Source organism: Prinia subflava, chromosome 1, assembly GCF_021018805.1.
Source record: "Prinia subflava isolate CZ2003 ecotype Zambia chromosome 1, Cam_Psub_1.2, whole genome shotgun sequence".
Lineage (NCBI taxonomy): Eukaryota > Metazoa > Chordata > Aves > Passeriformes > Cisticolidae > Prinia > Prinia subflava.
The window spans coordinates 105,840,634-105,912,633 of NC_086247.1; the positions used below are offsets into that span (position 1 = coordinate 105,840,634).

The 72,000-nt window shown below is 41.4% G+C and overlaps 1 protein-coding gene across 1 annotated transcript; it reads right to left on the reverse strand.

The window, feature by feature from the left end:
- Positions 1 to 799: 799 nt before the first annotated feature.
- On the reverse strand, positions 800 to 52,285 carry TRANK1 (tetratricopeptide repeat and ankyrin repeat containing 1). Its single transcript, XM_063406415.1, has 24 exons — positions 52,217 to 52,285; positions 42,468 to 42,602; positions 41,228 to 41,351; positions 39,833 to 39,986; positions 38,703 to 38,821; positions 35,267 to 35,350; positions 32,029 to 32,167; positions 31,070 to 31,201; positions 29,211 to 29,378; positions 27,264 to 27,419; positions 26,638 to 26,889; positions 25,601 to 25,777; positions 21,323 to 24,199; positions 20,517 to 20,716; positions 19,905 to 20,042; positions 16,950 to 17,090; positions 16,118 to 16,274; positions 15,172 to 15,260; positions 11,100 to 11,203; positions 9,382 to 9,514; positions 8,357 to 8,502; positions 4,302 to 7,378; positions 2,599 to 2,700; positions 800 to 1,658 (listed from the first exon to the last, which is right to left on the reverse strand). Exons 2-24 carry the CDS (start codon positions 42,599 to 42,601, stop codon positions 1,546 to 1,548), a joined length of 8,916 nt encoding a protein of 2,971 aa, XP_063262485.1. The 5' UTR covers position 42,602; positions 52,217 to 52,285; the 3' UTR covers positions 800 to 1,545.
- Positions 52,286 to 72,000: the final 19,715 nt, after the last annotated feature.

Consider the following 72,000-nt stretch of genomic DNA (forward strand, 5'->3'; position numbering starts at 1 on the left):
TCAACAACTAAATAATACTCTAATTATGTTTAGCACACAAATGCTTTAATTTAAAAGGTTACTAAAGGAGGCTAAATGTTGTGTTTTAACCTCAGCCAGCAACTAATTACCACACAGATGCTCACTCACCCTCCAACCCTCCCTGTGGGATGGGGAGGAGAATCGGAAGGAAAGGTAAAACCTGTGGGCTGAGATAAGAACAGTTTAATAACTGAAATTAAGTCAAATGCACTAATAATGACAATAATAATAATAATAATTTTAACGAAAAAGTAGATTAAAAAAGAGAGGGTGGAATAAAACCCAAGAAGAACAGTGATGCACAACACAACTGCTCTCTCCTGACCGATGATCAGCCTCTCCCCAGCAGTGATCTGCCCCTCCTCCTGTCCACCTCCTCCCAGTTTATGTGCTGAGAAGATGTTTTATGCTATGGGATGTCCCTTTGGCCAGCTGGGGTCAGCTGTCCTGGCCATACTCCCTCTCAGCTTCTTGTGCACCTGCTTTCTAGCACAGCATGGGAAACCAAAAAGTCCTTGACAATACCATAAGCACTGCTCAGCAACAACCAAAAACATCAGTGTCAACATTATTCTGATCCTGAACTCAAATAAACAGCACTATACCACCTACTAAGAAGAAATTAACTCTATCCCAGCCAAAACCAGGACACTACAGTATGCTGGACACACTGAGATCCCATCAGAACGAGCTGATACTCTAGACCCAATTTACAAATCTCACTCATGCAGTCAAATACAGCTTACAGAAAGCATTCAAAAAATAAGACAAGATCAAGTGATTTTTAAAATTTTTACGGTTTTATAAAAACATTATGCATTACAAAAATGTATCAATTAAACCTTACAAAGCACTTAAAATGTGTAACATTCTTTAAAATTAAGATTATCCATTTTTCAATAGATACAGGTAGAAGTTTATATCAAAACTTTATCAAATAAAAAACAATCTCTAACTTTCATACCCATCTAATCAGAAGAATATATACTGTCAGACATATGAATATGTTTAGAGATTTCTTGTCTATAAAAATAGAAAAGAGGGATACTGTAAATATCTCACTTGAAGACTAAAAAAGTTCTAAACATACCAAGACTCTTACAATCAGAGAAATTATCAATCTATTTTTCTGAGGATTCCACCTCAGAAGAATGATGATGCAAGTTTAAAAGGAAGAAGAAAAAAAGACTGAGTAGAAAAATACCCCTGAGATAAGTCCGAACATTAATATTTTTTTCTACTTGCTTATTTCTTTGGCTTTTGTTACTTTTAAGCCATCACATAGGTTTGAAAGGAAATTGGTCCAGTCATAGGTTTTAACAATTACATTATCATAACATAGGTAATTACTCTGACACAATATAAGCATAAAAAAAAAAAAAAAAACAAAACACAGCATAAGTTGCTCTTTTTTTTCAGACTCTTCTGATTTCTCACCCCACTTGTCTATTTATTTTAAAAATATTTGATTCTAAACATAGATTGTTAAGAAGATAAAATAGCCATCTGAAGTAATTTTTCAAATTATAGTTTCCCATGTCTTCCTTTTTTCCTTGAGCGTTTTTTATGGACAAGTTCTTCAAAAGCCATAATTGCATCTTCTTCTTCATTTTCCAAGTCTTTATCGTGCACCAAGCCTATATTAAAAACAATAAATTAATGAAGAATGGAAAACCCCAACACCTTTTTCTCCTAACAGCATGACAAGCTATGTCATTGCTATTTTATATGTCAGCGATATACCTTCATATGTGCATAATCATGTTTAAGAAGTATTTAGCTTAATATGACAACGTGCTTAAGAGCTCTGCAACAATGCAGCAACCGCTAAGCACTAGTAATTAATTTTCACACTGAAAATCTCTTTCTATTGTTCCTTCCTTTGACTTTTCTAAGAAGTCTGTCTCATCTCTCTCTCAAGATTCAGTTTCAGCAGACACTACATTTCCCTGCTGACTTCCAAGACAGACTATAAGGTTGCTTTTGAGACTACAAGAACACCCCCACTCCTATTAACTGTATCTGCTGGAACAGGAAGAGGCAACACAAGGTTTTACCACAACCTATTTTTCTAAAATTGAGCTACTTGAATGCTTTATATATAGTCCATTTTGTAAATCTAATCACTTAATTGCTGCCTATTTCTGCAACTGTTGCAATCCCACCACCTAAATAAACATGAACATTCAGGGAGTCACAATGAAGTCTTAAACTTGCCCTCAGAGATCTGTGGAGCAATACCCTGTATCACTGTGTGCTACTTCTTGTAGGAAACCAAGAGAAATGGAAGTGAAAATAAAAGAAACAAACACAAGCATCCTTTACCAGGCTGGGATCCCGGAGGGCCAGGGAGAAGGCTGGCTCCACTCTGGCCACCCTGCAACCAGCTGCTCTGCTTTGAAGAGCCACTGAGGAAAGCCTGCTCATCTCATGTTTTCCAAAGTGCCCCTACTATGGGAGTGCCTCTCAAAGGTCAGTGAACATTCACAACGCTGCTGAGTGGGAGACTGAAGTGATGCTTAGAGACCACTGCTGAACAGCAGAGGGTACAGAAAGCTGTGCAACTCTAAAACATACCTTCTTCTGTTATCCTGTGAGAGTCCATTTGCTTCAGCCACTTTCGAGCATCATCAATGGTGCAAACCAATTTGTTGGCATGTGTGGTTATTACTTCTTCAGCTGAAATGGAGCACAATTAACACTCTGTGAGAACACCTAGCCGAGAAATGGACAGAAGCTAAAAGTCAAGCACAAAATGAAGTTACACATGTGGGACAACAATGCTGCAAACCCAGAAGTCGTGGTCACCAGTGATCTCATGTGGGAGGTAATTACTATAGTAGATGAAGATGATGTATTACATCATCTAATCAACATTCTAATCAACATTACCAGCACTATCAGAGCAGAAGTTCTCCATCCTTGTGCTGCCCTTTCTGAGTTACACCTGAATCCTGAAAACATTCTACTTTATTTCTGGGTTATAAACTTCCTGACTTTAATTATCTCTCTGAAATGATATAAATCAAAGCAAAACATGGACCGAAAATGCTGCAGCCTTTGCTGAACTGCACCATCAAGAACTTGAAAAATGCCTGTTATAAAGAGAGGGAAAAGTAATCTCAGAGACAAAGAATTTCTCTATATATTTTCACTGAGTAGAAGAACAAGGTAACATTCACCAAGCAAGTGTCATTAAAAAATCCACTATTACCTAATTAAGCCTACTATATCCATCCTATTCATCACTATTGTGGTTCACTGAGCATGAAGCCAAGTAAACAATAAGCTAAACTTCATGGACCTCATCTATATGCAAAACTTTCCACCAGAAGTAAGGATCAGGCTTACAGGTGAAGAGCACAACCTGAATTGTGTTACAGTTTTAGTTACAAATTTAACATATTTCACTGAATTTAGTAACAAATTTAACGTGCTTCACTGATCAGAGCTGATGAACATATCAAATACTACAGTTATTCACTACTGTCAGACATCAAAGCCAAAATGACAACTTGACAGGATTGGTGGATTTCTAAAGACTGAAGCCAGTAACAATGTTAAGATTTAAGTTGTCACTTTCCCAAAGCAAGTATACTAAACAATTTTGCTTCTAGACCACTCATTCTCTAATTCAATTTTGCTTGAAAAAATCAGCATAGAATAATACCAGAAGCATACAAGGGGGAAAAAAATCTAATATCAAAATATGTATCTCAAGCACCATAATTTACTAAACTTTTTAATACCAGTGTTGCCTTTGAGTACCTGACACACCACAGATTTGTGGTTAAGTATCCACTTTTACTCAGCCCTAGCAAAATTACAAGTTCAAGGGCAGAATAATCAGAAATATCCTTAGTCAAGGACTCCAAGTACTCCTACCAGGCTACCCCTACATTACTGTGGCTAGCAGAAGTAAAAAGGAAACAGTAGGAATAATAGAAAAATTAGTAAAGATGACCTGTCAGTAAAACTGCAAAGTTGCTTTAAAACTGTCTAAAACTGTAAGTTCAAAGAACACAGTTCATCTGACCATGTGATTAAAATTCACTTTACTATCTACAAAATTTCACTACTATTCACTTTACCTCTACTATGTAATTCATTGAGTTGGAAGTATTTAGAATACATTTTCAGTATTTCCAGCTCTCTCATTCTTCTTTTCCTCAGCTACCTAAAATACCTTTCTCTTGACCACACTAAGCTTTTGCCAGTTCTAGCGGTTTGGCCAAAAAATGACATATTAAATTGTTTTAAGAAAACTGGAAAGGTCCTACCTTTAGCCCAGGCTTTTTTCTCATAGATTTCCTCTACTGCATGTGAAATTTTTTTAATATTCTCTTTGATTTTCCCCTGGCGTAAGTTGGAACCTTCCTTATATGCTAAATGGTCTCGGGTGTAATCCCTTCCTGTAATGGCCTCCACTACTTCCAGTCCATCATGTATTATCGGATCTATCCTTCTTCTGAAAAACTCAGCATAGCATCTGTAGGCAGCATGGTTGTTTGTGTGCTCTTCTGTGTTTCTGTGCTCCATACAGGCCTCACTGGCCACAGAAATTGCATTTCCTTCTGCATGCAACTTTTCTTCCCCACTGTTCTCTGTTGGTGTCAGAGGTTCAGAGGTGTCTGCCTCCATGCTTTCTGACCGGCTGAAATAGTTCTCAGAGCTTTGGATGAATCTGACTCCACAGAGGTCACACTGGGTTTGGTCAATATCTGCTCTTTTGAATATCTCTGATAAAAATTCCTCTTCTTTCATTGCAACAGGATGAACTCCAGAGCGGGCCTTCCTTTTCCACTTCACATATAGGGAAATGAAATGGAACACACGATACAGCTGGCGTAGAGCAGATGCTTTCTGCTCTTGCTTCTGTTGCTTGCTGAGTGCAATGACTTCCAGGGGATCCTTCTGGTCCTCTAAGAAATGAGCCTCTTCAAACTCCTCTTCCAGCTCATAATCATACCCTGTTTGATCTAAAGAGGTTACAAATCTGTCAAGGTTTACACGCTCATACTGGATGCCCCGTATGGGTGGATGGCCCTGAGTGTAGGCAGTGTCCCACTTCCAGTGGCAGTCAACCAAGTGCTCTTCATCACGCTCTGTCAGCAGCTCTTGCAGGCCTGCAGCCACTTCTCTTACATGTGTAGCATCACCCACTTGCCCCACGACCCTCAGCAATCTTTCAGGCACTTTAGAGGGAGTGTCTTTCCTCATGGATTCCAGCATCACCTTGATTCCAGGGAATAGGTGGCGTAAGAGGGATTTGTCTTTAGAACTCTGCACCTGGTCAGCATTCAGTAACATCACTAAGCACAGCACCACTGTCCGCTCAGCCTCCCCTGAGGTTATGCAGTCAGGATCCTCAAATGCATCCAGGAGGACATTGAACCTTCCATGAACACCACACAAGACCTCTGCCAGGTAAGAGAGATGAGATCTGAAACGGTATACAGCCACATTTGTGTCCTTTGGTCTATACTCCTGTATAATAGAAAATGTGTCCTTAAGTTCTTTGTAATGGTCCTTGTGTCTGAACAAAAACTCCCAGTAATGAAGGAGAGCAATGTAACTCTTTGGAAGGCAGAGAGTAATGCTCTTGGAGAGACGCATCAGGACAGCACAACACAGAATATACTGGAATTCCAGCAACATCACCGTATTCCCTATGCTTGGAATCAGGTATCTTGTGCATTTCTTGATCAGGACATTCATGAAACGGAAAAAAAATCTTTTACAGTTTTCCGGGTTCTTATGAACATAGAATTGCTCAAGCGAATTTTCAAGAAGTCGAATGAAGCACAAGTGTGTTCTTCCTGCATTTTCGGCATTTTTGTCAGGTAGCAACATACCATGTCTGCCCTCTATTCCTTTGGTCTTTTCTCCCTGGCCTGTACTCTTTGAGGAACTTTTTGCCTTTGCCAAAGCAAACATTAGCTCTTTGTTATAATTATCCTCTTCTTTAAGAAGGAGTTTCTCAAATTCTTCAGGATATCCTGAAGATAAGATAAGGACCTTCATGGCACATAACCACAAGTCAGTTGATTCTCTTCTGGCTGCAATGTTTTCATTATTAAACTTAAATGTGATGTACTTCTTCAACATCTCTCTACAAGGTTTGGAAATAACACTACTGAATTGCAATATTTCTTTGCATGCCTTTGGGTTCTCAGACAGTATTCTCAAATGAAAATGATTAGGAAAAAACATTCCTAGGAGGTCTTTACATGATGCATATTTGTCTGAAGTCAAAATGTCCTCAAAGCTTTTGCACTGATTCAGTAGCTCTTTAGGGAAAGTGCATGTTGCTTCCAACAACAGTCCATTTATTGCCACCACGTGCATTTTACACTGAAATATTGTCTTTGCTTCATGACGCAACAAGGGCCTGTGGTAACCCTCACAGGTTTTATCTTCACAGTTCAATCCAGCAATGAACTTCATACAAACATCAGGGTACTTCCTGCTCAGTAACTCATGGGTGATAAAGCACAACCTGCTTAACAAGTGCTGCTTCAAAGCTGATTTTACTTTCTCTGTGCTTACTGAGAAATCACCTTTTGCCTTCCTCTCTTTCAGACTTGGCTTGTCCAACAAAAACTTGATAATGGGTTCAGCTTCATTTTGAGACACCTGGCAACTGTCACCCATTGGGACAATCCCAAAATAAGCAAAGCATAACTTCACCATGTCTTTCTCCACATTGGTGGCTGCTTTCTTCAGACCGCTAACAAGACTCAGAAGAGCCATCAAGCCACGTGTTGCCATGAAGAGGATGTTCTGGCTAGGAGTGCTGCAGTGACATAATGCAAAGAGAGCTTCGACTGCACCAGCAGAATGATTCAGAGATAGGAACTGACAGTACGCATTGCTCAGCTTCATGTAGTCTCCTTTCAGAGCTCCCTGCAAAAACACAGCCTCAGCAACGCCAGACTTCTGCCCAGTTTGTTCACAAAGCTCAAGGGCTTCTCTTAGGATGCTCTCCACGTTCCCCAGGTGTAATTCTGAACCACGACTCAGCCTGGCACGTGCTTCAGCAAGCAGACACGACGCGCGAAACTCTTTCACAGCCGTGAGGTTGGCTGCTTCCAGAGCAAACCCGTGTTGCTTCATTAACTTTGCAGCCTCCTCCTGGCGATCCTTCCTTTTCAGTAAGTCTGCTGTTTGGTGCAAACATCCACGAGACTTCAGAAATTCAAGCTGATCCTCTACATCGAGTTTTGAGAGGACTTGCATCATTTCCTCAGTCCTGTTCATACTCAGGTACTTTGCAGCTGCTTCCAAATACAACTGATTAGCTGTACAGGAGAGTTTGGATGCCATTTGTCCTTTTGCATTCAACATATCTTCATATCTGAAATAATAGAGACATCAATTTACTGCCACAGATGACAAATCCAGACAAAAAAAGCACTGCAATATAAACGAAAACATTTAACACATAGTTTCTCCTAGAAGCCTTTCCTTCAAGAAGGCTGACGGTTTCAGGTGATATACCTGTCAGGCAAAAGAGAATCACACCATCTTAAAAGATCTACAGAAAGAAACTAATTACACAACATGAGGCTGTCGGAATCAAGATTATTAAAACTTTTGGTACAAACAAGATCACAAGGTTTACAGCATTAGTGAAGCATTCTCCACACTGTCAAATCAATGTACAAATAACTTAAATGCACTTTATCAGCATAAATGTTCTATTTATAAAAATATATTAATTTCAGTGAATTCTCCACGGGTCAATATATACAATATTCTGTAAAATTTACATTAACTTGTCAGTGTAGAGAGAATTCTTTCAAGCCTGCTGTATGTATCTGCATATGCTTTGTAGCTTATTGAGTGAGCAAAATGCCTGGTTGCATCTTTCATAACATGCACTTTAGAATGTTCAGTAATTAATTATTAATGGCTGATGTAAAATGATTGAGGTATCCCCTATGCCAGTTTTGTGAAATATTCTCTCCTGCATGCTGAGAATGAGTAACTTTTTCCTGTGGGATGAGTAAATTATCATTAGCTTTTTGTTATCATCTTTCTCATGATAAACGTAGCAGTCCAGATTTTTTGAGTCTATGCTGACAAATTTCCATGGATGTTTTGGGAGAGATGATTTAAAAACTTGTTTGTTGGTAAAGTCACTTTAATGCTCGAACTTTTTAATCGCACAATCTCTACACAATAAAGAAGCTTTAATCATTCAGAAAAGCAGTTGCTGTTACTAAAGGTACATCACAAAGGATTTCTGAAAATTTTTCAGTGAGCCAGCTGCATTATATGGAGTTTAGAAATGCAAGAGAAATATATTCCAATACCATCTTGCAAGACATACCTTTCAACCGCCTTTGCTGCTTCTTCATAGAGTTCTTCCTGACAATACATTTTAATGGCCAGATCAAACTCCTCAATTAGTTCATAACATTCAGATGCTTCTTTGTAGCACTGGCTTTTCTGATAGTAAACTGCAGCATCTTTCATCTGCAATGCAGAAGTCAATAATGAAACTGAAGTGCTGTAAACAGTCAAAATACATGAATGGAATAAATCCTGTAGTTCCATCATGTGTCTCATAAAGAAGTACACTTTAATAAAATGTAATTAAAGTATCTGAATAAAATCAAATACATATTAAAGCAACCATCACTAAAACTGAAGAGATTGTTTTAAAAAAGTCAAAATATTTATGTCTGAAAAACTGGAGTATAAAATGAGAAGTATTATATAGGATTTTCAAAATAATTTATCCACCAAGCTCTGCCTGTTGTTAGAAAACACTACACATGCTTCTGCTGATTTACAGATTTCTCAGAATGAATAGTACTAAATTAAAACAGTTATAGATGCAGAATGAGAACCCTAATGTTGTATCTTAAACTTCAAATATTCAGAAACCATCACTTTACATTCCATTCTTTTGGTGGAAATTCACTGAAAAAAAATATTACACATTGTTAGCACACTACTTTAACCCTTTCAAGTTTTACGGTTCCATTTAGATGGCTGTCATCAATGAAGTTTCATCAGAGTACTGAATGAAGCAACAGCTTAATTTTCATGACATCAGTCATTCACTAATTTTTGACTGCAAATGACTGATAATGACATTTGAAGAAAGCCAAAGAAATAAAGCCAGCCTGCATAATTGCATCATTCTCCACTTCATTCCTCTTCTGCCTTATCTCTGACAAATTATTCCTTTTGAACAGCCCATCTTAAAGAGCTTGTTTAGCTCTATAAACTGGGCTGTTCAAAAGTTTAGCTATTACCATAACACAAAAAGATACTATTAATTTCTGAGTAATATGAGAGGAAAAAAAGCTGTAGGAAAAGGAAAGTCTTAAGGTGAGTATTTAATACCTTTCCTAATTTTTTACACAATTCTGCACAAAGACGGAACTCCTTTGATTGAATCAGACATTTTAGTGATAGTTTTGGTTCTCCACATTCCAAGTAAGTTTTAGCCAATGTCATATATTCCATCTGTTTTTCCCTGTGGAAAGTAAGAGAAAATTACCACTAATATCCAAATTAAGTTTAGGATCATGTGAGCTGTCACTGAATCCAACCAACACTGACATCACACATTACTCTTTATACATTACCTGATGAGTTATAATCTTACAATTAATTATATTTTGGGCTGACACTGCTCTGTCCAGAAGTCTGTTCCAAAATCTGATAGCTCTGGCAGTCAAAAGATTCTTTTGAGGGTTTTTTTTTAACTAATGTACAGTACTGTGATTTTGTACTGCTTCTGTTTTCTTGGCTTGTTCTCTCCTTTCTGCTGTTTAATGCCAGTGTCATTAGAGATACAAGCAAACATGTTCTCAGCCCTTGCTTTGTATGACTGAACAATCCCAGCTCTCCTGGTATCACCACAGAACGATCTAGATTGAATTCACAATACTCAAGCCTGGAGAATCAAAACTGTACAGAGCATTTCATATAGAAAATCTTACTTAAGCTTTTTACACCTGCATTAATACTTCTATTAAAAAAAATATTTCCACTTAGGCAGATTTATTATTACATATGTTCTGTCAACTTAAAATATCCTAATACACCAAATTCCTTCTCCTCAAATTTTATGCTGTTGACAAACACAGTAAACTGAGAAAAACTTTTATCAGTCTCATCAACCATTTCTCTATAATCATGAAATTTTATGAGCATCCTTATACTTCTAACTAGAGCTGCTAATGTAAAGCTGGTAATTAAAAAAGATAAAATCTCAACTAACTCCAGTAACAGCATTTCTTCAGATCTTCTCTCATCTCCCTTGCATGCCTTGAGCTTCCTCTGATCTAGTCATTCCTTTCCCATTCTGCTGTCATTGCTAGCTTCTGGTCTCCCCACCATGAACAGGAACTGATTCACTTTGTTCTAGTTCCTTCTCCATTAATATTTTTCTTGTCTTATTTGAGATGAGTCCCAAAGAGTTTCTAAGCCTCTTCAGGAAACTGCAAACTCTCTCCCCTGTCAAATTCGAAAGCTATTTTACACAGCTGAAGTCATGAACTAAATGATTCATCTCAAAATCTGTTCCTTTAAAACTATCCGTTGGTTCAGATCTGGTTCTGCTTGTTTAGTTTAAATTGACTGTAACACTAATTTTACCCTGAAGCTCACTTTTTGCTAGCAGCTTTTCTTCCCCATTGCACACCACCATTCCTTCTCCTTTGTTGAGTAAATATGCAGTGGGATTAACTGAAGGTGAGCACTGCTGATGGCGTATGTTCTCCGATCTGTATCTCAGGATTTTAAAGCCTCTTGACGTAATGCAAATCCTGTTGCTTTTCTCTCACACAACCAGTGAGCCCTTGCAAGGGCTTTTCACTTGGACACCCCTTCCACCACTGCCCAGAGGGAGCAATGCTCTGGATCCTCTAGTGCTAGACCTTCTGATCTGTTAAATCTCTTTTGCCAACCACAAACACAAAGACCCCTCTCCTGCACTGCTCTCGGGTGTGTCTGGTCTGGTCCCACAGGTGCGGTGTGAATCTCACCCTGCACAGCCCCGAGGGGTCTGGAGTGTCACCACAGAGTGACACTTGCTCAGCTGCACTGACACCTACCTTGGGCTGCTTTTCTTCGCGTGCACTTTGAGAACAGCGTCGTGTGTCAGGGCCAGTTTTGACTTCTCAGCTGCTCCTCCCTTTTGGTAACATTTGGCAGCCACCTGGGGTGAAATCACACACAGTATTCACAGATGTGCATCCAGCCCGTGGCTTATCACATTAAAGCAGTACTTAATTTTACAGTCACTGGAATGGAAAGCAGAAAGACTGGCAGGGTGCCTGGAGAAATGAAAAGGTAGAACATTGTGGTGTATTTTTAGGACAAAAACAAAAGCTTTTAAGTCAGTCCATGTGTGACTACCTAAATTAGAATATTAATTACAACACTGTACATGGAAGCAGTGAAAGAGAATTCCTGGTAAGCTGATAGAACAAACGGCATATGCAATTTGAATGATAGCCTAAACCATTAACTGGTAAGTGACTGGGCATCCACAACATATTACTAGAAGTGAGGAAGACCCATGTGTGCAAAATGAAATCAAAAAGCAAGGAACATTTACTCAACACTTTTATCATACTGGGCTCTTTCTGTGAAAACTAAACAGAAACACTGGGAGTTACCATGCTCCTAGCAAGGTCTGCTTCGTTGTCACCCTGTTTATTCTGCAAAACCTTGATTTCTTTACTTTATCCATTAATTTAATGTTGCTTCTGTTTGGAAATTGCACATGGCAAGCCACTCTTAGAACTGCCAAAGTCACCAGACAATGACATCTTAAGGTAGCATTGATTAGCAAAGATCAGGGTTATAAAGAAAACAGATTTGCAGATAATGTAGCTAATATATTTCAGATTTTAAGACGGTTTTTTTAGCTGTGTGGGTTTTTTACTTAAACTGTTTTCTGTCCATTTAGAATATTGCCTTTTATTTGCAAGGGAAGATTAGGACTATCGGTACAGTGGCAGCTCATGATTTTGGGGTTTTGCCTTGTTATAAATATTTATTTTCCATTCAAAGAATTTTATGTTGTTACCTGCAAAGCACAGAAGCTTTCCCTCTGCCATGATCCAAAAAGTACCTAAAGTTTTACTTCATAGAATCACAGAACATCTCAAATTGAAAGGGACTTATTCAGTTAAGAGAGGCCAGCTTACTGCTCCCTGCAGGACTACCTAAAACAAACCCACACAACTAAGAATGTCATCCAGACACTTCTTGAACTCTGAACTCATGCCTGAATGCCATGACCACTTTCCAGGGGGGCCTGTGGCAGACCACCTTCTCAGTGAGGAGCCCTTTTCTCTGTCAAATCTGATCTTCTGATCCAACTTCATTCCATTTCCCCATGTCCTATCACTGGTAACCAGAGAGAAGAGATCAGGACCTCCCCTTGAGGAAATTGTAGACTGTGATGAGGTTACCCCTCAGCCATCTCTCCTCGAAGCTGAACAAGACAAGCGACTTCAGCTGCTTTTCTGAAGAAGTGTCCTCTAGAGCTGTCCGTGGCAGTGGCAGGGGGGTTGGGACTGGACGATTCTTGGGGTCTCTTCAAAATCAAACCATTCTATGATTCTACGACTTTTCATCATCTTGGTCACCTTCCTCTAGACACACTATCTAATAGTCTGATGCCCTTCTTATGTTGTGGTGCCCAAAACTGCACAAAGTACTCCAGGTGAGTCTGCACCAGCACAGAGCAGAGCAGGACAATCACCTCCCTTGACTGGCTCACAATGCTGTATTTGATGCACTCAGGACACCGTTTGCCTTTTTGATTGTTGGGGCACACTGCTGGCTCATATTCAACTTGCCACCAACCCAACCCCCAGATCCCTTTTTATGGGGCTGCACTCCAGCCTCTCATTCCCTAATTTTAATGTATAGCCAGGAGTGCTCCATCCTGGGTGCAGAATCTGGCACTCGGCCTTGTTAAACTTCCTACAGTTGGTGATAACCCACTAGGTTGTCAAGGTCTCTCTGCAGGGTCTCTCTGCCCTCGAGGGAATCAACAGCTCCTCCCAATCTAGTGCCCTCCTAGTTTAGTATTATTGGCAAACATATTTGATGTACACTCTATTCCTGTGTCCAAATTATTTATAAAAACATTAAAGCGCACTCGGTCTTAAATTGACCACTGGGGAATCCAGCCAGTGACAGAACATCAGCTCGATATAACCCCATTTACTATAACTCTTTGAGCCTGACTTGCCAAGCAGTTTCTCCCCTGATGTATTATGGACTTGTCTAGCTGTGTGCTCAACATTCCATCCAGAATAAAGAGCGACTGTGAGAGAAACTATTAAAATCTTTGCTAAAACTGAAATATACCACATCTATTGACTTCTCTTGGTCAGCAGAGTGACCTTGTCATAAAAGGTAATTGAGCTGTTTAAGTAGGAGTTTCCCACAGTGAACCCATGCTGCCTATGACTAATGACTGTATTGCTGCTCAAATGTTATTTTCAGTAACTCCCAGAACAATCTTCTCCATAATTTTACCAGGCACCAAAGTGAGACTGAAAGGCTTGTAATTACCAGGGTCTTCCTTTTTACCCTTCTTGAAAACTGGGACATTTGCCAGCTTCCAATTGACTGGGACCTTTCCAGACACCCAAGACCTCTGAAAAATAATGGAAAGGGACCTCCCAGTAAAATGGGCCAGCTCATTCAGTATCTGGAATGAATCTCACCAAACCCAATAGATTTATGTGCATCCAGCTGCAGCAGCAAGTCTCAAACCAGTGCAGCGTCAGCTGGGAGTTTATCATCCCCCAAGTCACAATCTTCCAGCAAATCATCAGTGTTTAAGACAGAGATGAAGAAAGCATTAAACTCTCCTTTGCCTATGTCCCTATTTGTGAGGCAAATGATCTCATCAAGTAATGGACCAATGTTATGTCCAATCCTTCTTTTGCTGTTAATGTGTTTTAAAATGACCTTTTTGTTGTCCTTCACGGTGCTGGATAGTTTGAACTCTGCTAGAGCTTTGGCCACATGAATTTTCTCCCTACAGTGACAAACAGCATCTCTGTTCTCCTCCTCCTGCATCACCTCCCCTTGGTCACAATGTCCACACACTTTCCCTTTTCCCCTAAGTTCAAGAAGAAGATGCCTGTTCAGCCAAGCCAGACTTTGCCCCAGATGCTTGACTTCTGATCTTTTGGAAATTCCTGCTTCTGCATTTTTCAGAATATCATTCATGAATTCCCAAGGGCCCTTACTAATTAGCTCCTTCCACAGCACATGTCTGCTCTCCCCATATCCAAAGGTTTGCATGACTTTTTCTTCTACGGCCAACCACTTGAAACTCGGTTACTTTGTGGTCACTGTGACCAAGACATGAATCCCCACTTTACTCACAAACACCTCTCTGTTTACAAACACATTTAGGAGGTCACCTCTCATTAGTCAGCTCCCCTAGTACTTGCATCCAGAAGTTATCTTCAACTTGCTCCAGAAATTTCCTGGTTTGTGTTCACTGTATGATTTTCTCAGCTGATGTCTGGGAAGTTAAAATCGCCCATAAGGACAAGAGCATTTGACTTAGAGATATCCCTTATCTCCCTGTAGATTATTTCATTGATGATATTTCATCCTGGCTGAGCTTTGCTTCGATCCCTTTAACTGTTATCCCATATCTGGACTGTATTAACTAGGAAGCTAGGAAACAAGACTATAAAAATCTCTATGTTCTTTAAAAGAAAGGGAATGAAACCACCATTTTCCTATCCAAATTAATGCACTTCCAAGAAATGCTTTTATTTCTCTACAGTATGTGCAATGATACTGTCAAGAACATGGTTTAGATTCACACATATCAATCAACTCTAATTGATGCTAATAATTGTTTTTCCAACTGTCTTTCATTTGTGTGCATTAAAATGTAATTTCCCTCATGGGACTGCAAATTTCTGGGCAGTGAATTTAAGATTACAAACAAAAGGCTGGCTCTCCCTGCTCACTTCTTGTAAGTCATTTACAAGTAGACACACAGCTACAAACCACAAACTAAGGCAGACTGCTACAGAGCAACTGAAGGTTTACAGATGGTTTTACAGATACAGAGAAAAGAAAAGGTTTCAGAATAAGCAAGAATCCTTATTTCAAATAAACAGATGTTCCTACCTCCCAGAACTGGTGTTTGGCATAGTAGTCTCCCTGTGCAATCCATTCTTCTGGAGTTGAAGTTTTAGCAAACATGCTGTCATCTAAGTCTATAAGGGCAGGGGTGACCATTTTATGTTAGAATGGATAAACCACAGAAACCACTTATCACGTACCAAAACTAAGCATTATCTCACAATGTTCCAAGCTCTATATCTGTGCTTACTCCAGCAATAGTAACTATGAGTCAAGTGTGGTAATACTGTTATGTGAAGCTACCAGTGAGAATACAAAAATCCACAAAGTTTGGCTGGAGACTGGGCTGGTAAGTGGCTGAAACTGCATTAACACAGCAGAAAATCTGACTAAAAATCGACCACTTTAAGCCATAAATATCTGCAGCCATCAGGGTCCATTGAGCTCTCTCCATGGTAACTGGCTGAGTGGCAGTGACCTGATCTCCCTTTATGTAGGAACACCTCTTAAGGTCACTCCTCAAGGCTGAGGGATCCCTTACTCAACACCAGACATCAATGGGCTGGTAGATGATATTTTTGCATGTGTGTAATATTTAAGACAGGTATAGCAAGTCTATGTAAAAAGTAGAGTATTGACCACCAATCCATCCATACTTAATGAACCATTTTACATATCTGAATTCACTGGTTAGAACTCAATAAACTAATTACAAGATCAGATCTGTCTGAGGGATCACTGACTCTTCTCCTGTGACAGCAAGAAAACCTGAACTAGTGAACTAGCATTAAACTTTAACATATACAACTCATCTTTAGAGACAAAAGAATTAAGACCCACTGAAATAAGTGGAAATTTGCAGGGCAGTTATCAATGCATAGTGTTAGAAGGACCAAGGCATTTCACCTTCTTTATTACACAGCCTAAAAGCAAGAAAACACGAGTTTTGACTGTTTGACAGTCTTTTAAGAAAGTTTTAGGACCACAGTACCTTTCTTTTCATCTGTTTTGACAACTTTAACCAATTTTCTTTTGATGAAATACTTAAAAGCTGGAGCCCGTTTATCACGGTCTTCATCAAAGATCCAAAGATTGACTCTGGCTCTTGTAATTGCAGTGTACAATTGCTTGAGTTCTCCATTCAGCATCTGAAGCAGAACAAAAAAATTGAATTAAATAAATGAAATGGCAGATGAGCTAAATTGTTAAAAAGAAACTGACTCTGCAGTTGTAAGAAAACAGAGAATTTATACAGAATGAATAACAAGTAAGGAAGTGCTTTTAAGTAAGCCAGTCTAAATATTAAATATGTGATTTTAATTATGTAAGCCATTGTCCAGCTAACTTACAAGACACTACTACTACCAATCAGCTGCGGGTATGACAGGCTATTTTCCTGCTAATCACTTGCACATATAATTATTAACTTACTATACAGTCCTGAAAATATCTGACTCACCAGATTCTAAGCAACTTCCTTAATTTCCAGGTAGTGACACCAACCAGAAACCAGACAGGAATAATGTATATTGGAAAGCTCAATTGCTGTTTGCTCTAACCACAGTTGTTCTGTAAATATACCCAAAAGTCTATGACATGGGTTTTGTTCTCTAGTCAAATTACATTTGCAAACAATCTCTTATCTTTTAAAATCAGTATTATATTGCATTATATTTATATTATATTATACAAATGTAAACAACTATAAAAGGTAAAGCAACCTTCATAAACATGGAACTAACAGGATGAAAGGATTTAAGAAGTTTCCTTACTTTTAAGAATTTAATTTGTCCTTCTTATTCCCAATGTTACAAAAAACTCACCTTGTACATTTCTACATTAAATGGAGTCTTTTCCTGCATACCAGTGGCATCCTCTAATGGCACTTCAATTAGCAAGTTGCTTCCCACTTGCACATTCAGATCAGGACTATAAGAAGAAATTATCTTCCATTCTTTGCTAGCCTGAAAGATCAAGAGAATAAGGTTTATGTGTATGTACTAACCACTACTGCCTACATATGCACAAGATAAGGTTGTATGGTGTGGCCTGTTCATTCCTACAAGTGAAGAAGGCTCAGAGGAGAGGACTGTGGTAGGAAATTATCTCAGGCAAGAATGTAAAGAATAATCAGCAATTTTCAATGAGAAAGCTGAACTTCATGTCAACACAGCCTTTGCTTGAGATATTTGTCTGTACCAGGTGGTCATCAAAGCATATAAACAACTTTCCCTAAAACAGCTAGTACAGAGTTACACCTTCCTGAGCTGCCCAGGCAAAAGCAAAGATGTGCCACAGCCCAACAGACCCAGGAAAATCTGAGGAGCAAACAAACCAAACCTTTAAGAGTGCAACCAGCTTGAGCTGGCTACAAGCTGCATAATACTTCCCAGGGACTGAGGGTGGCTAGCATCATGATGGAGAAGCTAACGGGAATACATACATACATACATTTTATTTTTTCATATATATATATATATATATATATATATATATATATATATATGCAGGGAGCACTAATGGGAATCACACCTGTATCGTGATTCCAATGTATATTGCCACTGTTATATTATGCTTGCCTTGGGATTTCAGGATCCTTCTGTATCATTCTTCTAGATACAAATCATATGCAATGCTCAATATAGCAAATAAGTATTTTGATATTAAACATGAAAACTTCCTTGGGTGGACAATACATTTTCACGTAAACGCCCTTACAGTGATCCCTCTGTGGAGGAAATCAGGTTACCTTCACCATGGAGGAGGGTCAAGGTTTAGTCCTAGGGATGAGGATTTTCCTACAAACCACCAACACCACAACAGGCAAACTCACTGAGGGGGGAGTGTGCTGATTGCTGGACCAGGCAGCTCCCTGCCAGCTTGGGGCAGAATCAAAGGTAAATGGTGGTGGGGTAACACTCACAAGCTGCAATTTGTCATACTAAAATCTACTACCTCAGGCACGTTGGAGAGATCTTGGCCTGCAGGTTAGGATGGGCAGCCACTAAGTCTCCTTGTCTCTACAAGACTGACAAGATCACTGAGCTGGACCCACACATATCCCATGCTGGCATATATTCTCATCCTCAGGGTTCCCAGAAAAGATCTAGCTGGTCATTCATGTGATGAATGTATTAAGCTTCGTGTTGAACACCAGTAACTGCTAGTGCTGGTCTCAGCCAGGGGGTGGAATGGCACCTGCCAACACCTCCTCTTGTAAGAACACTCAGAGGTGAGCAAAAAAACCCACTCATGGGGAAAGTCTAAAAAAAGCATGGTCAGAAAATATTGGACTCCAACACAGAGACATGTGAAAGATGTCTATAAATATGCAAAGACACTCCTAACTGTAAGTTAAGTGTGGCAGCAGATCAGTGCTGTGCACTCTCATGCCATGAAATGCCAGCTCCTGACCACATCACTCTGCAGATTCCTGATCCCCCTGCAAAACTGGTTACTTTAAAATTATGAATATATTCTAAGTTATGTTCATTTTTCCCTTTTGGTATTTAATTGAAATGTGATTAAATATTGCCAAGTTTCAGGAACAAAACAAAAAATACTCACAATAAGGCTGAAACAACATTTTTACAGTCTATGTATTTCTGAGCTTTGAGCAACACAAAACAAGTTAGCTGTCTTCCCACAGGGGGAAAAAAGCAGGAAACCTTTCCTGCAAAATGTATTTTGAAGTTAAAATTTCAAATGAAGACATTCCTAAGCCTGTCATAGATTGTAACATGACAACCAGCTAAAGGTATCAGTTTGGTCAAGAGCTTGCTGGGTTTTGTGGGCTTGGTTTTTTTGCCTTCTAGATTTTTCAATCACGTCTGCTCCCTGAAACAAGACTATTCTAAAATCTCATTTTCAAGACAAATAATAAGAAAATCCAACACTTTACAAAGTGCACACGGCCACACTGCTGTGTTTACAACAGTTCACAGATTCAGCTTTTCTAAATTAGAAAACCTCAGGGTGAACTGCCTTCTTGCCTGCTTATTTGGCTGCTCAGATCAACTCAATTACTCGTGACTCACAGGAACACGGAAGAATTGTATGAAAACAGTTCTCCAGGCCTGACATACATTAGTCTAAGCTAAAATGCTCTACACAACTCAACTCTGCTAAACTGATTCTGCTAAATTTTTATAAATGGCTTGTTTTTTTTCTGATTGCAACTTGCATCACCAGAAACAAATCAACTTTGAGAAATCTACCACGACAGCCAGTATTTACCTCACGCTCCCTCCTTCTGCCCCTATCACATAACATTCACTAACCTCTGTGAAGCACCACCAGTAACCTGCCCTCAGTTTTCTTGTGGTTTTCATCTGCTGAAAACTGCATGAGACACTGCTTTGAGGGGTAGAGGCAGAGGATATCTGCAACAGGGGCTGTTCACACTGAATGATTAATCGCAGAGTAACTCAGTCATGGGTACATGAAGTGTCTGCAGGCATGTTCAGCAAGGAATACTTGGAATATTTGGCTGGCTGGGGTCAGGGGAGTAGTCTTGGTGCGCAGCATAAGAGTGTGCATGTGTGTGTGTGTACTCCAAGGCTCTTCCTTAAATTTTAACAGCAAAACTGAAGGAAAATGCAGCACTTAAGGAAACAAGTTCTCAGTCCATAAACCTATCGCCTCTCTGTTTTCTGCTGTGATGAAATCACTCATCTTCAGCGAAAAGAGGGAATCCTTATACCAGCTGCAACACCAATTAGACCACAAGTAAGATTGACTTTACAAAAAAACCCCAAAAATGGATAAGAATTAAATACCTCTGAATCTGTAAAAAAGTTGTAAAGGAGGACATCATCAAATTCCAAGCCCTTTGCTTCATATATTGTCAGTACAAGTGCCAAACTAAGCTCCTCAGGTATCTTTTCCTTTGCAGTTTCATTTGCCACTAATACCACCTGCCATAAAATACATTTAAAAACCACATTAGAAAGCAAAGAAGGAAAAAAAAGATAACAGTTGCATAGAGAAAGACAAACATGATGATAATACAAGCGCCTTCTAAAAACTAGACAGCATTTCACAGAGACATTTCAGCACACTCCACAAAAAAGGTCACAAAAGCTGCCACTAGAAGACTGACAAATGCGTGGTATGTGCAGACAGTTTTAGATCTGGTGTAAGAAAATTTGGAGCTAGAAAGGAACAGGTCAGACAATACCTCACACAATACCTCACACCAAAAAAAGAACAGAAAGAACCAGACATATCAAAAAGAAACAGAAACCAACACAATAAAACTTTCTAAGTTTGAAATGCCTAATTTATCAGGGAGACAAGGACTTAAAAAAGAAAATTGTGGGTAGTTCATAGAAGACTATTATTTAGCAACAGAGCTGGTAGAATCTGCAAAAAGCCTAAGAAAAGCAAACCTGATGTGCTCCAAATTCTATGGGCTGTGTTTTCCTTTTGTTGCCCCTCAGCAAAATCGCTAGGTCACTAACACTGCAGGACTCCAAGACTGTAGGTTTTGGCCCATCAAAGAGACCACGGTCCTGAGGAAGGCGATCAAAAGATTCTGGAAAATAATGCTGGAGCAAATCAACCACTCCAGATGCTAAATGGAGAATACCTGCAAAAAGCAGAATACAGGTTTTAAACTTCAGCCTTAAGTCCTTGCAAACACACTTTTAAAAGATTCTGTTAGAAGTTTGGAATCAAGAAATGTAATGACAAAAACACTAATCAGAGAACGTTAAAGCTGTAAGCTTCAATTTATGTTTTTGCCAATTTGAGTGGATGTCATTCTTTGGCCTCTGAAGATCAGAAAACATGCATGATACAATGGTTTGGCAGCATTCTCACAAAATAAAGATCACAAATGAGAAACAAGTACAAAAAACAGAAGCAGCACACCAATGCTGCAAAATCTAGCACTTTGGGGAGAGGGAACAGAAGTGGGAATGGTCATTTCTTAAATTTTCTCCCACACAAACGCAGCCAAAGCATGCAGTAAGAATGAGGGTTCATAAAATGACAATTTTAAAAACATTTGTTTTTGGTTTTCCGTTTGAGATGTCAAAAAACAGAATAGATATACCAGAAAAAGCTGTTTATCTGATCTTTTTAAAAAACAGGCCACATAGAGACTGACTTTGAACTGGCCAGGAGAAAACTTCAATTATTAGTGACATCTAAAGAGCACAGGCTCAGATCATAAATAAATTTGTTACTCTACCTGAATGGGACCTGTAGTTCTGGTACAACTGATATATCCTTTTTGGTTTCCTAACACGCTGCTTCTTGTTCACAGAGCTCTTGCTTGCGTAATGAAACAGTGACCTCAGGTCACTAAAACGAAAAGCAACTCCTTTCATTATGCTCTGGGCAGTGTCACCCGTTAGAAACATGGCATTAGGGTCATTGATGCATTTCATTAACAGAGCTAGCTCAGCTTGCGTGAAATCCTGTATCTCATCGCCATAAAACTCATGGATGGACCACGGCAGCTCCCTGAGCCTTGAAAGTCTTTGAGATAAATTATACAGCAAATCTTCTTCATCAAAGTACCCTCTCTGTGACCGTATCTGCTGATAAAGACAGAAGAGGTGATAGATCTCACTCCTGTCTTCTGTGAAGTTTGGTGATCTTTTTCGGCCTAGCTTTTTGTACTGCTCCTCAGTAAGCTTGCCCCCAAAGCAACTCAGTGCCTCAAAAGAGCCTTTCAGAAATGATTTTATTTCTTTCCAAACCAGTGCTGGATTGTACACGCTTTTACCTTTTATCATTTTTGGCCATATTTCATTTGCAAACACATTGTAAGTCACAAAAGTCCAAGGATCACTTTCCTTAGAGCACGCATCTGCAGCTCCTCCATCATCACCATGTTCTCCTTCAAGATTACCTTCTTCATCCTCATCCTGCCAATTTGGTACAACTAAGTCTTCCTGAGGACTCCAACCAACAATTACTCTTTTAAGACTTCCATCCTCATTTCTTGGAAAAAATGGGTCGGGCATGGATGCATCTAGTAACAGTAACAACTGCTTGGAGGTGATAAACAGTGGAAAATTTTCATCTTTAATGTCTTGTAGCCTGTGAATATTTGGGTCCAGAGGCTTGAAGTGACTGGTCAACTTGGACGACTTGCTAAGTTCAATGAAATTCTTCTGAACTTCTCGGCACAAGACAGGATTTTTTGTTACGAAGATCTGGTGCAGGTGCTCCAGCTTGTTTGGTGCTTCTGCACTACACGTTTGGTCTTCTCCATGGTCACCACATGAATTCACTTCTGCACCAGCTGTGCCCACAGGAACCCTTTCATCCTCGCCCTCCTGGTTTTGCTCATCACTCACCTGCTCCTCACTCGAATCATCGCTCTCATGTTTTAGTTCATTCTCCTCCTTCCCAGAACTGGCTTTTTCAACCTCACTGCACTGTCTCTGCTGCCATGTCTGCCTCTCCAACAGAGGTCCATCTGCCAAGGTGGATTTTTCCCAGTATGAATAGAATTTCTTCCAAAGCCTATACAAGCAGCAAGTTGTCTTCCCTGTCCCACTTCGCCCAATTAAAATGATTGGTTCCATAGGCTTTGGATTGAGACCAATCACTGCGTACTCCAACTCCCCAACTCGGAAAGGGTAATCAACAGAGGACTGCACATCATTTATAATGTTCAGTGCCATGTTAGTACTGAAGCTGTGAAATTTCATTATATTGTATTCCAGTTCTGCTGCACTAGCTGGAGGGAAATACTCAGGCATGATAAGCTCTTTTGATTTTTCTGCCTCCACGTCTTCAACATAACAACGTGGAACACGCTTCTGTGCTGTCCCACTGTGGTTCTGATGTCCTTTGATTATACCCTTGAGCTTTTTCCTCAAAATGCAGGATAAGCCACGGTTATATGAAATGCATATATTTTCTAAGGCACGGTTCAGCTTGCAGTGGTCAAGAACAATGGCCCAGATTCTAATTATTTCTGTGTAAACTCTACCTGATTTTTCTAGACGACTTTTTGTCTGTTCTGTCTCCATGATCTTTTCTGGACTCTCACTGCAACGAGGAGAAAAGTCAATGGCAAGTTCCCATAGCATTCTTGCACCTTTGCCCAGTTTGGCTTCATACAGCTGGATATCAGCTTTCAAGTGTTTCAGTGGCTTCTGGAGGCCCCTAGACCATTCCCCGTTGCCAAGCTGCTTAATTGTCATTATGGTTTTAACTTTCAGATAATGAGGCACAGCTTTACTGCTCAAAGTCTTTAGCATTTCAGGAGTGCACTCTATTTCCCAAGTCATGTTATCAAACTCCTGCACATGCGCCTCAATATCCAGACTCTTCCCCTTTTCTTCCTCTAGTTCTTCCTTCTCTCCATTAGGCAGGGCCATACTAAATTCCCGTGATCCCTTCTTTTTCTCCCAATCATCTCCTTTTCTTTCAGGATGACCTATGCTTCCACAAGGTTGCAAGGAACTCCTTTCATCTTCCGATTTAGTCTGGGCTGAAGATGGCTTTTGCACCAGAGGATGATCTTTTTTCAGACTGTCGCTCACTTTCAATTGCTGAATTAAGGCTGTGATTGCCTGCACTAGACTTTCCTGCAGTGTTAAGGGGCTGTTTATTCCTTCTGTTTCCTGCTTTGCCAACTGACCTTTTTTTGTTTTTATGGAACATGGGGTTTTTAAGTCATTATGCACTGCGTTGCCAGATGGTGCCTTTAATGAGAACCCAGATGAAGAACATCCCATGCTCTTTGACTGTGAAATCTCAGAGACTGGAATGGGTTTAGGTATTTTAACCAACTGCCCTGCTCTATCTTGGCGATGCCTCTTCTTCTCCTGTGCAGCGTTATTCCAGGCTTCTAGCAGTGGATCTCTCTTTTTAATTCTGTGCATCACATCTTTTCCTGATTTGTTTTTTATGCTAAAGTTAATGTCAAATTTTGCCAATAACTCCGTTATTCTCTTAGTCTGCTTTGAAAATCCTCTTTGGAAAACAACATGCATCACTGTGTTTCCATCATCATCTTGTATGTTTGGATTGAGATATGGAAAGTCAGATGGTCTTGAAGCAAAGAGGTCAAGTAGATAGTTCAGAATGTTTAAACCAGCCACATCTGAAAGCAGGAGAGCAAACAAAAAATAAACTAACTTGCTTTACAAGTCTGCACTGTATGCCAACAGTTTCAATACTTTTTTTTTCTGCTGCCAGTAAATTAAAATCGGTTGCTTTTAAAAAGAGAAACAAAATCTACATTTCATGTTTATAAAACATACTTGCGTGAAACAGTTCAAAAAACTGAGCTTACCCAAGTTTCAGGGAAAACAATACAAAGGCAGCAAAGCTTTAGAAATTCCTAGTGCTGCAATTATTCCCCTAGCATCAGTCAATTTCATTCCTTTTTTTAACCTTGGGGTACAGACAGATTTGTTCATTTTCCAACATCAGCCCTGACTGCTACCCAAGGGACACTGGTGACTTGTCATCCAGACAAGCAGCAGCTCAAGGTAGTGCTCTGGGGTCATTTGGTTCACTTTAAGAAGGCACTCAGAAGTAATCTGCTGCAGATAACTTTGCTTTACTAAAATAACCTGCAGGAAATCCCAATTATTTCCTGATATTTGAGGTCCCTGGAGCAACTTCCTACAAAATCAGATTAGTTACTTCCCTGGGGGGAAAAATATATATATATACTCTACAGCTTTCTGGATTTCATCCAAATAATAGATGTGATTTAAATGAGACAATATATGTGAAACATTTCTTTTCTAGGCGTAAAATAGTGACACGCCAAAATCACGGTAAAGAAATTGCACATTAAAAACTTTACACAGTGAAAAATACTTCAGAGAACATATTGTCATGGGACTTCTTAATCTTTTGATTTAAAAATGACAACTGGCATTACCTATGCTTTTAATCTCTCTAAAGCCATTCAATGAAATGTTGTGCTTTAAAAATTAATACATTCAATATTTTATAATTTTAGTCTTTCAACTCAAAAATACATTTTTTCTTAACTTAAATTCAAATCTGATTTGGGGCTTAATTTCACAGTTTATCCTAACTTTTTATATAAGCTCTACAGTTCTTTCACTCACTTCTCCCCTGAACAAAACTTTATTGATTTATGACTGAAGGAAAACTGATAAACAGATTTCAGATGCCACTGCAGGATTTCCTTCAAAGTCTGCTGCCATTGCTCTAACTTTACCTTTGTTACCTCCCACAAACATCCAGTTTACCTTAGTCCCAACCTAGCACTCATTTTACAGGGTTTCAGAGAGGAGCTTTCATGATTCCCCCTTGTCACCTGAGCTGCCATCACCTCTGCTCGCAGTCCCAGCCAGCACAGCCACAAGGCAGCACACCAGTCAGCTTATCAGACTGGTGTGTATCCTCTGGCCTGCAGACTTTGGGGGCTGAGTGAGACAGTCAGACATCCTGACCCCCTGTCCCTGCAGCAGCAGCACGGGCAGGCAAGGAATGGGGGTGTTTTCAACAGCAAAAGCCTCACCTTTATTATTTAAATAGATGAAAACTGCAGCATGCAAAGGAGTATCTCCTTGTGTAACAGAGAGGTTTCGAGGGTCTGCACCTTTGGTCAGCAGCAAATATGCCAGTTCAAAATAATTCTTTCTGAGGCATACTTTCAGTGGTATTTCAGAGCTGGTTCCAACACCATCAGGCAGAGCTAGTGTGAAGGACAGGAAAATATTAGGGTTTAAAGCTAATATACCAACCTACAGAAAGCTCTGAACAGATGCAGTAAGATGCTGATTTCCAGGAAGGTGACAGGGGTGATTTTTGCTAGCTTTTTACATGTGTCTGTTAAAACACTTTTTGACTAAGAACATTTTTCATCATTTCCCCTTGTCTCCCATTAAGCTGAGCAAGTCCTTCTGTTGTGATAGGAAGACACGTATCTTCCAGAACATATCTTCTCCAAGTCAGTCACTGACTAAAACAAAATGCCTCCTTACTCCTCTGGCATTCAAAAGGCTTCAACAGGACCGTGTGTCTGTAACACAGCTAACATCAAGCTGTACAATTAAATGAAATATGCCAGAGGGATCCTAGGAATAAGCTCATGCAAAACAAGAAGCATGATGATGTCTGCACTAGCTAAAAAAAGGAAGACATCTGGTCATGCCTTTGAAATCAATGAAGTAGTCAGTTACTCGTAGCATAACAGCACACTGAACTCAAGGACTGTGGCTTACACTTTCTACCAGGACAATATTGTGGCTGAAGACAGAGAAACTAAGGCCCACAAGAAAACTACAGGTGCAGGAGCAACGACAGTCCTTGCCCTTTTAGTAACCCTAGCAGACAAATTTCATTTGATAAACACCTTCCACCCATGTAGCCTTACCAGCTTCGCCATGCGCCACACAGCAGATGCAGCCAATGCACTGCATTCCAACAAGCTGCTGCACTTAGACAGAGCCACAAACCCCTCCCCATTGTTGGTATTTCTGAGACTACCTTGCTCCCAACACATCAAATAACACACTGCATCTGTTATAGCACATTAATATTGCAGCTTTTCACCTCCTTGTTCAAGCAAGCATCTGATGAGGTGCGCTTGTGTATCCAGTCTTTCACAGTGCTGGATAATGTTGCCAATGTCAACATCTGAAAGACTGCAGGTTTTGAAGAGTCCTTTGCCCGATGGATTTTCCCCATTGGCTTTCCCTGTTAGGAGCAGCAAAACTTTATGCCACATTTGCTTCCCCAGTAACTGTTTTATGAAGCTGTTAGCACAGACATTGGAGATGTTGCATGACATTTCTTCAGGGATTTCTGCAAGACAGTCAAGAAAACATAACTTACTCAAAGCCATATAATGAAATCCACCTCATTGTAAAGTAATTTCAGAATAATTAACTTGTTAAATTGAAAGTAAGGAACAGCAAAATATATCTTTCCATCCTTATGCTGTCAGCCAAGTAAGTTTGAACATTTTGATGCATCATGAATTTCTGTGCATATTCCATTGGTTCTAAGTGCAAAACACAACATTAAATATAATTAAAAGCGTTTTTATTCCAGTCATGAAAGTTACAGAAAGAGGTAAGAGAAGGAAGGGTAAAAGGGCATTAAGTTTATGCTAGCACCAAACACATTCTTCACAGCAATTAAGTTTTGTGAAAGGGAGAAATGGGAACTCACTGCACCTTTCACAGAGGACAGCCATTTCAAAAATCGCTTAACTGCATCTTCCTTCAATACATTTTTATTATGTGCTCCATTTTCACACCTGTAGAACTGGACAAACTGTTCCAGAACATCCTGGAGAGAATCTGTATCAGCTGTGGCACTTTCATTCTCTCCTGCAAAACATTACAAAAATTGAAAATCCACTTCCTTGCCAGCATGTTTTCAGGGCAAGACTGTAATGCATTACATCCCAGAGCTCTAAGAAATGTGTAGTGGCAGATTAAAAACAGATGACTGAAACTCTTACGGCCAATGCCAGTCCTGTGATGGATTTCTGACCCCAAAGGAAATTTGATACTTTCATCAAATACACTCTTGTTGTGGTTTTGCCTGGGGCAGAGTTATTTTTCTTCTTGGTAAATGGCACGGTGCCATGATCTGGATGTAGGATGAGGATACTGTTGAAAGCACAGGGATGTTTTGGTTGTTGCTGAGCAGTGCTTACCCTGAGACAAGCATGTCCCATGCTCTGCCAGTGAGCAGTGCACAAGAAGCTGAGGGGCCTGAACTGGCCAAAGGGATATTCCATACCACAGAATGTCATGTTCATTATATAAACTATGGGGCACTGGCCATGAAGGGACCATTGCTGCTTGGGGATGGGTTGGGCACCAGTTAGCGTGGTGTGAGCAATTGTACTGTGCATCACTTGTGTTTCTTGGGTTTTATTCCTCTCTCTTTCTCCTTTTCATAACAATAATAATAATAACAATAATAATAATAATAGGAATGGTAGTAATTTACTTTATCTCAGTTTTTAAACTCCTCTTATCTCAAACCACCATGGGAGGGAGGGGGAAGTGAGTAAGCTGCTGCTTGGTATTTAGTTGGCAGCTGAGGTAAAACCACAACTCTATTTACCATAATTCACTCGGCTGAAAACTGTAATAGCTTCTGTATGCAGGCAGTAATATACTGCAATTATATCACTGTTCAGAATTTTTGAAGTAGATGACTAAACCCAGTAATGTTTGCATTGTACACTTTTAATGAGCTTGTCTGATTCCCCAGTGCCATTTAAAAAATACAGCCATAAAAGAATTTGTCCTCTTAAAATTAAATACCAAAGTCAAATATGTACACCACACCAAAATGTTATCTCCAAGTTTAAGAGCTATTTATGTAATGGCAAATAGCAGATTTTAAACAATGTCCCAATAAATGCCCTCAAACAAACAGCAAAAAAACTTGGCTTGGATTTCCTAAATGCTTTAAGGAATTCAGGTGTATGAAAGACCAAACAAAACAGTAGCTTTACCTCTTAAGACAAAGAAAGAGACAAGGTTGGTCATCTTTTTAGTAAGAAGGACTAACCTTAGATTTTTACCTGTAAAGCTGAGGCTTATTCTCCAGCCTCTCATTTCTACTAAGCTTAGAAAACTTGTGGGCTGTACATTGCCAAAAAAAACCCTTAAAAACAAACAAACAAACAAAAACCCTGGCCACAAAAGACAGTGCAACCTGAAATGCCAACCAAAGCTATTATTACCAGAGAGGTATTGTGTTGACCTCCTGTGGAGAACCACTGTCCTAAAACCTTCTCCAGACCAGAGATCTCTGTCGTAAAGAAAACAAACCTGTGGGAATTTCTTTGCCAGGAGCCGTAAGATGCAAGCACAATGAAACCCAGTGTTTTCTAATACACTTATAAGCAATACATACACGAAAACTGAGATGCAGATGAAAAACTTTGCTTTATGCCAAGCTTGATCTGAACATCACTTGGACAGCAGCTCCTTTCAAGCAAGGACAAAATGTTCACTACTGACTAGCAGGAGATCAGGGTGAAAACTCACAGGGAGAGTTACATAAAACAGACACACAATTACTCATTTGAAATAAAATTATTTTGTATCTAAAGGTTATAAGTTTTAAACATGAAAAGCACACACTGCATGTAGTACCTGTCTGTTTCCCAGATGAAGTGTGTTTCTCAATGTGCTTGCTGATTTCTTTTACAGCATCAAAGTTTTTGTTCTTTTTCAAGATATCTATGACACATCTTGACCGTGCATCTGGAACAGTGGGATCAACCCCAAAACTCAGGAGCATGATAACATCTTCTGTTTGTCCTAAAGCAATAAATGAAAAAAAAATTAGAGGAAGAATAATTCACATTGTTCAGGAGTGTTGCTCTGTTTTCCTTCTTATTTTTAATTACCTGGCACAATTTCTAGCATTATCTTAACTTTAAAAAAATCTAAATCCTTCCAGTGTCATTAAGCTGACAAGGTGGAAATCAGTCAAAGGTTGAACTTGAAAATCTCACGCCTTTTCCAAACTTAATGATTCTGTGATTTTATGCTTTATAATATTTATAATATGTAGCTATAAGCAAATAAACTTTGATACATATAAAGATACACATTTTCTAATGTTATATATATAATATATATAGACATACACGTTAATAGACAAATACATATTAAAAATATGTGCTCTCCAGGTAATAAATACCATATGAATATTACCAAATAAACTTTAAGCATCCAAATGTCTGGTGTTGCCTTGGCATTGATGTTTGCTTCCTGTTGCCCCCTCGTGGTCAGAGTAAGAAATACAAGGAAAAATGCCAGGGTAATGTAAAATGAAATCCCACAGAAACTGTGAAGGAAAGCATTTAGTTTTCCTCCTCTGACAAGGCATACTGCCATCTAGGCCTTAAATTTTCACCTCTTTAAAAGAACAGGGAGGCCTGACAGCGAGTTACTTCTTAGTTGGCCAGGAATTCTGTGGTCCTTTAAAAATTTTGTAACTATGTTTACTTAGCTAAAGAATGTTCGACTGTTACTTTGCCTAGTTTTAGTTTAGGTCCGTACTGGCTGAGAATCAGTAGAAGACTCTGAGAAATTACCTCACTGACCTGCAGAAAGGAGCTCAATGAACTCAATGATCCCATATCCCTTAGAGAACTTAATAGCTGAAGAACAAAATCCAATAAAGGATTGTTTAACGCTGTCATGTAACTAGAAATGAATTAAATGCCATAGAACAAGAAAGAGAGGGAGAATCAAAGGCCTGTACACCCAGAAGACTTGATTAATACATTGCAGGTGCAGTACAGGAGCCACTTTATAGGCTTATACACCTCAGAAAACTTAATCAATAGTAACTGTCTAACCAGGACAGAAAATGTAATAAAGCACTGTTTAGCTGGATAAAACTTGGGTTACCCATTTAAAAAAAAAGATAAATGAGACGTTCTGCTGGTAATTATGAGGAACAAAACACCTATACCATAATGCAATCAACTGGGTGGGCTTTTGGGTGTGTCTATAAAAAAAATGTTGGATGCTATAGTGTATATAAATGACTGAAAATTCTTGTTTCCTTGAACATGTCTACGGCAAATGAATTCCCAATATGTTCCCAATTTTGACTCAAAATTATTATTAGGAACGTTCACCTCACAGCTTTTTGCTGTTAGATTTAAAACTTTTTGTTTCAGGCCTCCAGGTGGTCTAATGTGATTTTAAGAACACATGAAAATTTGAAAGGTAACTTCTATGATTCTAAAAAACTGAAGCACACTTGTGAGAAAATCCTAACCAGACAAACCAAAGAGCAAAGAAAATGGTCACAAGTTAGAAAGGAATTCTTGGAATGTTTAAATATCAGTTGCCGCTACAAGTCTACATTCAGATACTTTCTCATTTTCTTCCTTACCACGAAATAATTAACACCAGGGTCTGAAACTTTTGTCCATTACAGATTTTTCCATATGAAAATAAAACAATACATGCACTAAAAAAAAAGTATTTACTGCGCTTCTGTGAATATTCACTGGAAGAGGCCACAATGTGCAGCAGGGTCTGTCCATCTCTGTCTTTCTGGTTGATCCTATCCTTCAGCTCTGGCCTCCAAGTCACCAACCACCTGAAGAGATTGTTCTTTGCTGAAACGATAAAAAAGCACACTTACAGAAACAGATCATCGGGTTTTTTCCCCTTTGGAGTGGTAAGGTGCAAATCTAACATTGACTCATGACTCTGTTACACACAAAGAACCTTGCTCCACACTGAGATGGCAGAAACAAACACTGTACCTTTTTTAAAGCTGATATATTCAGGTTACAAAAGACACAAAAGACCCAAAAGACCACCATACTGTGAATGTGGCATGCAAGACAACAACGTGGAGGCAGGAGGTCTGCAGTGAAAAGCTGCTCCCCAAAAAGAGGGCCAGCCTGTTTATTTCTTTCATTTTTATACGTTTGTGGGTCTGGTTATGATTGGCTTCTGGGGTTACTACCCCTTCACCCCACTGGCCAGACCAGCTGTCAGCTAACATTATTTTCAGACTAGAAATATGTAAACAAAGGACAGTGAACAAAAACAAGAAAGGTTGTTTATGTTCCAAAGTGTGAGAAAGTGAAAAACTGACCCTTAATGTTGTACAGAAACTAAAGAACTGACTCCATCTTATGAACAAGTAGAAGGCTTTAAAAAAACTCAGAAAAACCAGAGCAACACCATACCAATCACACTTCTGCTTCAAAACACAGAAAAGAACAATTATATTAGGTTTCCACCACTATCAGGCATGGCTGATCAAAGAGTGTTTCCAACATTTCTAAAAGAGTGCTCTAAAAGAGTGTGCAAGGTCATACCTAGGTGATCTGACCTGAGATATCGTGACTTTTTTTTGATTTAGAAAAGGTCTAGGTGTTAGTTCTCTGATGAAAGCCAGCACTGTTTTATTTCAGCTGCAGATGTCACTCACTTGCTTTGATACACAGTCTGATAACAGCGTGCAGCGGATACAGCCCGATGGACTCGGCCTTCGCCCCAATGGAAATCAGCCACTTCACTAACTCTGCCACTTCCTGCAGCTTCTCACCGCGACCATACAGCTCAGAAGTCTGGCAGCAAGGAGAACAATCACAACACATTATTTTTACATACACAAAAAGCATTTGTTTTTCAGTATTTCCTGTATTATCGTGACAGGAATCAGTAGAACAACAACCAAGCCATAGCCACTGTAAAATGGAACTATTTATTTCATAGACTTTCACAGAATGGCTTGGGTTGGAAGGGACCTTAAATATAAATTAAATAAATAGTTTCAACCCCCTGACACAGGTAGGAACACTTTTCACTAAACCAGGCTGCTCAGAACTCCATTCAACCTCAAACGCTTCCAGGGATGGGGTATCCACAACTTCTCTGGGTAGCCCGTTCCAGTGCTTCAGCACCCTCTGAGTAAGGAATTTCTTCCTGATAGCTAATCTAAACCTACTGTCTTTTAATCTGAATCCATTCCCCCGTCCTGTCACCATGTGCCCTTGTAAGAAGTCTCTCACCATCTTTCTTGTGGGCTCCCTCCAGCTACTGGAAGGACGCAATTAGGTCACCTCAAAGTTCTCTTTTCCAATCTGAACAATTGCAATTCTCTCAGCCTTTCCTCATAGCAGAGGTGCTCCATTCCTCTAATGATCTTGGTGGCCTCCTCTGGTGGACTCACTCCCAAGAAGCTCATGTCAGGAACAGTGTGGCCTGCAGCACCAGGGTGGCAATCGTCCCTCTGTACTTGGCCCTGGTGAGGCCACACCACAAGTTCTGTGTCCAGTTCTGGGCCACTCACTACAGGAAAAACACTGTGGTGCTGGATGATATCCAGAAAAAGGCAATGGAACCAGTGAAAGGTTCCGGAGCACAAGTCTGATGGAGGAGAGGCTGAAGGAACTGGGATTGTTTAGCCTGGAGAAAAGGAAACTGAGGAGAGACCTCACTGCTCTTTAAAGTTTCCTGAAAGGAGGCTGTAGCCAGTTGGGGGTTGGTCTCTTTCAGCACCTCCACAGCAAAAGGAGGAGAGGAAATGGCTTTAAGTTGTGTCAGCAGAGGATCAGATACTAGGAAAAAAAAATTGACTGAAAGAGTGGTTAGGCACCAGAATAAGTTGCCCAAGGAGGTGGTGGAGTCACCACCTCTGGAAGTGTTCAAGAGGCATCTGGACAGGGCACTTGGGGTTTAGGGGTGATTATGGTGGTACTGGGTTGATCGTGAAGATCTCTTCCAACCTCAATGATTCTGGGATTGTGAGAAAGCACACAGCCTGAACAGAAGCCGGCTAAACTTAAAAGGTATGTTCTGGCAAGGACTTAATGAACATGAACCACAGTCTCCAAGGGATATAGCGATATAGGATACTCTGGAGGTGTGCAGCGGAAGCTCAGATGGAAATTGAGACAATATGCCAGAAGGATCAGGACATGAGGAGGTGGTCAGAAACAGTGTTCAGACAAAACTTCTCCACTTGTGTCAGTCATCTTTTTAAATAGCACTCTTCACACATGCTTCCAACATTTACAAATAAATCTTTTATTCTAATACCTCGTGCCAAATTTTGACTGGCAAGAATTACTCTTTGAGTACAGTTATCAAATCAAAATACAACAGATTACTGGGAGAATGTAGCAGCAGCAGGGGAAGTTTGAGTTGTCAAAAAGTCACATTTTCTAATTCTTGCAAAGGAGAATCACTACTTAGGGATTTTTCATCTTGATTCTGTCAGCCTTCCATGCATACAACAATCCCACTAGAACAAGTAAGATTGGTTGGGCCAATTCAACAAAAAAAGGGCATACTATTTTGTAAAGCCCACCCATTTTTCCTGTCTCAATGAGGCAATTTGCTTTGCTGGAAGATACTTTGCTAAGACACTCCGCATGTGTCTTCTGCTGTGTTGCCATGCTTGGTGGAGTTACTGTGCCAGCAGTGGTACAGCACACCTGCCTAAAGATACCCTACCCAGACTTGCTTTCATATATCCATTCACTATTTCTTCTGCTATCTCTAAAAACAAGCGTGTGAGGAGATGTGAAATTATTTCCCTTGCATTACCCTCAGAATTACTCTTGCTCACTCTGTCAGGCACCTAACCAAAATACAACTATGGAAACAACACCAGTCTGAAATTGTTATGACCAAAGTACCACAAGGACTGTAACAGCCAAATGGCAAATTCTAGTATATTCCACCAATATGACTTAAACCTTTTGAGAAACAGCAAAGCTTGACACTGAAGAAAATTGCTGGGAAGCACAAGAGAAAGTATACGCCATCTGAGAACAGGAAAGGTGTCTTTTTTCTTGGAAGCCTGAAAATCTTGAGGAAACTAACAAACTGTCAGGCCCACAGATTTATTACAGGCCTGCAACTGGATTGCGTGCGAAGGACTGAACCGAGATTCCCACACTAAGTGTGTAAGTACTGTCTTAACTCTGCAATAAACAGATTCATCTTGCCCTCAGCTTGTGAGTCCCACATTCACAGGCAAATAAAGCTGAACTTGCCAGCCAGTTAATGCAAAGCAGAGGTACCATGTAGCCTACATCTTCTAAAGTTGTTGTCAGGAAATAAACTGTAAGAAATATAGAAATCCTTTGCTGTGAGGGTGGTAAGGCACTGGAACATGTTGCCCAGAGAAGCTGCGTGTGCCCCATCCCTGGCAGTGCTCGAAGCCAGGCTGGACGGAGCTCTGAGCAACTTGCTCTGGTGGTAGGTGTCCCTGCCCATGGCAGGGGGTTGGAACTGGATGATCTTTAACATCCCTTCCAACCTGAATCATTCTAGGACTCTATGATAAAGCCCAGTGGAATTTCTCAATTTCTCACAAACACTGTGAGATGCCTTTAGGAAGCTGGTATGTCACTGCTATGCCAGTAACTGGCTGCTCCTGAGCTGCACAGCTGCTGAACTCTCATCAGCTCCTGGCTCACAGACAGCCTCCAACTATACCTTCATAATTCTAACACACCCTGGAAAACAATAAATTTCATTCAGAAATATAACATAACATGAAGTTAGATTTTCAAACAAATAGATGGTAAAGTATGATCATATAACGTCCATGTATTTTATTTCATTTTATTCTTCTTGGTTCAAGATGGAAAATCTCTCATTGAAGTTATCAGGAAGAAATCAATACAAGGTAAAAATAGAAAACATGAACTTACCTCAAAGAGATTCTTCAGAGACACCTGGGTAACTCTGAGATCATGGGGCAACTCTTGCTTCTCAGACAACAACAACAGACAAGACTGAAAAAAACCCCAGATATTACTGCTCTCATAAGCACACTTAAAACTTTCCTTTTCACTGCCTTGTCAGATCTTGTCAGAAAGCCAGCACAGGCTTACAGTATTTCAGACCTTTTTGTAATATCACAGCTGAATCTCCGTCTCTAATTTTCAACTGAATTAATGTGATATACAATGGAGTGCAGGAAGCTACAAGTGATGAAAGTTTCCTCAGAAATAAAAAACATGTTTAAAAGGTTAGGCCCTAAAAGATTCTCTAATACTTGGAATACTTCCAGTTCTTGGAAGTAACCCTTTGCATTACAAATGGACCTTTACACTGGGGACAAGACTGCCCAGCAACAACAACATCCCAAGCAGAAAACAGGAAATGAATACTGTATCTTCTTCTGCCTTCTTCCATTTTCTCAGTTTCTCTAAAAAACTTGGCCTTTCTCTTTGGAAACCCACCCAGCTTCACCAGAAGACAAGGGAAGGACTATGGATGCCATCTACCTGGACTTCTGTAAGGCCTTTGGATACAGTGCCCCACAACAGTCTTAGCTCTAAACTGAAGAGCTATCAGTTTAATGAATGGACTGTTCGATGAATGAGGAATTGGCAGAATGGTGGCATCCACAGAGCTCTAGTCAATGGCTTAGTGTCCAAGTGGAAACCAGTAAGGAGTGGTGACCCTCAAGTGCCTGTACTGGGACCAGTACACACACATCAATGACACTGCCAGGGGGATTGTAGGGTGCCCTCAGTCGGTCAGGAAGTTTGCAAATGGCACCAAGCTGAGTGATGTGATAATACTCAAGGCAAGGGATGACATCCAGAGGGACTCTGATGGGCTTGAGGAGCAGGACCATGGGAGCCCCAGGAGCTCAACAAAGCCAAGTGCAAGGTCCTTCACCTGGGTCAGGACAATCCCCAGTATCAATACAGACTGAGGAAGAAGGACCTGTGGGATAACGGTGGATGAAAAACAGGATACAAGCCAGCAATGTGCACTTGCAGCCCAGAAAACAAACAGTATCCTGAGCTGCAGGAAACATATCATGGTCAGCAGGTTTCTGTTGAGACCAGCCTGGAATGTTCCATCTAGCTCTGAAGTCTCCAGTACAGAAAAGACATGGACCTGTTGAAATGAGTCCAGAGGAGGGCCACAAAAATCATTAGCAGGATGGAGCAACTCTCCTGTGATGAAAGGCTGAGAAAGTTGGGGTTATTCAGCCTGGAGAAGGTTTCAGAGAAAACTTACTGCAATAAGGTCAATATAAAAAGGGAGCTTAGAAAAAGGACTTTTTAACAAGGCCTTTGTGACAGGACAAGAAGAAACAGTTTTAACCTGAGAGTAACCTGTTCTCATTGGACATAAGGAAAAATTTTTTATGATACAGGTGGTGAGGCACTGGAACAGGCTACCCAGCAAAACTCTAAATGCCTCATCCTTAAAAGTTTGGTAAGTCAGGTTTGGGCGGCTTTTAAGCAATCTGATCTAGTGAAAGATGTCCCTGCCCAGAGCAGGGGCTTGGATGGGGAATGTGGGGCTCCAGGGAGCCCATAGCTCCAGTGTGGGTCCTCCACAGGTTGCGGTTACTGTCAGAAGCCTGTTCCTTCATGCTGTCCCCACAAGCTACTCTGTGTAAGCAGAGTGTAGTAGAATACTCTGCCCTAAGTGGTGGTAAAACAGCTTGAACTTCACCTTATTTGTAAAAGTTATCATGATGGATAGAGAAACGAGGGTCACACAGCCTATGGTCTTGAAGAATGCTGAGACCAGCCTGACTCATCAACCCCAAAGTTACATGTTCCGAGGATGTGAAAAACAATGTTTCCTGACAGAAACTGGTACCAGTGACAACGCAGCAGAGCTCCTTTTGGATAAAGGAACCAACAGGTGATACCACTGATAACTTATCTAAAGCTGCTAGGCCAACCTAGAAACATACGACTGACAGCCACTTTATACTATAAAAGCACAGTCACACCTTTTAGAAGCAGTGTCTTCTAACATACTCCTTCCTGTATGTGTGCAGAGATTCCTCCCTTGAGTGGAGATTCCTCTCAAGGTTGCTCATGGAGGCTGAGCAGAAGAGGTTTGCTCATGGCCACTGGCATGGGTGAGTAACATCAATCTCTACTTAATAACTATTTTGCTATCTTTAATACCAATGCTTCAATATTGCTTCAATAAATGGTACACTATTATATAATTTACATATTACTATATAATATTTGTTAACTTTTATAGCTATCTGTACCATGTAGTAAATAATTCTGATTAAAGCATTTTAGTTGGATCATTATCATAAAATTAAATAAGTTATTTATTTTATTCATATAGATATATTTGGTTTGCCATCCTTAATCCTGTGGGACAAACTCATATAAAGGCTCAATTACACATCTATTATCCTTCAAAAGTAAACCACTCACGAAATCCAGGAGGAGGATCCCATCCAGCCACATATAGGCACCTCTCTGAGAAGTTTGGAAAGCAAATGGGTCCTTTTTGAACCTTTTGACTCAACAGGAGGACTTCCCTGATAAACCTCAACTGAAGCTTCCATTCTGCCTGTGACAGGCTGCAAAGGAGCCCCTTGCTCTGAGCCTGGAGCACCTCCTCCTTCTCCACCCCTGGGGCTCACAGGGCTATTTCTCTCACTCTTTCCCCCTCACTCTCCCAGGCAGGGTTTGGCCCTTTTTAAAACACAGTTTCTCTGAGGCACCACCCCCTTGGCTGAGCCATGCCCTGGAACAGGGCCGTCAGAGCCAGCTGGAAGTGATGCAGGTCCTCACAGGTGCCCTGCTGCCCCTACTGCCAGCAGCTCACCACCAACACCCCATGCAGGTGTAACTGTGACAATGATCATTTTTTTCCACAGTTACTTGAGAGAGGATTTAAATAATTTCAGATGATCCAACTTCTGATTTTTTTCTAAATTATCTGTTTTTGCTCAACAACCGTGTACTTCCACTGAGATGCTCCTTTATTGTGGGTCTTTCACAGACAGTTTCAAAAATCCAGCCTGTCATGCAGAAGGAAAAGTAAAAGGGACCACAAACAAATTTGTATTTTTTCCCCTCTAATTTGAATATTATTGAACAGTGACTCTAGGTGGTGCTATAAGAGATACAACAGAAAGCAACAAGAGAGAAGAAGGATTTCAAGTCCATCATATCCCTTCCAGAAATGAGTTTCAGAAATTATTTACCACTAAAAGTGTTTTTCCAAGTCTTAAAAATCACAGCAATATATATTCACAGTTTTGGCTTTTAAAGGTAACATGAGCTTATGCTTAGGTGGTAAGACATGAGTGCCCAACATGCAGTGGGAGGTGACACGGTGACACGGTGACATACTTACCCGCCACTTCCCTTTCTGGGCCAGCCTTTCTATCACTGCCTGCCAAATCACTGCATCGAAATGTGCACGGAAAATATAATCATATGCAGAGTGGAAAGATGGTGGCAAGATTCGTTCGTCTGCAAGAACGAGCAAGAGAGAAAACTATTTGGTATACACAGCACTCCAGAGGTTGGAGTGCCCAACTAAATTACTTCATTGCACAGTGACAATTGTAGCACTGGTTAATACCCAAGGGATGCCCAGTGGGGGCTTAAGAAACACTGGTCACCCAACCGATTCAGCACCCTGACTTATCAGTGGCCAGACTTCATTAGACAAGGGGGAAAAAAATTAATCCCTGCTCTCAAGGAACACCTCAAAGCCCCAAGGGCATTGTGAATCTCTTGGGAATTCCTCCACTTACGGGTCAACCTGCTACTGACTCTGCAACAACTAATCAAGGACATTAACATGGGGCTACAGGCTCAAGAAAAGGCAGCAGAGGCACAACCTGAAACCTCCTGGCATGCCTGTAGCCCCATCAGACAAAACATATTAAACAGACTAAAAAGCAAGCAGAGGAGGAGAGACTCAGGAGACGGCAGGGAGACAGATGATGAACATTGCTGAAAAAATCCCTACCACATTGCTGAAAAAACCCAATGCCACAGGAAGGCCACACTTCATCTTTTCATTGCTGTCCATTACTAGCTGAGGAAAGTCCTCCACACTGAAATGCACTGCACTGTAAAAAAGTTTAAACTGCATATCTTCTAATTATTTTCAAATCTACTTGGCTAAAAGAAAAGCAGGGTTTTTTGGGTAAAACCCACTTAAAGCCTCTGGGATCTGGAGCTCCACATCTCCAACCTTGTCTTCCTGACTCTAAATTTTGACCTTTTCTACCTGTGCCATAATTGACATGTTCCCGTGAGACGACTCACTCCCCTGCAGTGTTTTGAGATTGATGGCATCTGCTGTACACAAACTGGACCAAGATCACCACATCCTCAATATATTCACAATCCTCAAACAGGCCTGATGCACTAAAGGATCAAAGGAATGACCTCACAAAAGGACGTGCTACTAAGTGCCGTCATCGTTACTGAAAGGCTCCTAAAAAAATTCAGGTCTTAATTTGACCTTACCATTGACACTTATGAAGATTCCTGCTACAAACTCAGCAATCTGAGTTTGATCTGCAGAAGAATTCAGGAGAACCTCGAGACCTTTGTGGAAGGTAGAAACTGCCTCATTAGACTTTGATAACATGATGAATGAGTAGCCAGCTCTATAATAAGCCTGAAAAAAAAGAGAAAAAAAGGTGTTGGAAAAATATTCAGAGATATTTACTATCAAAAAAAAAAGTATTTTTTAAAATTCTCTCATTATGTTCTAAAAATTACATGTAGTACTATTTCTACAACTTCTTATACACAGATCCAAAAAAAAAGTGAAATAAACTATTGTATTCCAATCCCTTGAAATTCCCAATATGTTACTGATATTATCACAGATACTGAAAGTGAAATCCTGAAATTCAAAGCTTGGAAAATAACTATAGGATGAAAGATACACTTTCAGCAGCTGTATGTTAACCTCCTCTGGACAAGACAGGTTTTTTTGTGTCAAAAATATACATTTATGTCTCTATATTTTGCAGTATTTCCCACAATCCATATATTCTTTGGCCAACAGCACCTGAATGTGTTTATATTCCCCCGAATTAGATTGTACCAGCTCCGAGTCACAGTGGAGTTAATTAGTTCAAATCAGTTAACTGGCATGTTGCAACACAGCACAAGTTAAATGGGCATTTGGATGCAATTTTAAATTGCATCTAAATAAAAAAAGTTCTACTAAAGGCTCCGAGAGTCTTCAGTGGTTAGAGCAGAAGACTCTTTACTGCACATAAAAGCCAATCCAAGAGTATGACTCCAAATCATAAATACTCCTACTTATTCCTAACAGATGGCTATTGGAGTCAAGGTGTGCTTAATCAATGTGTACTTAATCACAAGCCAAGTGTAGCATATTGTTCTGTCCACTGAAAATACAATATGACCTTGATCACCAAGTACCTCTCCCAGGAACTGAATACTTATTAACATGTAACCCTTGTTTGGAATATTGAGAGTCACATTTCTTGAAAGCATTGGTACCTCTCTCATCAGGACCCAGAGAGAACCAGAATCTCCTGGTGCAAAACAGAGCTGTGTTATTTCATTAAAAATACTATTACAACCGTGAATCTGATGCTTACGTATAGAACCAAACACTGATTCTGAAATTTTATGCCATATTTACTCATTGCGCAACAAAACAAAAACACAATAAAAAGAGGCAAGGCAAGGGGCAAGCAAGGCAAGGGGCAAGCAAGGCAAGGGGCAAGCAAGGCAAGGGGCAAGCAAGGCAAGGGGCAAGCAAGGCAAGGGGCAAGCAAGGCAAGGGGCAAGCAAGGCAAGGGGCAAGCAAGGCAAGGGGCAAGCAAGGCAAGGGGCAAGCAAGGGAAGCAAAAACTGCCAGCTTAAGCATCTGAATACCTTAACATAGTTCGTATCCCACTGTAAGCTTTGGTGGGCTAAAACCACTGAATCCTTCCATTTGCCCAGGCAGTACAAGGCGGTTGATTTGTTGCACAACAACACAGCTATGTCCCGGGAACACCTAAAGATATGGTTTTAGCATTACTGTTTATTCACCTGAAAAAGGATCATACTTTATAGTTAGCAATATGAATAAATGAAAAAACCACACCTATCACACACCTGACAAAATTAGAGGTAAAAAATGTAGTTCTAGATAACAAAGATCATCTGAATATCGGCTACAAAATGTCTTAGAGAGATCCTAATGATACCTTAGTGATACCCACAGTGATAACCTGGTCTCTTCTGAAGCAGAAAGCCAAGCCACTGGAATAACAAAGTATGAGGATTTAGGAAGAGTTCAGACCACCTCGATACACCTGTATATGGCTCAGTGAAAGCCAGCAGCCAGGAACAGGGGAAAACAGAAACAAACAATGGAAGCTGTGGGATGGAAAGAATACTAAACACATTTTGGTCCCCCAAAAACAACCTCAGTGCATTTTAGTGTATCACCACTTGGTGAAGTCAACTGAAAAATATACATTTAAAATAAATGAGTGGCCAGTGTTAAATTAGGTTAACAGCAGTGTTAATATACAGTAGTAATGAATATTTAATAGTTAACGTAATACTCAATCATTTAATCATTAATAACATTACCAACTTATGTTAACTGGTGAAAAGCACTTAACATCTGGAATGAAATACCCAAAGGAATCTTCTGATGAAAAATTATTTTTAACAAGTCTCAGAATACTGAGAAGGACCAAATAACATGAACAAAGTAACCTGCATGAATCATTTTACAGATAATCAGATGATTCATGTAACAACAGGCCAGGACGTGGCAAAATCACAGCAGGATTAATCCACAACATGTCAGCTAAGAAACAGAAGTAATTTAACAGAAACTAGTGCAGTTCATGGAAAATAAATTTGAGCTTTAATTGCACTAATTTATAATTGATGTTTATGTAAAAATATTCATATTTAAGTCACTAATTAATCTCTCACATATATGTAAGGAACAGAATAACTATAGAACTGGTACACTAAAGAGTGTGAAAAAAGATACAAGAAAATCAAGTGTTAGGTCAAAAAAACAGAGTTTTGAATTAACTGTGCAACTAAACATATTTACATATTTCAAGCTTGTCTTATGGTTTACATCTCATAATTCAAGAATACTTACGGGACCCATTGCATTAAATAACCAAGAGTTTGTAGAGCTTCATCATAGTTTTTTATGGCCAAAGAGTAATTTCCATTTTTAAAATCCTGGTTTCCAGCTTGCCTCTTCAACTGTGCATATGACATGGGATCCATGCTAAGGAAAAAAAAATCCAACAAAAGCAGTGACTTATGAGACACTTCTTTCCCTAAAATTGACTTCAATTTTCATCTTAGTTTTTGCATATTTGAAAAGGAAGACAAAAGAGCACATCTTCTTTGTTTCCTGCAGTTGGACTAGTAAATTAAGAGTTCTGGTGACAGCCTCATCTCTGCTGTTGATGCCTCCTCAAGTTTTCATCTACTTTTTAATAAACTTCAACTAACCAGATCTTACCACTGGTATGCATTTTTTATTTCAGTTTTTATCCTCAGGTCTTAAACTGTATCTTAAATTAAGATTCCAAATGATTTCCATGTGTGAGCACACACTCAATGCAGGAGGAAATATCTGAGAAAACAAACAGCATTTATATGCTTAAGAAATACATGAAGCTATACATTTCAATTAATTAAACATAAAACTCATTTACTTGCACATTTTTCATAAAATTTTTGTCCAGGTCCTCTGTCTAGATACTCAACAATCTAATGTATGCAGAACAGCTTAGAAAATAACTTATTGCAAGTAAATATTGTAACATAGTATGGTTATAGTGCTTGACGACCTTGAATCAGACTGCAGTTATTGAAATGAATACAGGAAGTGGCCAAAGAAAACAAAAGTTAAAACTAGCATCAACTGTAACTTACTGAAAAACTGTTACATCACTAAAATACTAAAATCAGGGTCATCAAACAAAACTAATCACATGGTCAAGCAGCCAGATGAAAGAAACAAATGCAAGAGGAAAACCAGCTACATGTATGAGAAACAGCACACAAGAAACACACAAGTATCCAGTGCTGAAGTGCTGTGCAGAATCATTCTTCATAGATTGATTTTATGATTAAAAGCTGTTTCCATTACCTGTAAAAACCTGTATGAATCTCACAAATCTCAGTGCAATTAAGTAAGATTAATTCACCAAATAGGAATGCATAGATTTACTTATTATCCAGGTATTAACAGGCCCGTAATAAAACACATAAAATCTGCAACCCTCGCAACTTGCTAATACAATGTCAAGATTTAGTCTGGCAGGCAGCTAAACACCACACAGACCTCATCTCACTCTCCCACTCCCCAAGCGGATGGGGGAGAGAATTAGGGAAAAAAATAAAATTTGCGCATTGACATAAAGACAGTTTAACAGGACAGAAAAAGGGGAAAATACTAGTACTGATACTACTAATAAACTTAGAATATAAAAAACAATTAATGCACAGTGCAATTGCTCACTGCCTGCTGGCCAATATCCAGCCAGTTCCTGAGGAGCAGCCCCTGGCCAGTTTTCCCTCCTAATTTTATATACGTAACATTCTATGGTACAGAATATCCATTTGGCCACTTCAGGTCAGCTGTCTCCTCCCAGTTTCCTGTGCCCCCCTGCAGCTGACAGGGCAGCATCAGAAGCTGGTAAGTCCTTGACTAAGGGCAAACACGGGTCAGCAACTACTAAAACATCAGTATGTTATCAACATTATCCTCATACTAAATCAAACACACAGCACCATACCAGCAATGAGTGGAAAATTATCCCAGCTGAGAGCAGGACTAAAATATCTCCAAGATCTCTTGACAGCAGAGCAAACTAGATATTTTTAAGTATATGAATTTACAGGCAAAGCAAGAAACATTCTTGATGAATTTTCTCTGTAGTATTCCTCATGATAAGGCTGAAGCATCAATAATCAGTGCTGTCTTGTGAGCACAGAGGTATGATGAGGCACCTACGGATGGCACTGTGCCTTCACATTTATCCAAGCACAAAAAGCACTTGTCAGGCTCACAAATGCACTAAGCAGATGGGAGAGCAGCAGCTCACAACTCAAAGGAGGCATCAAAAAGATCAGGTGAAATCATAAAGCTCAGGTCCACACTGCTTCAGACTGACTGGGAAATGACCTGTCAGACGTTATGTCTTAATTAAACAAATAAACACTCTGTGATGATGTCGGTAATCCAGTCATCAGCTTGCTAATTCCAGGGAAGCACCAAGAACAGACGAAATCCTGGATAAAAACTAAACTCAAGAAAAAGAGGTCCCATCTACTTGTAAATATGGAAATATGACAACCAGTCATGCTAGAGGGCTGATTTTTACATTTATCCCAGGCAAATTAAATCATTACTTTATTGAGCAATGTGAATACAGTATATACTTGAAAAATACTACTTCTCCAGACAGCAAATCAAGTGTACTCATAACATATTCAGGACTGCTTTTACACTGCATACTTTTGCACTGCTTTTACATGAGCATTATTAAGGTGAAAAAAAGGGAAAAAAAAATAAAGCAACAGAACAAAGGAATAAAACAAGTGCTAAAAGATGGTTCTACCTCACCTTCTGTGCAATTCTTTCAGATTTCAATTCTTTATCATCAAAAAGCTTGACAAATTATTTTGTCAAGAAAAATACCAAAACAGGTCAGCTACACAGGAGTTTTTTTCAAGTAGGAATATACATGAACTGGTGGTTTTCCAAATAGTAGCTGAACTTCAGTGTGTTTTTTTTAAGAAAGCTATGCTTCTACTCAGTGTGATATTTTTCTCCAGAATTCTATTTTAATCTTACTTTTCTTTGGAATATACTAAAAGTACAAGTACAAATAAGAAGCATTTACAAGATATTTAAAAGATTGTTTTTTCCACAGTACAGCAGAAGCAGCAACAAGCATTTTAAAAGGACTTTCCAACTGTTCTGCGCTGAGAAATTTTGGAAGTGAACTCCCTGTTTCAGATCAGAAGGCAGCATGCCCTCCCCTTTCCAGCCAGCAGGAATTTTGACCAGAACACAAGTTCACATCCTTTTCCAGAACAGGAGTTTCCCAGCCAAAACATCAAACTGTGGATCATTTAAATAAGTGGGACTAGTTGCTGTGGGTTTTAGCAACTATATCCAAGTTTGTAGACCCAAGAGATACCACGGGCATGCAGATCTGACATCTAAGTTAATGATCCAAAAGAATTGCTGTGCAGACCAGCACAGCACGTCTTGCTATTGCCCAACATCTTCCTGCAGCATAAACAATTTTAACTCAAAACCAATGGGCTAACTGAGGGCCTATTATGTAAAGTCTATCGAGCGTGAGGAGCATCAAACAAAACTGTTGGCTATTACTCTGCCTTAACTGGCACAGGTAAAAGCCACAGCTGTATCTGGAAATAACTACAGAAAGATTTTTGGGGGGGTGAGTGCTGTGGGTTAACCCCAATGGGCAGCTAAGTGCTTGCATACCCCCCACTCTCAGTGGGATGGGGAAAGAGAAAAGCGAGAAGTAAAACCAAAAAAATTTGTGAGTCACGATAAAAACTGCTCAGTAACCAAAACAGACCTGGAAGAAGAGAGAAAGATAACAAAAGTGATGCAAAGGCAATCATTAACCACCCCTCTGACATGGAATAATGTCCATCCAGGTCCCAAGATAGGGAAGGTTTATCCTTTTAAGTCCCCTCCTCTCCATTATCATTGCTGAGCAGGATGCCACAGGGCATGGATTATCCCTTCAGCCAGTCTGGGTCATCTGCTTGGCTGTGCCCCCTCCCAAGCTCTTGTGCACCCCAAACCCCTTTCACTGGGAGGCCGAGTGAGGAACTGTGCAAACAGTGCTCAGCAGCAGCTAAAATATTACTGTGCTATCAGCATTCTTTTGCTCACAAATTTAAAGCACCATACCAGCGATTATGAAGAAAATTAACTCCATCCCAGCCAGATACATGTTCCTCTCAAGAAGCAGGGATTTCTCCTAAGCTATGGAGTCTATGAAACACATAAAGATGTGAGGACACCCTAAGGTCTGTAAAATCCCTTCCCCGTGCATTGTTGAGACCTTATCATTCACAGAAACAAAACAAAACAGATCAAACAGATACATGGTCTACTGTGTTTACTGTTTTTATGATTCCTGAGACCACCAGCAAAAACGTGACAGCAAAATGAAGCACATTAATTTTCACTCACACAATTAAAACAAAAGATTATAGTTAACTCAGAAACTATCTACTACCAAACCCTACTGCTGCCAGTGGTCAAAATTCCCATTTACTTTGTGTCATCTACTCTTATGTTCCTGTGCTGGTCAGTGTCCCACTGAACTGCTTCAGTCAGACTGCAGTCAGAAGCAGGGCAGCTTTAGAGGGGTCACAATGCTAAGTTTTGATTCCTCTAGCTTCAGAAGATAATTTTGAAAACACAAATGGAGACTGCCCAGAAAAGCCATTTGTCACTATTGAAAAATGTTGTGTTCCTTATGCCAGCTATGGGTCTCAAGAGGCCAGCTTGTGCTTTCTGAACATCTGAAGCTGGCAGTGTTAAAAACTTTAGAAATCCGAGAGCGAACCCAAGCCGCTGGTTTTTCCGTCTGCATCTGCTTTACACATTTTAAAAAGAGAAACTGCATGACACTCTTTAATTCACAGAGAAAAAAAAAAGAGGTCTTTATAGCCTTGCTTTTAATTATTTTCTATCCTGAAAGCTAAGCTTTAAGGATCCATCCCTATGGCATTACTCAGTGCAATAATGTTTTTATTCTCCAAGCACAGTAGATTTCCATAATGTAAAGAACAAATGAAGTATGGCAATTTTAGGAGCTCTGCATCTGAATTAAAAGAATGGCGACAAATAAGAATCCTATTTTCAGGAAATCTGACTTCTAAAGACTGTGCTTTCCTCAGACCTATTAAGCAGACAAATCATTCCTTCTTCCTCATTAATCCAAAAGGCAGACTGGGTAGGGAGAGAAAAAGCCCAACAATGCATCTACGCTGTGGCTGAGTTACAACTAAATACATTTCATCAGCATTCAAACAATTCATGCTTTCTCAACAGGAGACCTCGGGGCTCCATTAGCTCTTGTTCAAAGAAAGCATCCAAGAGCACGATGTCACCAAGAAAGAACTGTCACCCCTTCTGCCACAGCAGAGGGACCCCTGCAGGTGCATGCCCACCACTGGCACGATCCGTGCAGGCAGCCCTGCGGTCACCCAGCAAAAGGACACTGCATTCAGGTCTTCCAAATGACACTTTGCTCGTGACCTGATATAGACATATATGAATGTCAGGACAGAGCCAATAAAAAAAGGAAAAGTGCAGCCTAGGAAGGCTGTAAGTGGCCGTAACTATGGCAGTGCTCTGCCTGCTAGCCAGTTTTACCTGTTTTCCTGACAACAACAGCTACCAAAGACATATTTAGAGAACACAATCTCCTTTCAATGTGTAGAAGCCTAACCTTGACAGTGAAAAGCAGGGAAAATTTTACTTCTCTCAGTTTTCCACTGCATGCTGAAAAGTCAAATGAAAAATATGGAAATCACCTGTACTTTCAGAGGAAGCCCTGAAGAAACAGCTGAGACAAAAATGAACAGCTTATAACTGACCAGGCTACAAGTGGACACATTTGGAAATCTCACACAGAAGAGAGGAAGAAGCTGGGATTTAGACATGGACATCCTCATGGCTCTGTTTAGTCTGAAAAAGGTCATAGTGGCATTTATGACTATTTGAACAATATTTTAATTGAATTCAGCCAGTATCTCATAAAGAGATATATTGAAGAAGATGATGATGAACATGAAGATTTCATCCTCAGTCCTTGTAAAATGTCACCTCATGTTGGAGAAACTGGTCAACTCAAATCAAGAGCCTCTCTCTAATTTAGGCAGCTTGTTATCAGACATCCCTATCATTAGGGATATGTTCAGATAGATAGAAAGAGAAAGCCTTATCTATAGATAGATTCTCACTCAGCCCTACAAAACAACAACAAAAAATTCTGTAAGAAGTCACCTTGACAGATTTGTACCAGATCTTGGAAGTGCCAAAGACCATTTGCCCCCAGTAAAAGCCAGCACCACATGGAAAATAATGAATGAGATTCTAGAGCAGATTTAAATTACATAAGGGCAAGCAGAGCAGCATAGTGATAGCTTCTTATCAGAATGTTGTTTCAACTTGGACTCAGCACAAATTGGACCAAATGAAGTTTCCTTACTATGTACGGGCTCTATATGGCCAGTCAGCATCCTATCCATCACGGTACTCCAAAGATAAAGACAGCATGCATCTCTGGAGCTGTTTGCCTCCAAAAGACCCCCATTCCTCAGGGAATAGAAAGTGAATAAGAGAGAACATTTTATCAAGTTGTTTCAGTCTGAACTGGAGACTGGTACACAACCTCCATCACTGGACACAAGCAACCCTCAACACCACTCACAGAATTTCGCTTCTCTAGATGCTCTTCCTTCCTAAGTGTTCAGGCAGAAGGAGCACTAGGGCAAATCAGGCTACTGTTCTGTAGCTTCACTGATGCAGTGCCATACTGAATCAGCACACCTTGACAGCACAAAGCATCTCTCACTACTGAGAAGGAATTCTCACCTGAAACGGGTCTAGTGGGCAGGCACTATTTCCATATTTTGGAAGTCAGCTGTGAGACTTCTAAACTCTGGCTTTGCTTTCAAAAGATGTTAAATGGTTGGGCTGAGAGAGCACAGAGTGAGACAGAACATCCCTGGCTGCTCTTCATTTTATACCAAACTTTTCCCTGGAAATGTGCTCTGGGGTAAACTGATGATAGTAGGGCACAGACATTGTCAGAAATAAAGGCAAACATCCTTATCAACATTCGGCAAATGCAGCCCAGGATGCAATCAGCATAGGTGTCTCAAAGGCCTGTTAACACCTCAAATATCACAGACAAACCAGACAGGGAGGATTTGTGCAAGGTCTGAATGAAACAAGGGGTACAAGCAGAACACACACACAAGACTCTGGGCTAGCGCCCTGTTCAGGGCAGAGCTGGCCTGAATGACCTCCCAAAGTCCTCCTTTTCCAGATTACCACTGTATGTTGCTTTCTGTTTGCGTAAACTGACAGACAGGAATTGTCATTAATAACAAAGCCCAGCCACCTGATGTCTCCAATCAAACCCACAGCTGACACAGCTTGGCAGCTCAGTTCTTCTTCAGATACACAACCAACAAACAGCAACGGGACCCAAACCCAGGCAGAAGTTGGGCAAACCCTGCTGACAAGCAGAAATCCATGCAAAACCTCAAGAAGCAGACGCTGAAATGTTACCAATCTTTAGGTCAGGGATTTGTGGTTCACTTGCACACAGGACAGGTACTAGGCAGTGCCTAGTGACATAGGAACTGACATAGCAAGGAAATGGACATTAGAAGCACATCACCAGGAACAAGATACCTTTCACAAAAAGACATGGGTGCACACACCCCAGGACACCAGCTCTGTACCCACTTTACATCCTGGGAAACAAGAGTTTCACACCCATGGACAAGGCAACAGACACCTGACAGACCAACGGGACATTCTATGGTATGGAATATCCCCTTGGACAGCTCTGGGTAGCTGTCCCAGCTGCATCCCCTCCCTGCTTTATGTGCCCTCACCCAGCCTCCCCGCTGGTGGGACAAGCCAAAAAATGCTTGACTTAGGGTATGCACTGCTTAGTAACAACAGAAACATCAGTGTTTTATCAACATTATTCTCATCCTAAATGCAAAGCACAGCACCCTACCAGCTACTAGGAAGAAAATTAACTCTATCCCAGCCAAAACCAGATGACACCCCAGAACATCCTTCCCCCGTTGCTTGCAAGCTGAACTCAGGCCAAGCATATGTGACTAGCCTTCCTTGAAGACTGTTTCACAGCTTGCAGCAGCAACAGGTCTGGCCTTGCTCCGCAGCACATCCTGTTTTGTTAAGAGAAACAAAACAGGCTTCTTTGCCTTCAGCTTCCAATGATTCTTCCCTGTTTGGAACTTACCAGTAACAAGTCATACCCAAGAAAACGTACAGTTGAGCCATGTCTGGAGTTGCTTTTTCAAGAAACACATCTGTTTATACATACAAATACCTATGACTTCCAGTAAATTAAGAAAAGACTTGCATTTCCCATTTTATGTACAAAAAAAATATGCAAAAGAATGTTCAATATTCTGCTTGCACAGTGTCAGCACAACCACCAAAACCTCACAACAGTAGAAAATTTTTCTGTTTCTCTCTGAAATAACATCTTGAAATCCCTGGTCTAGCTCAGCCATACAAACCTAACTCAGTCCAAGAGGGAGTTGTTTACACTGCTGCAGTTGTTTGCTCAGCCTGCCAATGTCCCTCTCATCGTCCTGCTCTTCTTTGCACTGGTGTGGCCTCACCTTGAATACTACTGCCCAGTTTTAAGCACCTCGAAATAAAAAACACATTAAGGTGTTAGAGAGCATCCAAAGGAGACCACGAGGATGGTGAAGGGTCTGAAGAGGAGCCTGCACGGGGAGCAGCTGAGGTCGCTAGCTTTGTTCAGGAGACTGAGAGGAGATCTCTGCGCTCTCCAACTTCCTGATGAGGGAAAGAGGAGGGGCAGGCACTGATCTCTTCACTCTCGTGACCAGCGACAAAGCTTGACAAAACGGACTGAAACTGAATCAGGGAAAGTTTAGATTGGATATTTAGAAAGAGGCTCCCTAGGGAAGTGGTCACAGCACCAAGCCTGTCTGAGTTAAGAAGCATTTGGACAACACTATCAGGCACAAAGTGTGATTATTAGAGTGGGTGTCCTGTGCGGGGCCGGGACTTGGACTCAATGACCCTGATAAGTCTCTTCCAACTCAGCATTTCCTATGGTTCTATGATTGGGTAAGAGAAATGGCAACAAACAGCCTGCATATTTCCTTTGTATAGATTCATTCCAGAGGGTATTGACTCTGGAACGAGGAAAAAACAAACGAAAAACACCCCAAGACACCAAGACTGCCCTAACATCAAGGTTTTCAAGCTTGCACAGTTCACAGCCAGTGCCTGACAAATTTAATTGCATGTCGGTAAAAAAATACTGATAGGAAATACTCCCTCAGGCATGTTTTCATGGGAAAGCAAAGCCTCTTTCCATTCGCAACATATCAGAAGTTAACTCTCTGTAAATCGCTAAAAAAATACAAAAGCTGGTGAGAGATCCTTCTGCATTTATTCTTCTGCAGCGCACACTGTGTTCAAACTCCTTTCCAGTTGAGAAAGTCTGTTTTGTTTAGTGACCACTCCACGACCTTGTAACAAGAGGTTTGCTTTTCAGGGAAGGGGTCCAAAACCACTGAAGACAATGCTTTGCTCCGGGCTATGCTGCAAGACTTCTCCCTCTTCTTTTCGAGCACGGACATGGCATCCTATCTCCCCCAGTTCCTCCGCGCAAACCACACCAGGCCAAACACACACTCCCAGATGCCTGGCCGGAGCAAGAATGCACTCTTCTCCTTTTCCTTCAACCACCCCACACATTCCCTGGCACGCTTCCCAACCAGCACAAGCCACCTCCGCTGCCCGCACGCCAAACCCCGCACCCACGCTCGTCGCCGGGGCAGCACGTCCCCTCTGCGGAACTGCTCCCGAGAGAACACACAGGAAGCTCCACCGAGATGGGAAAAGCCATCCCCCAAGAGGCCGTGGCTGCCCCCGCCAAGCATCGCTGGAGCAGCGCAGGGGGCGCGGGCAGCTCCCGCCGCCGCAGCCCCGCACGCCGCCCGGGGCCCGACGCGCCGCCCTCAGCGGGGAGGGTGGGGGGCTGCAGGGGTGCCCGAGGCAGCGCACCTACCCACCTGCCTGCCCGTCCCCGCCGCCGCCGCCGAGGCGCGTTCCGCTTGTCGCCCTTTAACTCTCCGCCCCGCGTCCCGCCCCCGCCGCCCGCGTCACCGTGGGAGGGGGAGTGGGGGAATCGAAACGCATCCACGGCGCTCGGGAATCGAAACGGGACCGCCCCGCCCGTGGGGGTTGTGCCCCCCGGTCCCGACCCGCCGCAGGGAGTGTGGCGGGGTGGGAGGTAGCGGGCGTCCATCTCCCGGCGGAACGTTCGGGAATGGCTGTGGGATGTGGGCGGGCTCCCTCCGCCGCGGGAAGTGTATGGAGTGCCATTTTTTTAAACGGCGTAGCCGTGCCTTCGGGATACTTGGAAAACCAGCGTTCATCCTCGCCAGGGGCACCCCCGCGTCCTGAGGCGCCGTGCTGTCCCTCCGGCTTCTCACCACAGCCCCCACTCAGGGGGAGCTGTGGTTCCTTTGGTCTTCCACTGTGCAAGGATCACCTGCGGAATGAAGGCTTCTCCTCCTGCCATGCAATTGTTTGCTAATTTTACCGTTTCCCGTGTTGTTTTCACACCGTGAAAAGTGGATCAATAAGTCAAAGATGAATACTTCACAGCAGATCGTTCTATAATTCACCCCTCTGTGAAATAGGTTGCTAATGGAGTTTTTCTCTGGTATTGAGTATTAGCCTGCACGTCTTCCTCCATATCCGGGCTGGCTGGGATGGAGTTAATTTCACTGCCGGCAGTCCCCACCGTGCCGTGCTTTGCTTTGGGAGCTGAAAAGTGTTGATAACACACCAGTGCTTCGGCCACTCACCTCTCCAACGTTCCTCTTTCAGCAGTAGGCCGAGGGTGGGCAAGATCTTGGGACAGGACACAGCCGGGACAGCTGGCCTAAACTGGCTAGAACATATGACAGCTATCCAAATATAAAAGCTAATAGAAAGGAGTAGGAAAGGGGGACATTCATTATTTACATTTGCCTTTCAGTGCAACCACTACACACGGTGAAGCCCTGCTTCCCAGGACATCAGCGGATGTTGCTTGCTGATGGGAAGTAGAGAACAGTCGTTTGGAGTTTCTTACCTTTCTTGAGCTTCCTTTTATTAAACTGCCTTTATGTTGACCCGTGAGGGGTTTTTTCCATCTTAGTTCCTCCCCCTCGATCCTGCTGAGGAGGGGAGTGACAGAGCAGCTTGATGGCCTCTTGATTTCTAGACAAGGTGAGCCCACCACAGTTCTTTTGATGCCCAGGGTGGGTCATGAGATAACAAGAGTTTTGTATGAAGTGTGCTATAGCTATAGTGGCTGTTCAGTGTCAAGCTCCTATGCAAGTCACAGAGACTGCTGGCTGCACTGCTTATCTCCTGATTTAGTTGAACTTGAGAACACATTAATAAAAACAGTGGCTCTGTCCTTTGCCCTGGCATTTCTGACCTTACTCTTCTGGAGGAAGTATCTTTTGGTGAGCATGAAGAAATACATATCCCTCTCCATACCCAGAAATAATGCAGATGGTTTTACTATGCAGGCCTCGGAGATCCTTGTTAATCCTTACATGAGCTGTTTAATACTATTTATTAACACTGTTAGCATATTATAGAGTTTGTGGAATACAGTGTCATCCTGATCTAGGAGAAGACAATTTTAGATGAGGTGATACTGAAATGTGCCCTGGGACAGCTGGTCCTGGGGTGGCAGGGTGTGTGGAAGGATTTGGGCAGGGTCCTGGGGCAGTTATCACCTACCTAATCCTGGAAGTTCACACCTGAAGAGGCAGGTTGCCCTGGCACACTGACGTGCCACAAACTAATAGGAAGGTGCCTTGCCTATCCTGGTGAAAACCAGTGGAAACCCAGCGATTGTCCCAGTACTGAGAAAGAAAGAGTGGATGAAGAAAACAATGGATCCATATTGTCAGTTAGTAAAGAGGAACAAGAAGAGGAAAGGTGTGATCCAGAAGCTGGTCCTTTTACAAATTAATAAAGAAATGAGTGCTAATGTCTTCTAAATGGGAAGATGGGGTCTGTGCTCTTCACTAATGGTAGGAGACACGGGTCTTAATGTCTTCACTAGTGTCTAGATCTGAAAGAACCAATCAGGTGTTGGAAGAACGGCTGTAGGAGTCTTTAGGAGAAGTGGGTGTTAATGTCTTTGAAATTGGCTTAATGTCTCCAGAAACATCAAGCCCTGCGAGTTTATTACAGAACCCAGGCAGTTTGATCCAGCGTGAACTTTTAAACTTTAGGGTTATAGGAGAAATGGGTCTGCAACAAGTCTATTGCAGATCCCAGACAGTCTGAGCTTCTAATGGGTTCACAGAACCCAGACAATCTGAACTTCCGAACTTTAAGGGAAAATGATGATAAGAGTTCAAGGGGGGAATGTGGTAGTGATGGTTCAGGAAGGCTGTACTTCAGCCAATGGGTAAAAGAAGAGGGCAACATGTGGTTGGGATTTTAGGATTAAAGGAGGCTTCAGTACCTCAAAAGAGATCCCAGAGAATAGGCATGGTGGATTGTCTCCCTTTATTCAAATACAGTTGCGGGACTCCTCTGTGTCCTTTGTGGACACTGGCTTTTTACAGCATGCCTTCTCTGCACACAAATTGGAGAAAGGAGTCAGAGAATTCATAAAGGAAGCAGAAACTACCCAGTCCTTGACTTCATCAGAATTTCAAGATATCTGGGAAGATCATAGCCACCAGACAAGTGAGTGGATTTCTGCCTGGCTGCTCCAGTGCTGGGATAACAGAGCAGCAGTCAGCAGCTGGAGAGTAAGGAAATCCAACAGCTGGGATCCTTTCCTGGAAACCAGAGAGCTGAGAGAGTGGACTAGAGTTAGCAATTTACAGTCTCTGGAGATGTGTGAGAGCAAGGTACCCATTCAAAGAAGATCTTGTGAACTTGCCAGGAATGTGTACCTACCACAGACAAAGGCATCCCTTCTGAGAGAATTAGTGGTGATGAAAGTCATCTACATTGATCTAAACAATCATGAGGTCTCCAAAGATCCAAAGGATGTCCTGTGCACACAGAACATGTGGAGGAAGTGCTTCAGCTTCATATTCTAACATTTTGACTGTAATGTATTGCCCAGTTATCAACACCTTAATTTTTGGAGTCAAGTCTTCTCCAAAACTTTGAGGACTGTCATCTTTGTACATCTTCATCCTTAAGGGTCAGTGCTTTGGTAGTTAGACATGCCCCAAGAAATTAGTCTTCTCCTGCTCTGTCGGACGGAAAGGGAGGCCCAGGCATGTGCTGCATAGCACACTCTGATTTTTTTTGTGTGACCAGGAGGAGAAAAGGAATGGCCAGGATTACTGGACCAAATGGATTCGATTGCCTTGGCGCATCAGACTCACGCAAGTACACCAAGGCACTGGTGTACAGTGTACTCTGGTGCCATCAGGCTGCAGGGGCACAGAACACATCTGGATCTCTTCAGTGACAAAGAGGTGACAAGATTTGTCTGTATTGGAGGCAGAGCAACCACTGTACATGGTAAAACCCTACTTCCGAGGAAGTGTCTGGGTATTGCCTGCTGGGGCATAGACAACAAATCTTTTGTTTTCCTTTGCTTCTGCACTCAGCCTTTGTTTTTGCTTTATTAAACTGCCTTTGCCTTGATCCCTGAGGGTTGTTTCCCACTTTATTCCCCGCCCCCCCAATCCTGCTGAGAACTGATAGAGTGGCTTTGATGGTCTCCTGGTGTCAACCCATCCCATTCTCATAAAAAATTGGATTTCTGCTAATCATCCGTCTTCTGTGCTGAAGAAGAATATTTTCACATAAGTTATCCCGCTACCCATTTAGGGGCTAGAGAAACAAAGTAATACTAACCTAAGCACATACGATTTTTGTATGTGCTAAGGTTAGTATTACTTTGGAGTGCATCAAAATAATAGACAAAACCACTTTTAAATAAAGCCATCAAAATACAGCCACAATTTTTTGTAGCTGCATCCACATGAGGTGAGAAAGTACAGTGTAATCTTGTTTCCTGAGTGACTTAAAGAAATCAAAGTACATGGGTGGGATTTTGGAGTTCTTATTCAGGCAAAACTGTCTGAGTGAATCAACTTGATATAAATGTTGAGAGGAATAAGTGGCTGATGGATACTAATATATCTGGAATTTCATGTGACCTCCTGTAAGGCCCCAAAAAAACTTGCTTGATGAGACTTTTAGAAGGGCTTACAGTTGTTCATGTACTCTTGACTTAGGCACATGAGAGAAATACTGACAAGATATGCCCAAAAGGTCAAAACAACAAAAAATACTTTATTGGCATCTTTCAAAAATCGGAGAACTTTAGCAAAATGTTTAGAGCAACATACAGTCAAAGTGAAACACTTCCCAAAGCATTAACTTGGTCCATTCAACTTGGCAAACTCTAAGCCCATTCAGTTTTAAGTTATTCAAAAGTTCCAAGAAGAGGAAATTAGACGAAGGAGAAAGACAGAAAAGATACAGAAAAGGACACGTATAGCTACCTACTACTGGGTTCCAGCAGTGTTCAGGTAGAAGTTCCAAGAGGAGATAGGGTCAAGACATGTGCTTGTCTCATTTTCAGCCTTCAGTATACCTTGGCCTTCCTGGGGCATTCCCCCAAGTGGGACTTCTGGTCATTTGGCCACTCAGGAGCTGGGTTAGAGTCTCCAGAGGTGGTGTGCCAAGGATACAGGCTCTAGGACAGGGGGAGTATACAGGACAGTGCACTGCCTCACCAGGATAAGGCCTGACCTGCCCCTTCCCCCATACACATGCACCCCAAAATGTCTCAAGACATCAATCTTTCCAGTCTCTGAGAAGTCCAAACTCCCCATCATTGTTATTCAGGGATGTTTCAGTGCAGCACCCAGAAACCAACGACCAACTCACTTTAATACTGATGCAGAAAGCGGAAATCACTTCTTTTTGATTCAGAAGGGACTTTGACCTAAACACTGGCACAGCAATCTTTGCTACATCTGTTGGCATGCTACGGGTGTGTTTATCAAAACAGTCATGAGACAGAAAACTAAACTTTTTTTTTTTTTAATAACTCAGCTGTGAAAATGAAACTTGGCAGCTTGCAAGCCTCTCTCTGGTGTGCAGCAGGGCGTTTCCTTCTCATGCAGCGTGTCACATATATTGCCAGTGAATGATTGAGTCTGCAAATTATTTCATTTCCTGATTTGTATGAGAGGAGAAGCAGCAGAAACTGGAAACTGGGTGGACCCACTTGGGGAGGCAGTACTGTAAGCAGTAAGGAGTTGGGGGTATCGGTTGATATGGGGTGCTCATAAATGACAACGAGCACTGGGAGGAGGTGCTCATAAAGCCCAGTAAAGCAGCAGAAAATGACGGCTAAAGCCATTTATACATAGCTCCTAAATCCCTTCTGTTGTGACTATAGAGTAGAGGTGTCTGTGTGGGTACATTTCCAAGGGCAAATGTTTCTTTTGCATGGGAGATTGAGTAACAGATCCCTCAAATTCCTTGTCACTCACATGTACCTATACATCAGAGCTCATGATGCAGGTACCTCCATTGCATGGAAGCGATGGGTCTTGGCATAGTGCTAGCAATCCTTCTTTTTGTCTCTGCTTCTTTTTCAATCTTCCCCTCTCTTTGAGGGGAAGAACACCCTTCATAACACATTCAGGGAAGAGAATTGCAGTGAATGTCACAGGCCTTGGGTCATGTTGAGCTTGAGAGAGCTACTCCACCATCATCTCTCACTCTCCTGTGCAGTCAGCATCTCCTGGCTCCTGAGAGTACAGTGCCAAGCCTTTGTCAGATATTGCTGCATCGTATCACAGACCTGCACTTGGTGCAAGGCAGACTCAGCTCTGAACTGAAGGCACTGCATCTATTGCAGTGGCAACATGTGCCTGACACCACCACAACAGGAACTGGGGAACAAACATGACTCCCTCTCCCCTGAGGACAGACTACACCCTACATCAGGGCCTGAGGACACCATCCTCAAGAACTCTGACCAACCTCACCTGGGGCACCCTTCAGCCCATGTGATACAAAAAACATTAATCCAATTTCTACTGTAACTGTAAGCTTTTAGTAGAAAGGCACTGTCACGTGAACTTTTAGCAGAGCAGACACTGTGTCTGCAGACCTTTAGCAGAGAAGCAAGACATGCAGAAACTATTCCCCATGCAAGGACGTTAGAAGATAAAGAGGGGACATCTGGCTGAGGAATACAGCTACAGCCAAAACAAGGACTAACTCTGGGAACTTGGGGGACATGGGGAGGATTTTTATGGTAATAGGCAAATCATAATATGCATGTAGTGGCTGTATATTAGCAACTCACTTGTAACAATCACGGGGATGTTAGGAGGAGTGATCCCCCATGCCTTGCAGGCGCTTAAATAAATGATACCCTTCTTAACACAGAAAAATTGGTGCTAAGGAATCTTATTCTGTTTTTCAGAGATTAGGTGACATATGGGCCTGGCAATCACAGGGCTGAATCTAACCCTAGTTCCCCTCACCAAGCCGATTTCTGATCCATACCAGCAAGCACACATCCCAGTCTGGCCTCAGCCCATCCCCATCCCCATCCCCATGGGACTGCCTGCCTGCCCTGAGCATCCCAGGCTGTGCCCGGCTTCCTCCCATCCTGCCAGCTCCCTCACTGAAGGCAGTGGAATGGACCCTGGCTGGGGAAGCCTCTGCTTGGCCTTTCTCCCAGGGATCTCCATGTGTCCCCAGCCCTTGGGAAGGAACTGGCCCCTGCTGCTCCCTGATATCATACATGGAAAAATATGTATTTCCTGGTGGAACTGCCCCACACAAGACACCTAGGCAACAAAAATATGCTGGCCATAAACAATATCTCCAGCTATTACAGCTGTGAGGGCAAAAGTTTGTGGTGTAGGTGTGGTTTTGTGGAAAGCTTCAGCTTCCATCAGCATGATTATTTCAGGATGTTTAATTGACTTTAAAAGCCTATCCCCAACTGACGTAGTAATACTGGTGACAGCCTTCTGTTTGCCCTTATTTCTGAGATCAAGAAACAGGTTTCAGGGAAATCAGGTACTTCAGAATAATAGCTTTAAAAGAACTTTTAATTAAGCACATAATAATTAAAAGGACAGTGCAACCAATGGCAAATACATGCCCAATTTGTTATTTCACCGCTAGTTGCCCTAATGCTGAAAAGTCCCTTTACATCTCTCCTGTCTAATGCTTCTTGCATATTATCCTTTTCTGTTACTCCTTTTCATTAAAGCCTGGCTGCTTAACCATGCCTTTCCCAGCACCATACAGGCCAGTGCGCTCGTAAACCACCTGAAGGACTTCTTGTCCCCCATGAAGAAGTCTGTATGATTGTACAGTTGTCAGTGATGCACACACAATCTCCGGTGCTCTTTCCAAGACAAAGCTTTTTGTTCCTCTCATGTCTGCTACCAACACAGCCATTCTCCAACATGATTCTTTACACACTTAAAAAAGTTGTGGCACAGTATGTCCTGAGTGGGGACTGGAGTCCTGTGACACCAAGCACTGTGTATCCTGTTAGGAAAGCAATATAATCTGTTGTGCATGGCAAAACTGCTCTAGCAATGTCTCTTAGCTAGGTTTTAACCCAGCTACTGATAGCAGCATTAGAACTGTACAAGCACAGGAGTCACTTTGATAGCATAGGGTTAAAATGTTTCTAAAATCATGGGAATTGTATACAATAGATTCAGGGGGGGTTGAAAGAGAGGTTGGGGCTGGTAGGCCCTGGGAAAGGGAGCCAGGGAACGAATGTTGTGCTTTGTCTTTACTGGATCATGTGAAACTGCACCTGCATAATCATTATACGATAAATGATATGATTGTTAAATGTGATGATTTTTTGGTAATTGAATATGATTATTGTTTAAGCATAACAAGAATCATGAGAAACGATGTTTTGGGGTCCTGATGAAAATTACAAGAATTCATGCTTGGGTAAGAACAATATATACAATAGAACAACATAGGTTTAATAATTAATATGTAGTTATATAATGAAAAGAGTATAAAAATGTGTCCATCTCAAATCCATGTGAGAGCCAGATTTGGGTCTGAACCCTGATTCCCAGAGCTCTTCAATAAAAGCACATGCATATAATCATATTCTGTGATTATGTGTTTCTGAACGCTAACAACTTAGTATCACAAAAATAGTTACCTTCCTTTGCTACTTTTATTTCTGGCTGCTAAACAATTTGGAATAACCCAGCCAGTTCAAGACTGCTGATATAAAGTGTAGTCACTCCTGTGGGAGCAGTTCAAATAATACAGAGCCAAGCAAGGGACAAAGAATGGGCAGGGAGAGCAGTAAGTGTGACCAGGGCAAAGAAACTTCTGTACCTGTCACGTCAACCTGTTTGTTTTGAAGGCAAAAGAACTGAGCAGGGAGGAGTAGGGGCAAAAGAAGAAAGAGAAAAGTGGAGACAAGAGGGGATGATGAAGGTTTAAGGAAAGGTATTTTTTGATGCTCATTGGTGTGGGCTGGGACTGGCAAGTGTCCCCAGTAGTGGTGCCTGAAGAAGTCTGGAGAATGCGCAACCAACAGCTGGCAGTACCAGAACAAACAAAAACGAGAGGCTTGTGGTCAGAGATGAGTCATCCTCGAAGAAACCCAAAATAATAATAAAATAAAGATACATGGGTTTGTACTCTTTTGTTTTGAATTAAATAAATAAATTTTCCCCAATTCTTGTTCAGAGAATTTTGGGTCAATAACTTCAGACTCATGTCCTTGTGGCTTCCATCCCAGTATGTTCTAATGAGGTGCAGACACCTATGAGTGATTGTTACAGTCTGCCACAGAAGGCAAGGGTAACCCAAGTTCTTGTTCATAGATCCCTTGGAGTGGAATGGACTGAAAAAACACTAAATGGCTGTTTTTTGTAAATATACATATGTAGGGTTTATTATAACGCAGTTTGGTTGCAAGAAAAACAGGTATGTAGCAATTTGGGTTATTATTATCTGTAGTTGTTATGAACGAGAAAAAAAAAAAAAAAAAAAAAAAATTCTGCCTTGAGAAGTAGTAAAGTCACCATTCCTAGATGTGTGTAAGAAGAGAGTAGATGTAGCACTTAGTGACATCGTGTAATTAGAGTTAGACTTAATCCTAGAAGTCTCTTCCAGCCTAGTGATTCTGTAATTCTGTAACTAAAAAGAGGAAAATTATGAAAGTCTCTTCCAGGTGCTGCTCACCACACATACCGCAGTGCGAACTCCAGAGAGAAGTCAGACCCACGTTACCGGAGTCACAGGACCAGTACCGCCCCTGATGCCGAACCAGACCCAACAGGACCACCTGCCACCTCTTCTACGTAGATAACAATTGAGAGACCAAGAGACCTATCCCTAGTTAAATTGTTATCCAGTGTCTTAATTCCTGATAAAAAACCCAAGTTTAAAGGCACCCCTCCCACATCTGCTCAGTCTCCCGCTGGGCAATTCCCCTAGAGAACTCCTAAATTTCTTTGAGCAGTGTCTACTGAGAGGATACACAGTAGGAAGCTGCAAGTTGATGCGGGCTACAGCCCGATCAAAGAAATAGAGGAGGGATTTGTTATGAACGAGGAAAAAAAACACAAAAAACAAAAAACAAAAAACAAACAAACAAAAAAAACCACCCCACAACTGACCCTCTCCTGGCTAGAGTAACACCCCCCACACCCCAGACAATCTGAGCAGGGAGAGCTGCCCTGAAGGAAAGTTGCCTGGCAACTTTTCCCTACCTAATTGAAATGTGAAAAGAAGCTGCCCACACCTAGATAGCCCTATTGTCCTTTGTAACTACCTCATTTAGCAAGAGTAACTTCGGCTATGACCAGGACAAATGCATATGCATTTGGATATGCAGATAGGGCAGGGCCGCCCCCGTGGATCCTGGGAAGTTTTTTTGGGGGATACTGCACCCCGGGACAGGAAGCTGGATTCGTCAGAAGAGAATGGGATAGTGCCCTGGCTGAGCGGGGAGTGGATGCACCTCCTGGCCTGGTTTGAAGATTAGCCATGACCTGTGAGGAGCCTGAATGGAATGGGAACTGGCCAGCTGAGCTGACTGATGGAGAGAATGGGAAACTCTTGAAACTTTTCCCTGAGGGCAAAGAGCTGACTGCCAGTGCTCTGCCTTCTGATAGTTGACCAGAGAGAACTGCCAGCTGTTTCTATGGGAACAAGGACTCAGCATCCACTGGGACAGCACCTGCTCCTTCAGATGGCTGCAGTAGTGTGGAAAACTCCGATCGGACTTTGCAATCCTGCTGATGATTTTAATAATGAGCTAATCACTTTAATAAAGAGCTGAATATTAATAAAGGCATATGCCCTGTTCTTTTCATAGTTATATAGCAGCATGGAAGCATTGCAATATGAATGTGCAACAACATCACCCAAGGACATGCACAAGTGAAGAGAAAGAAAGAGAGAGAAAGGACAAGAGGGTAAAGATCTCACCATCTGTAGGCCCAGGGACCAGACTTTATTGCTGGACAGTCTTGGATGAAAGTGGTGGTTGCAGATCCATTGTGTGAAAGTGGAAGTCCCAAAGAAATGGTGGGGAAAAATCCCCAGGAAAATCCAAGGAGGAGAAGAAGGAGCCCTGGAACCCAGTGGTTTGTGCAAGAGAGGACAACTTAGCATGACAAGAGGTACCATCCAGTCTCCAGGGATTATCTCCTAACTCTCTCATAGCCCACCATTCACTCTATTTTCAGACCACAGATTAGCCATTACACACCCGAAAGCTCACCTCCTCCATTTCAGCAAGCACCCTGGTTTCTCCACAAATGGGGGAATGTTTGGAGTCATTATCCCTTAACAGTTCAGTCTCCCACAATGGTGTCATATGCAAATGACACCTCCTTGAGATCACTAAGACTGTATTAAGCCAACTGTGAAAATAACAGTAGCAGAGGGTTAGCAGGTGCTTTGGAGCATGAAGACCAAGTTTGAACCAGAAAATAACATGTCCATCTACAACACCAAGGACTGGACTGCATTTTAGCATTGAACCTTACTTCATGAGAAACAGAGGTGACAGTCTTGGTGACACAAAGGAAGATGATCGCTCCTAGGAAGAGATGCCCAAAGGTTAGGAGGTGTTAGTGTATCACAAAACTAGTCATGAATCTGTGCAAGTTTACTAGGACAACAAATTCAAATATGTTCCAATCCAGATCTCAGTACTAGCATACTTCTGGCAGCACACCAGGAGAGATTGGCAGGATTTTCTGTGTTTGTTTTTGTGATGAGTCTGTGCCAAGTTTTAAGCAGGAGGTATTTGTTTTTAGCGACTACAGTGGGCACTGCCATCATGGGTTCAGAAGTACAAAGTTTTAAAAAAATTTTCTCGTCCCCTTTTATGATTCAAGCTCTCAAAATCAACCCATGACAGATACCACTAAAAAGGACACCTTCTGCCACCCATCCTTCAGGACCTTCCCAGGGAGCCAACGTGATCCCCTCCAGCCCAGGGGTACAGCTCAGCTGACATGGCCATTCCTGCACAAATGCACATCTGTGCAGGATGTTTCCTCCAGCTGTAGGACTGCTTGTTTGGTCTGTATCTAGACTTTTGTCTTGTTCTGGAGATGCTGACAGGATTTACTGTTCCTGAATTATGTACTTTTTACCAAGCATACACCCAACCCTCTCACATAAAAAAGTGCTGAAAAACATTGCTTATGTGTCTGTTTCAGTTTGTTAAAAAAGGACCCTTTTCTGAAAAAAGGCACATCTGTTTTACACAGTTACTGTCATTCCACTAGAGGAAGACAATATAGCTGTGATATACTGTGATTACCTTCAAAAATAGCAGAGATCTCTTTAATTTAGCATCTGAATAGTACTTATTCAAAGGTCTCAGAAAGATTTTCACAGCTCTTTCAACTCCTACAGGCTTACAAAATTGTTTCATTATATTTTTCATTATAGCACAAGCAGGCAACCAATTCTGAATAACATGCAGCGGGTAATATTATCTAAAATCCCCAGAAATTTCTTCAGAATATGACATAATTTTTATGTGAATCTGGAGGTCATGGTGTTCTTACAGTTATGGAATACAGCCCATACAGCAGTAAGGGATCTCCCTCTGTTTGGGTTTGAAGCTATTTGCTTTAGGCTTTCATGTTATTGGAGTGTGGCGTCTCCACACAAGAGAAATGCAAAAGTGAAAATCTAGCAGAGCTGACTGAAGTCCGCGGTGCTTTTGCTACCCTTGATGTTGATTGACAAGACACTAAATACCTTGAGAACAGTGGTGGTAAAATTTTTCCAGATTTTGCACAGTATCTGAATCACTTATGTCCTAAAATGTGACTTGTACATTTTAGAGCATGCAGATCACTGACTGTCTGTGAAAATGTATGGCTTATCCCCCACTGCACTTCCTTCTGGAAATAGGGGGTTTTTTTCCCTTTTACCCCCATTTGTTTTGCCTCAGAAGTTCAGTAAAATGGAGGTCTTCAGAGATTTCTTAGCCCAAGACTCAGATGTCCCTCAAGAGCTAGTTCATCTGTTACAGGAAAGGCCAAGGTATTGAAACTTCTGCACATGTACTTTGTCCATCCTTGCAATGTATTGAAGTGAAATAGCAAAATCAAAATGGGACTTCAATCACAATAAAAATTAGGTTAAAACATTGCCAGTATTTACTGGTAATGAAAATATTAGAAAACAATTTTTTTTTTCCTGCAAATAAGCAGTCATACAATAAACACAGAACCATAGAAGAGCTCAGGTTGGAAGGGGCCTCCAAAGTTCATCCAGTCCAATTTTTGGTGGGAAAGGGAGCCTTTATGACATTGTCTAGCACTGTTTCCAACTGTTTCCAACAGTTGCACGTCGGGAACCCCCAGTGATGGAGAGGTCTTCGGCAAGCTTGAGGTTTTTCCACTGATTGATTGTTCTGACTGTAAAAAAATTCTTTCTTACATCTCAAGATGAAGAGACCTGTATATAATTTAAATATTTTTCTCTAATTTTTCCAGTAATATACAATAATACTGTATAGTCAGTATAGCACTTTAAAGTTTATCTTAAGCTTCCTCTGACACTATGCCAAAAAGTCTGATCTTCCAGAATGTACAAAACTCCTGAGAAAAAACCAGTAACAGAATACATACAACATTATGCAGAAGTATTACACCATCCAGAACTCACAAAATACTTCATAAAAGTAACTATTACATGCTGAAGAATACATAGTCTCACAGGAAGTAAGTTACAAAAATGAAGCAATAAAAGAGTGCTTTTGTTTCATACTTCCTAATTGATGGTCCAGAAGACGTTTAGTTTCAAAGGAAAATATAAGTAGGCTATCAAAAAAACTACCATCATCGTGAACAGTAGTTTGGAAAAGTCTAAATACTGTGGAATGATGCTGTTACTGTAATGGGAGAAAAAGAATATTTGGCATAAATTTGGTCTCAAAAATTTCATCTTTATACCATTTTAGGACCATGGAAAATGCTGTCTTCATAGTGATGTGATTAATTTGCATAAGCATTCTGCTTGTGGCAATTTTTAATGCCAGGCGAAGAGATAATAGGTAATGTTCTGGTACAGTTGCAAAGACAAATACAAGCTGCTTTTCCTACAGCAATGTCATCTCTAAGAATCAGTGCTTCATCTGCACTCAAGTAAACACCATTTCTGCTATTTCAAATGAAAGCCCGAAGGACTTGCATCAGCTTGACAGGGCAGGGTCTCAGTGCATGTCTGGGTTATCTCAGCCCAAGCTGATTCTGGTTGATTTTAGAGGTGATGGCAACCACGCAGTGGTCAGGTTTGGTTTAGGTTCCCTTTAGGTGATTGTGACAACAGGAAGTTATTTTCTGCTGACTGTGTTATCTGTTATCCTAGAACAAAATTGAAGGTAAAGGAACCAAAAATGGGATGGTACCAGCGGTCCCAGGCTGTGAGGACAAACCACAGTAGTCATTACCGGAAGATAATCTCGTTTAATCCGTTCAGATATAAAAGCAAGAATAGAAATTTGAACAGTTGAGAACCAATGGACAGCAAGTTCCCATACACTCTGCATTAAGGGAACTCCACGTATGTAGTGCTCACCATTTTTTTCCTGTAAGATTTTAAGTATAACAAAACTTCAACTTGTACAGCACAGTATTTCTTTTTCCCTGGGAAATGCAACTATGAGTACTTTAAGGTCCATAGAAATAAATGCCCATATCATAGGTGGAGAAGTGATGTTATGGTTACCATACTGACAAAAAAGAATTATTCCAAATTCTATCAGGCATATCCTGTAGGATTTTGCAGTAATCATGCTGTTCATCTGAGTGCTCCAGAGCCATTTCAAGTGGACTTAATAATAACTCTTTATCTGACAGGACTGCATACACAGGGTGTGATGAGGGGATGTAAATACTTCAGTTATTATCTCATCACGAGCTTCCCAAATGTGCTTTCTTTCAGAACTCATAAAAATGCACTGTAGGGTGAAAAAAAATCTTTATTGGGACAATATTGTGCAGCAGAAACTCCTCTTGCCTCATGCAAATGCCTGAGGCTTTGTACAATGGCACGTGACACATAGTCTTGAGCAGCTGTTCTCATAGAAGCACGTTTTCACCAAACCCTGGACCATGAGTGACCAACCCAGAATAAAACTCCTGTGGCTAAACAAGTGATCCTGTGTCAGGTACTGTCCAGAATTATATATGTGATAATCTGATTTCAGTGGAACATGAGTCTGAGACCTTTTTTTCTGTCATGGGTTGGGGGGGGGTGTTTGTGTGAGGGAGGTTAGGTGGGCATTGCATTAACTCAAAGCAGCTCCTTCTCTGTAAATAGGCTGAGTATCAGTACTGCCAGCACTATTTCTTCTGCTGTTGATATATAGCCAACCTTTGTCGCACAAATTTTGTGTTAATGTTTTATTCTACATCCTAAAGATGCAAGAAATTCACTGCAAGAAGAGTGGTCTGCATTCTGCAACAATAAGGGTTAAAAGAACTGCCTGGACACTCTGGGTGCCTGTCAAGGCAAGCTGAGAAGAAGCAGAGGTCTGTGGATCAAGGTTATTTGTTTGCATTCTTTCAGTTATCTCTTCCTTGGCAACTGGAGCCATTTTTGAGAAACTGTCATAAATATGCTGCAGTTTGGCATTAAAAACTGTAAGAGTGAAAGATGCTATTTTCCACTAACATGCACATCATGGGAAATTATTTAAGGACAAATGAGAAGACATTTCCAGATACAGGCAAGTCACCAAAAAAAAAAAAGCAGCTGTTTTTTACAAGGAATTCTATTAAAGTAGTCATGTACTGAAATGCTGCTCAACCTGCTTCTCTTTAAAAAAAAACAAAAAATTCAGGCTTTTGCTGTTCAAACAATCCTCATCTTTTAACCTCCTATTCTGCTTGAGCTGCAGTCTAAAATCCTAGTAATCCTAAGCTTTCAAACTGATTTAATCAATCTTCAGTCCTTACTTCAGGGTAGCAGATCTCTGCCTTTTTTTCAGCCATGTCTCATGTTACAGGATGTAGTCTTCAGTTCTAGTTTTGCACAGTAGACAGTGTTGGTCCAGCCAGGTTTTATTTGCTTCTCCTGTGCTACAATCCCATGCTCCAATTCTTTCTTAAACCTTATTTACTATTTCTTAATACTCTCTTTTAACTGCTGAAGGCAAATAAAGCAATGTTGACTTTGAAGGGGTCAGTAACAACTTACAAATAAGTTTCAAATATATTTTCTGAGGTTCCTAACATATTTGAGTTGGAATAGTAAGTACATGCTGCAGGTAATGAGTAGCTGGGACTTCAAAATGGTATCAAGTATCATAGAATCAGAACAGTTTGGATTGGAAAGGACCTTTAAAAATCATTTAGCCCAACCCCTCCCTGCAATGAGCAGAGACATCTTCAACTAGGCCAGGTTCCTCAGAGCCCCACCCAACCCGATCTGGAATGTTTACAGGGATGGGGCTGCCACCACCTCCCTGCACAACGTGTTCCAGTGTTTTACCACTCTCATTATAAAAAACTTCTTTCTTATGTCTAAACAAATGCATTAGATTAATATTATCTTATCAAAAACTAGATGGATCTTTGAATTTAAGAAAATAGATTTTCTAACAAAAACGAAAGCATTCAAAATCCATGTTGTTTACTGACACTTAGGCCACCTCTCCCCAGCACACAAAAGATTTTGGTAAGATTGCAGGTCTTCGATTGCATTATTTAATTTTCTTTTTTAATTAAATGATCCTCCGTGTCTCAAAGGAAAAAACTCACTACACTTCTCTGATGGCTGTGGGACTGTTTCAGTTTCATGTTTTTCTAAGAAACTAATTCTTGCCTTCTGAAATTTCATAGCATTGATTGCTAAACATATCAGCTTTCCTCTCTGGCACCTTAAAAAGTTAAAATTAAGATTCCAACAGGCTCTTTCCATTCATTCTTCACCACTTCTTTTGCCCTAACACCACTTCTGACCTCTGGCACCAAAATACACTGGTTATAAGTTCCTAAATTATTTAAAATGAAATCTAGATACTTTGGTTTTTATTTGCTTTAATGAAAACAAATTCATTTTTAACACGCTGTCACAGAAAACAATCCAAACTGGAATGGGTCAGAGCAAGGGTTGCAAGGTATGAGCAGGCAGGGCTGACCTCCAGTTGGAGCAGTTCCAATGCAAATATGAAGTGGCTTCTTGCAGCCAGAGAAATAGACATTTTCTCACCTGCTTCCACACAGAAATGAGGGTTTTTGCACAGACAACACAAAATTTTCAAAGCTTTGTGCAAGTGACATCCAGCAAAATGAGTTGCATCTTTGTGATACAAACTCTAACACAAGTATAAGGAAAAAATGTGAAGATTTTCCTACTGGCTGGTCCAGGGGAGATACTTACAGTGCAAATAGCTGTCAGCAACAGCATGGACAAAGAGGAGTTGGAGAAAATGTCCTCTCCCCCAGATCAAATGCTGAGATCCAGCAGATTCCTAGTCCCATTTCCAGCTGCTCTGGGTGATGCTTGTGGCTTTCCAAGGCCACTGAAGACAGATTCCTCCTCTAAGTTCATATCCTGGAGCAGAGCCAGGTTAATTTGATCTGAATTTCAGTCCTCCCACACTCCTGGTGCTTCCCAGGTCAGCACACAGTCAAGGTGAGTGTACAGTAGGCCACCCTCTCTTTGTCCCTATTAACCCTTTGTATTAACCCTTAATCCCCTGCCCCACTCATCCTAACAGCTCCTAAATCTTTTCCTGCAAGTCAAAACAAAAGTGCACCATGGCCAAGATAGCTGTCACTGCAGCCTGGAGGTTCAGGAAGCCACAGGCAGGAAGGTGGTGGGGCAGGACTGCTGTCTTCCACCCAGGTATTTTTGCCAAGGTAAGAGACGGAGTTACCTGAAGTCAGCCTCAAAAGGGGCTCTTGTGGAGATCTGTCATGCCTGGGGGCACGGCAGGCACCCGTACATGTGGACGGGAATTGGACAGAGTGAAACTTCGCAGCAACCATCCCAGACAATGCTGAGGACAAAATGTCCTTGGAAGGAAAAACACCTTATTGCAAGGTTCCACCAGTCCAGATTTCACATACTTAGTCCTTGGCACTCATAGAAGTGGTTTTGCTTTTTCCTCTACATGTTCCTCAGATGGACTGTACCTTCTTCATGCTCTTGGCCAGGATCGTCCTGTTTAAAGTGACACCCGTGAAGGGATAATTCTCAGGACAGTTTTTTTTTTTTCTTTTCCCTTCTGCAAAATGAAAACTGCTTAGCTTATTCCTGTTACAATCAGCATTTTACAATTAATGTACAATTTCAAACATGAAGACATGTTCATGAAGAAGATGAGAAGAAGCTGAAGTTACATTACACTAGATTAAGAGATGCCAGTTGTAGAGCATCTTCAAGTGGAATGATGTCCATTTCTTGGTGCTGCAGCTACAAGCAAGACATAAAAAACATGAATATACTCTGGTATTTTACACAGCAATACACTTGCTACATCACCCTGACAAGGCACTGCAGTGACACTGCCATCCTGGAGCAGCTTTTGCTTCTCTGGGGCCCCTTGTACAGCTTGCCTGAAAGCAGCAGTGGTTACTGTGCTTAGGGAAATGCAGCAAAGAGCTGTTTTGCACCAGGAGATGCTGAGTTGGTGCCATCCCAGTACCATCTCTTATTTGAGATGGAAAAATAAGAGACAATAGTACAGACAATCTTACATCCCTTTTGATACTAGGCGCCTTAAGTTGTGAAGCCTTGAATGGGCCTCCAGTGCAAGTGCACTGTACCATACAGACCCTGTCTGCAGAAAGGGTTACCTCATTTTGGTCATTCAAACTGTTGTAGGGTTTTCTTGCATGAAAGGAAATCCATTCATCATTTCTGCTGTCAAACAGAAAGTATTTTCACATGAGAGCTCCTTGCTACATATGTAGAGAAGGGAAAGGCCTCACAGGTGCTGTAGTTTCTGGTATGGAGGGGGAGCTGCCAGCAGCTTCCTCCTTTACAATAGGCTGAGGCTCTTCTGTGAGGAGAAGGGGTTTGTGCAGCACAACACAGGCCCGATGCCATGCTGGGTATGCAGCCGTTTAATTCGTGTGGTGTTCCACTGACTCCTTTGTGTGAAACCCTTCTGGTCAGGACCACTGTGAGACCAACAGGTTTCGTTGCATCCATGGCTAGGATCTCTTCCTCTGCTGCAAGGATGGGAACAGCTTCCCATCGCCTGAACACTGGTCATGCTCCAACCACAAGTCCCAGAACAATGCATGAGCTTGTACAGAATCACAGAATCAGTCAGGGCTGAAAAGACATTTGAGATCATCTAGCTGAACCTTTGACTGATCACCACCTTGTCAACTAGACCATGGCACCAAGTGCCACAACCAGTAATTCCTTGAACACCACCAGGGATGTTGACTCTTCCACCTCCCTCGGCAGTCCATTCCAGTACTTAATCACCCTTTCTATTTGCACTGGCAGAGAAAGCACGAGCTCTGCTCGACAAGTGTCTCCAAACTTCAAGAGACCCCAAAGCTTGGGAGTTGCTGCCAAGTTTTAGCCGTTGCACAAATAAGGATCTGCTTTATATTTTTGAGTAATTACTGAGTAACAACCTGCGACTGCAGAGACATATATCACAATGGATACAGGGACACGTAGCAGCAGTCACACAGCCAGTGCAGTCCTGCTGTCATAGGCACAGAGCTCAGCCTTGATGGATGCCACAGTGCTCACAGCAGTTCACAGAATCACAGAGTGGGTTAGGTTGGAAGGGACCACACTGGGTCATCTGATCCAGCCTCCCTGCTCAGACATGGTCAGCCTGGAGCACATGGCACAGGGCTGCATCCAGATGGTTTTTGAATATGTCCAGCGAGGGAGACTTCCACTAGCTCTTCAGGAAATCTGTTTCAGTGCTCAGTCACCCACACAGTAAAGAAGTTCTTCCTCATATTCATGTGGAATTTCCTGCGCATCAATTTCTGCCCATTGCCTTTCTCATCCTATTGCTTGGCTCCACCAAGAAGAGCCTGGCTCCATCTCCTTGGCACCCACCCTTTAGGTATTTATATACACTAATGAGGTCCAATCTCAGTCATCATATCTCAAGGCTCACCTTGTTCAGCCTGTCCTCATAAGAGAGATGCTCCAGTCCCCCGGTGATCCTTGCTGCCCTCTGCTGGATCTGCCCCACGAGCTCCGAGTCTCTCTCATACTGAGGAGCTCAGAACACAGCACTCCCCATGTGGCCTTACCAGGGCTGAGTAGAGGGGCAGGGTCACCTCCCTCGACCTGCTGGCATTGT

What these genes read in the sequence shown, in the direction of transcription:
- TRANK1 (XM_063406415.1), bottom strand. Translation starts at nt 42,601, where the DNA reads ATGGATCCCATGTCATATGCACAGTTGAAGAGGCAAGCTGGAAACCAG. An exon ending in CAGACTGTGTATCAAAGCAA is followed by an intron (nt 31,202 to 32,028) that starts GTGAGTGACATC and finishes TTATCGTTTCAG; the next exon opens with CAAAGAACAATCTCTTCAGG. An exon ending in ATGGCTGTCCTCTGTGAAAG is followed by an intron (nt 26,890 to 27,263) that starts GTGCAGTGAGTT and finishes ACTGTCTTGCAG; the next exon opens with AAATCCCTGAAGAAATGTCA.